At 43.5% G+C, this 72,089-nt stretch overlaps 2 protein-coding genes across 2 annotated transcripts; one reads left to right on the top strand and one right to left on the bottom strand.

The window, feature by feature from the left end:
- Positions 1-23,105: 23,105 nt before the first annotated feature.
- On the top strand, positions 23,106-40,600 carry LOC111159794 (forkhead box J2). The gene is made up of 11 exons (XM_022522400.1): positions 23,106-24,197; positions 30,431-30,777; positions 32,067-32,141; positions 33,070-33,138; positions 33,292-33,432; positions 33,891-34,089; positions 36,802-37,188; positions 37,584-37,685; positions 38,248-38,457; positions 39,082-39,180; positions 40,300-40,600. The coding sequence occupies exons 2-11, from the start codon at positions 30,445-30,447 to the stop codon at positions 40,386-40,388; spliced, it is 1,704 nt and encodes a 567-aa protein (XP_022378108.1). The 5' UTR covers positions 23,106-24,197; positions 30,431-30,444; the 3' UTR covers positions 40,389-40,600.
- Positions 40,601-45,858: 5,258 nt separating this feature from the next.
- On the bottom strand, positions 45,859-47,309 carry LOC111159830 (complement C3a receptor 1). The gene is given in 2 exon segments (XM_022522469.1): positions 45,859-47,157; positions 47,160-47,309. Coding segments are annotated over 2 exon segments (1,449 nt in total).
- Between the last annotated feature and the right edge of the window lie 24,780 nt (positions 47,310-72,089).

Raw genomic sequence — 72,089 nt, 5'->3', positions numbered from 1 at the left:
GGGTGCCTTAAACAGTTTATTTCTCAGTTCTGAAGGCTGGAAGTCCGAGATTAGGGTGCCAGCATGGCAGGGCTCTGGTGAAGGTCTTCTTCGTGGTTTCCAGACAGCGGTCTTCTCCTCATATCCTCACATGGCAGAGAGAGAACACACAAAATAGCTCTCTGGCCTCTCCTTATAAAGGCACTAATCCCAGTCATGAGGGCTCCACCCTTATAACCCAAGAGCCTCTCATAGGCCCCACATCCAAGTACCATCACACTGGGGATTAGATTTCTAAAATATAATGAATTTGGGGGGGGGGATACAAACATTCAGTCCATAATAAGATCATATAATAAGTCATCTTTTGAAATTGTCTCTTTTCACTCAGTAAAATTCCCTTGAGACCCATCCAAGCAATAGTTTGTCTTTTTTTTTTTTTTTTTAAGTAATCTCTATGTGACCAACATTGGGCTTGAACTCACAACCCCGAGATCAAGAGTTGCATGCTCTATCAACTGAGCCAGCCAGGTGCCCCTTTTGCTCATTCTTTTAAAAAAAAGTTGAGGTTTTTTAAATAATAGTTTTATTGAGATAAAACTCACATACTATACAATTCACCATCAAAGTGCACAATTCAGTGGTTTCTAGGATATTCACAGAATTGTGCAACCACCACCATAATCAATTTTGGAACATCTTCATCATCCAAAAAGAAACTCCATACCTATTTGCAGTCACTCTCCAATTTCCCCCAAATTCCAAGCCCTAGGCAACCACTAATCTACTTTTCGCATTCATAGATTTGCCTATTCTGGACATTTCGTATAAATGGTATTATATAATACGTGGACTTTGGTCACTGGCTTCATGAACTCAGTACAATGTTTTCAAGATGTATCCACATTGTAGCATGTTATCAGCACTCTGTTTCCTTTTACTGTTAAATAATATTCCATTGTATGGTTATAACACATTTTATTTATCCGGCCATCAGTTGATGGACATATGGGTTGTTTTCATTATCATGCATAATGCTACTATAAGCACTCAAGTGTAAGTTTTTGTGTAAACATATGTTTTCATTTCTCTTGGGTATATATCTAGGAGCGGCATTGTTGGGTCAATATGGTAATTCTATGTTTAAATTTTTTTAAAGATTATTTATTTATTTGTTTGACAGACTGAGAGAGAGAGATCACAAGTAGGCAGAGAGGCAAGTAGAGAGAAAGGTGGAAGCAGGCTCCCCACTGAGCTGGGAGCCCAACGTGGGGCTCAATTCCAGGACCCCGAGACCATGACCTGAGCCAAAAGCAGAGGCTTAATCCACTGAGCCACCCAGGTGCCCCTATGTTTAATGTTTTGAGGAACTGCTAGCCTATTTTCCAAATTCCCATTTTATATTCCTACCAGCAATGTATAAAGGGGTTCAACTTCTTCATAGCCTTGCCATCACTTTTCAGTGTCTGTATTTTCAATTATAGACAACTGGTGAGCGTCAAATACCATCTCACTGTGGTTATGGTTTGCATTTCCTGAAGGGCTAATGATATTGAGCATCTTTTCATGTGCTTATTAGTCATTTGTTTATCTTCTGAGAAATGTCCACACAGATCATTGGCCATTTTTTAATTGGTTTACTTGTCTTTTTATTATGGAATTATAATTAGTCTTTATATAATCTAGATACAAGTCCCTTTACCATACACATGATTTGCAAATATTATCTCCCATTCTGTGGGTTGTCTTTTCACTCTCTTGATGGTGTCTTTGAAGCACAAGTGTTTAACCCTGATTATGTCCGATATATCTATTTTTTCATTTGTTATTCATGATTTTGGTATCTCATCCAAGAAACCATTGCATAATGCAAGATCACAAAGGTTTACATATATGTTTCCTTCTAAAAATGTTATGGTTTGGGTGCCTGGGTGGCTCAGTCCATTGAGCAGCCAACTTTTGATTTTGGCTCAGGTCCAGGTGTCACTCTTGATCTGAGGGTCCTGGGATCTGCATTTAGCTGGGAATTTGCTTGAGGAAATCTCTCTCCCTCTTCATCTCCTCCTCCCCCAACCTCTATCTCTCTCTCTCAAATAAATAAATCTTTTTAAAAAAGTTTATGGTTTGGGGCGCTTGGGTGGCTCAGTGGGTTAAAAGCCTCTGCCTTTGGCTCAGGTCATGATCTCAGGGTCCTGGGATCGAGCCCCATGTCGGGCTCTCTGCTCAGCAGGAAGCCTGCTTCCCCTCCACTCTCTCTGCCTGCCTCTCTGCCTACTTGTGATCTCTGTCTGGCAAATAAATAAATAAAATATTTAAAAAAAATTTATGGTTTTAGGTCTGTGATCCATTTTGAGTTAATTTTTGTTTGTGAGGTAAGGGTCTAACGTCACTCCTTTGCATGTGGCTATCCAGTTGTCCTTGCACAATTTGTTGAAAAGACTATTTTTTCCCTCTCTGAATGGCCCTGGCACCTTGTTGAAAGTTGAATACAGGCATATGAGTGTTTATTTCAGGACTATGAATTCTATTTTATTGATCTGTATGTCTAACCTTATGCTAATACCACACTGTTTTGACTACAGTTACTGCTGAGTTTTGAGAGGGCTTTTTGTCAATATGTGGTTTGTAAATATTTCCTCTGTAGCCTGTCTCTTCACCATCTTCACTGGGTCTTTACAGAGCAAAAGCTTTTAATTTTGGTGAGGCCCAATTTATCTTTTTTTTTCTTTATGGTTTATGCTTTTGATGTCAAGCCTCTTCCTGTGTTTATAAATAAAGTTTCATTATAACACACCCATGCCCATTTGTTTACATAATGTAGCTGCTTTAATGTATGACAGCAGAGTTGAAAATAGTTAACAGAGACACAGAACCTACAAAGCCTAAAACACTATCTGGGTCTTTATAGAAAACTTTGTGGACTCTCTGCTCTAATCTGCTAAGCCTTTCTACTCTAGCACCTCTACATCTATCCTTCCCTCTGTCTGAAGCACTTTCTTCAGATCTTCTCATGGCTGGTTCCTTATTGTCACAAATGTTCCTGCTCAAATTCATGTTGGATAGGCCTTCTCTGACTACATTATTTATGTAACCCTACTTTCCTATCCCAACATCTATGCCTTTACCTTGCTTTATTTTTCTTCATTTGAATGTATTACTTCCTTTGGGAGAATATAAGCTATATGAGGGTAGTCCTTTGCACCAACAGTACCTACTACAGGTACTATTTGAAATCTTTGGGGACGCCTGGGTGGTTAAGTGTCTGCCTTTGGCTCAGGTCATGATCCCTGGGTCCTGGAATTGAGTCCCGCATCGGGCTCCCTTATCAGCTGGGAGCCTGCTTCTCCCTTTGCCTGTCTGCCTGCAGCTCACCCTGCTTGTGCTCTCTCTTACAAATAAATAAAATCTTATATATATTTGAATGAAAAATGAATCATAGAGAACTATCCCATTTTTTAGAAAAATAATCCTACTGTTAACTCCATAAATTATTTTATTAGGGGCGCAATACTTGAATAAAAGAACTATATATCTGATTCCCATCATAATTTGTGTAAGTGATGTTTATGTGTCATTGTACCTCTGTGAGATTCCCTAACAGAGCAAGCTAAGGAGTTACAGAGGACTAGAGGGCAAGGATGTTTGGATGTCTTTAGATTTCTTTTTCTTTTTCTTTCCTTTTTATTTTATTTTATTTTATTTATTTATTTTAAAGATTTTATTTATTTATTTGACAGAGATCACAAGTAGGCAGAGAGGCAGGCAGAGAGAGGGAGAAGCAGGCTCCCTGCTGAGCAGAGAGCCCGATGCAGGGCTTGACCCCAGGACCCTGAGATCACAACCTGAGCCGAAGGCAGAGAGGCCCAACCCACTGAGCCACCGAGGTGTCCCTCTTTTTTTTTTTTTTTAAATATTTTATTTGTTTATTTGTCAGAGAGTGATAGCATAAATAGGGGGAGCAGCAGACAGAGGGAGAAGCAGGCTCCCCACTGAGCAGAGAGTCCCGATGCTGTTCGATTCCCAAGACCCTGGGATCATGACCTGAGCCTAAGACAGATGCTCAACTGACTGAGCTACCCAGATGCCCTTAGATTTAGTTTTCTAACTCTATATTCCTTCCTGATCTCCTCTTGAACCTAACGGGTGAATAATAATGTAGGTTATCCTTTTTACCCGTGATTGCTTTCTCCCAATTGTTTTTGAATTCTAAACCTCTTCATCTGTCTACTAAAAGAACAATGTTAAACAAGAGAAAAGAAAGAGGGCTTCACTATAAAGACATTGACCACAGGCTAGCTCTAGCATGCTGTAGTTGTGTGACCTTGAAAATTTATCTCAAGATCTTAAACCTTGAATTCAGATAATAACATCTGCCTCACAAATCAATGCATGTAAATAATTGGAAGTTTCCAATTATTTAATATTTTCTATATGCCTAGCTTCTGGCACAAAGCTCCTAAAACGCTTGTGATTTCCTAAGTGACAAAAACACTAGGAGCATCTCTTGTTCTAATATTTGTTTTTGACCCCATCCCTGACACAGAGATCCTAAGACCCTTATAAATTCCTAAGTGATGGGGCGCTTGGGTGGCTCAATGGGTTAAGCCTCTGCCTTCAGCTCGGGTCATGATCCCGGGGTCCTGGGATCGAGCCCCGCATCGGGCTTTCTGCTCAGAGGGGAGCCTGCTTCCTCCTTCTCTCTCTGCCTGCCTCTCTGCCTACTTGTGATCTCTGTCTGTCAAATAAATAAATAAAATAAAAAATTTAAAAAAAAATTCCTAATTGATGAGAGCACTAGGAGCATCTTTTGTTCTAATGAGGTGACTCATTACATTAATGAGAGGACTCCTGGATGGGGGCGCTGGTCACCGGGAAGACCAAGCCATGGTTAGAATCTTGGAATTTTCAGCCCTACCCCCTCATCCTCCAGCACAGGGTGAGGGGCTAGAAATGGAGTTAATAATTAATCCCACCGATCTGAGGAAACTCCATAAAATCCCAGTCGTAGGGTTTCAGAGAGCTTTCAGGCTGGTGAACATGTGCACACTGGGAGGGTGCCTCACCCCACGTCCAGGAGGATAGAAGTTCCTGCACTTGGGAAGCTCCCCAGACTTCCCATATGTGTCTTTTCATCTGACTTCATCTGTACCCTTTATCATATAATAAACTGATAAATACAGGTAAGTGTTCCTGAGTTCTGGGAGCCACTCCAGCAAACCCAAAGAGGGGGTTGCTGGAACCTCTGATCTACGGCCAGTTGATCAGAAGTGCAGGTAGAACCAGGGCTTGTGACTGGTGTCTGAGGTGTGTGAGTGCTGGGGGGAGGGTCAGTCTAGTAGGACTGGGCCCCTAACCTGTGGAATCTGATACTATTTCTAGGCAGATGGTGTCCAAATTGAATTAAATTGTAAGACAACTAAATTGCTTGGTGTGAGGAAAAACCTCCAAAATTTGGTGACCAGAAGTGAAGTGTTTTGTGTGAGTCGTAAACGAGACCCAAAGGAAAGAATCACTGTAGGAAACATCACTGGATTTTTCCCTACATAGCCAAATACGTTGCCAAGTACTTAGAATATACAATCCAATTTAATTGTCACAATAACTGGCAAAGAGAGATGTCATGCAAAGAGCTAATTATAGTGTGGTTAATAGATATGAAATAGAACAAACTTTCACAGTCATTTGTATCTGGTTATGTCAAAATGACCTTGTCAAAAGTAGAGTAACTTTTTAATGTCAGTAACAACAGCAACAACCATCTTCAATGTTTATTTATCTTTAATAACCACCACAATTCAGAAGACTTTGTCCTTTAATTTCTGCATTATCGAGATGTTTCATAGATATGGACTTCTTTTAAAATAAAACAACAACGATATATGATATCTTAATATTGATAAGGCACAATTAGAAGGCCACAAATAACAGAGGTAAACAATTCTGTGATTTTTGAAATGGAAAACAAAGTAAAGGGTCTAGTCTAATTATTAAATATATATGCAGCAGCAGGGACTAGATAGAGGTCTGGGATGGCAAGGGCACAGTGGCTTTGCTCTTGATTGGTAGAGAAGTGAACACATTTTTAAAAAACAATCACTAGAATATCTGAGTTTCATATTTTGCTCTTAGAGTGCTTCCTCTAACGTCTTTCCAAAACAGCCTTAACCACTGTCATATAAATGTATCATCTTTTAAAATGTGTTGACTTTTAAAGTTTTCCAAAATGTACATCTTTAGGAAAACATGCTAAGGAAAAGCAATTGTTCTCCCAGCTTTTCTTTCCTTAGTAGGACTATTAAAAAGTTCAGGAAAAAATCAGGGAGTCTGAGATGCCAGCCATTCAAGATACCAGTGAAACCCCAGAAACAACCTTATTTAAAGTCTTTCTAGATGTGATCACACGTGGTAAACCACTGACTTCGAGCAATATGTGATTTTAGTCACCCCATGATGTCTACCCCACCCCATCTCATTCCAAAGTTTTAACACCTTTCCGGAGATTCTTATCACAAGGCTTCACAAGTAATAGGGACTCAGTTACATTCTAGAGCCTGCTCTATAAGAAGAGTTCTTACTATCATGCATTCATATATTCCTCTGTATTACTCTTCACACCTACACAGCCATGCTTCTTTTCCAGAATGTTCCCCCAAAACCAGTTATGTCATAATTTTACTGAGGCTTGTTTGCAATTACAATGCTGAACATTCTTATTACTCTTGCTATTACAGCACAAAACACCACAAAGGGGCAAATACTAGTTAATTTAAAAAGAGAGAATGTAGAAATGTACCAAGTCTATTGACTGTAATAGTCTCTCCCACCACCACTTATGAATGTCATACATGATTAAGCCAACAAAAGGTGAGGAAGATGAAAGATATTACAATTAACACAGCCACAACAAAACAGTTTGATACCAATCTGACATAAATTCTTAATACTCACATCCTGTTTGTTGCTCTCCATGTCTTTGTTGTTCTAAGAATTCACTTTTCCTCCAACTCCTCTTCCAGGTACTGCTTCCTGTAAATTGTAATTGGCTAGTTATTTTTTCGTTCTATCTACTTGAACTCCTTGAGAGCTTAAGTATGACTTAGCCCACCATTGGGGACACCAAGAAATACTGGTGGAAGGATGTGAAACCTTCACAGAAATCTAATGATGTCTTAGATTAACTCAATTCTGGGGTCTTCGACAAAGCTCCTTCCACTTGTTCATTAGCCAGTGGGAAGAATTTTATCAAGTTAAGGGTCTGGGGAGAGAAGAGGGACAGAGCTGGATATGATGAAAATGGAACCTCTATATTTTGAGTCATTGCTCTGTCATCAACTAGTGGTTTCCCCATTAGCGAAATAAGCAGGGGGTTAGATAATCTTGCTGTTACAAAATTCTGGAACTTAATGTGGCTTATTTTGCCACATAAAATTTAAAATCTTGGAAATAAGCTGCCTGTGGCCTAAAGTGCTTCCGTGAGCTGCAGTGGAGTCAGAAATCATGATTCTGCTTAATCAGTTATCAAGTCCTGAGTCTGTTCCCTCCTCTCCTGAAGTGGATGCATGATTGTGGGGATTGGCTGGGATGTTGTATGTTCAAGGAACCAGTATTACTTTCTGAGTTTATCAGGAGGAGGCAGAGAATTAGGACAGACCATTCCTCTGACTATTCCACAGCCTCCTTGATACTTCTTTCTATTTCTCTCTTCAAATTTCTCACCCCAGTCTCCTCTCTCTCCTTTCCTGTCTACTGCTTCTTGTCTTCTAGGTCATCCTCATTTGAGGGGGGAGGGGAGGGGGGTGGGGGGAGGGGACAAAACTAGAAACAACAACAAAAAAAACCCAGCCCATAACTCTTTAAACTCGAGTAAATATACTTTTCTTAAAAAGGGAGATGCTATTTGGTTATTTATGGAATTAATTCAGATAAATTCTTCTTGAAAACAAACGGAAATCCTAAATTTAATCTATGTATTAAACTGGGATAAAATTAACAACAACAATAAAATTGTTGGGCCTTGTTGAAGGGCCTTATTCCCCTTCTCTTATGCTTCAGGAATAAAGCACTTAATGAATGGATGATCCATAATTTTCTAAGAAAATTCCAGTTTTCATCTTGCAAAAAGCTACAAAACCAATCTCATCTGAGTAGCAGTTAAACTGGTAGACATCTTTCAAGTTCCATGGCCTGGACCATTCTTCAACCCTTCCTCACTTCCTTCAGGTCTCGGGGTCAAAAGACACCTCCTCGGAAAGCACTTCTCAGACCCACCTCATCCCCTTTCCCTTCACTCCCCCCCCCTCTTTAATATACCATCCCTTCTCTCTCGCTCAGGTTAATACACCAGTTCCCTCCCCATCTCTTATTGTGTATTATCTCCATAAGATTTATCGCCGTCTGGCATTTTATTATATATCTATGTGATTTTCTTGTCTGTCTCTTCGCTAGAATATAAGCTCCCGGAGGGCAGGGTCATTATCTACCTGGTACACAGTGGGACCCCCAGCATTTCGAGTAGGGGCTGAGACACAATAGGTGCTCAGGAAATAACCAATATTCTCTCCAAGACTCAGAGGCGACGTGCTGGTTTCTCCAGAGCCGCGGGACCCATCCTCCCTCGGTGCAACCCAATTCTGGGTCACCACCCACCTTTACCCGAAACGCGCTCTCGGGCTGGTCCTCCCACCTGCCGGCCACTGGGACAGCGCAGCGCGCCCACCACCAGGACCCTGCAACTCCAGTTGGGCCCTGCGGCTCCGCTCAACCGCGCATCTCCCGGGCCCCCCACCCAAGGCTTTTCCGCGGGTCCCAGGCCGCTGCGCCCGGGAGTGGCAGTGACTGCGCCACTGCGCTTCCGCCGGGCTCCCTGAGCAGCCGTTAGGCCCCCCGCACTGCTGCCAAATGTCAAGGATTCTTTTTTGACGGATCCGTTGATGCGGTAGTAAAACGTGACTCGTTTATCCGGCTCCCTCCGGAAGTAGGACGCGCGCTCCCACCCGCGGGCTGCGCCGGGGGTCCCCCTCGCGAGTCCCCGCCACCGCGGCCCCCGCGACCCTCCTTCTCACCTTCGCACCAAAACGGACCAGCACCGGCGGCCGGCGCACGACCCATCCGGCGTCTTCGGACAGAGGCGGCTGGGAACCCTTTACGGGGAAACTGTGCTGGGCCCCACCATCCTTAAAGTCGTCGTTAGGAGGGTGTTAACATTTCTGCTTTAAGAGATACCCGTCCCCCTCGCCGCCCCCTCGTCCGCGAGAGGGTGCCCCCAGATATCCCCGCGGGGCGGGCGGGAGTGGGTGCCGAGGAGGCGGAGGGGGCGCGCGGGGGGGTGGGGTGGGGGGACAATTCCTGGTAGTTCTTCTGGCCCCGGTGGCTGTTTTCTAATGAAAAGCCCAACTGTCTTTCTTCCCACCTCCCAGAAAGGACTCTTTGCAGTTTCCAATAAAAGTCGTCCCCTGCTGCCCTGTAGGGGAGGGCCCAGGAGAGCCCAAAAGTGTTTGGGGGAGACTGCTTTTCCCCAAACCTAACTTGGAATTATTTGGACCCTCACCATGATGGCTTGGCCTTTAATAAAGCGGCGAGGCACTAGGGATGGTTTTTGTTATTGTTGTTGTTGTTTGTTTTGAGGCTCTACACTGAACTTCTCCAAAGAGATTGTCCCAGTGAACAATAAACACACGAGAAGGTATGCAGTTGAATTGGTCTTCAGGAAACTCCAAATTAAAACTACATGAGATTCCACTGCACGCCCCCCAGAATGGTTAAAATGAAGGAGGAAAAGGAAAGGAAGAAGGAATACCAAACGTGGGAGGGGATATGGGGCACCCAGAACTCTCATACACTGTTAATTGGGGATATACATTGATAAACTGGTGCAATCACTTGGGGGAAACTAGCGATATTTATTGAAACAGAACATAGGCCTACCCTGTGACCCAACAATTTCATTCCAACAGATTTCAACAGAAATTCATATACATGCTCACCAAAACATGGATACTAGAATGTTCATCTCTGCAGTATTCATAATAGCTCCAAAACTGGAAATAATCCAAACGTCCATTGAGAGAAGAATGGATAAATACGTGGTGAGTATATTCACCCAACGACATAGGATACAGCAATTAGAGCAAATGTATTATGGTGATGTGCAACGATATGGATAAATCTCATAAAGTTTAGTGAAAGAAACCAGGGTGCAAAAGAGAATATGTTGGGGTGCCTGGGTGGCTCAGTGGGTTGAGGCCTCTGCCTTCAGCTTGGGTCATGACCCTGGGGTCCTGTGATGGAGCCCCCCCTCCCCGCTCAGCGGGGAGCCTGCTTCCCCCCCACTCTCTGCCTACTTGTGATCTCTGTCTGTCAAATAAATAAATAAACTCTTTAAAAAAGAGAGAGAGAGAATATATTAAAAGATTCTATTTATATAAAGGTCAAAACTCGCATATGGTGTCATAAATCCAGACTGTGGTTACCTTTCAGGGGATTGTGACTAGAAAGGACAGCACGCTGTGGTCTGTCAGTCACTTGGTCTGGGTGCTGTTAACTTTATAAAAACAACCATCCAAGGGCGCCTGGGTGGCCAGTCATTCAGCATCTGCCTTCCCTTCAGGTCATGATCCCAGAGTCCTGGGATGGAGAACCGAATGGGGCTCCCCGCTCAGCAGGAAGCCTGCTTCTCCCTCTCCCACTACCCCTGCTTGTGTTCCCTCTCTCTTGCTGTCTTTCTGTCAAATAAATAAATAAAATCTTTAACAAAAAGAAAAAAAACCCCAATATCCAATAAAACATTTTCCTGATATGTTTTACCTTAAAAAGTTTTCAGAACAAAAAAGCCTGACATATTAATTTGTCCAACTTCTCTGCTCAATTCAACCTGCATTGATTGCTTTTATGATCATTATAAGGCTCTAGCAGGCACTGTGGAGTCCTGGAAAGATGTGTCTGCCTTCCAGTATTTCGTAATCTAGGCAGTGGTATAAGCAAGTCATTGCTGGGGAATAGTCTTTGATTATGTGCTAATTGTTAGGGAAATCCTATTAAAACACTTACTCTGGAAGAAAGTTGGGGAAAAGTATATGCATCTAGGCAGAGTTTCTGAGAGGGATTTTTTTTTTAGATTTTATTTATTTATTTATTTATTTATTAAAAATATTTTATTTATTTATTTGACAGACAGAGATCACAAGTAGGCAGAGAAGCAGGCAGAGAGAGAGAGAGGAGGAAGCAGGCTCCCTGCTGAGCAGAGAGCCCTATGAGGGGCTCAATCCCAGTACCCTGAGATCATGACCCAGCTGAAGGCAGAGGCTTTAACCCACTGAGCCACCCAGGCACCCCTAAGATTTTATTTATTTATTTGACAGAGAGACCGCAAGTAGAAAGAGAGGCAGGCAGAGAGAGAAGGGGAAGCAGGCTCCCTGCTGACCAGAGCACGCAATGTGGGGCTCTATCCCAGTACCCTGAGAGCATGACCTGAGCCGAAGACAGAGGCTTTAACCCACTGAGCCACCCAGGCATCCGAGTTAGAGGGATCTTAAGATCCTTATAATCTCTTGTGAATAGGCGCTAGGGTGATCAACTGTCTCAGTTATCCCAGGACTAAGGGGTTTCCCCGGGATAGCTGTGGGCAACCTGGGGTGGGTAGTCACTCTAACTGGAGCTGAGCCTGATTCATCTTTGTTTTCATTTTTTATTTTGTTTCTTCCTCTTCTTTTTTTATTTTATTTTTTAAAAGATTTTATTTATTTGACAGAGAGATACAGCGAGAGAGGGAACATAAGTAGAAATAGTGGAGAGAGGGAGAAGCAGGCTTCCCGCCGAGCAGGGAGCCCAATGTGGGGCTCTATACCAGGACCCTGGGATCATGACTTGAGCCCAAGGCAGATGCTCAACCGACTGAACCACCCAGGCTCCCCTGCCCTTATTTTGTTTTGTTTCTTGAGAAGTGGGGAGGAGCAGAGGGAGGAGAGAGAGAATCTTCAAGCAAATTCCCCATTGAGCTTGGAGCCCCACCAGGGCTTGATGATTTCATGACCCCGAGATCATAAACTGAGCCAAAGTCAAGAGGCGAATGTTAGGGCGCCTGGTGGCTCAGTCGTTAAGCGTCTGCCTTCCACTCAGGTCATGATCCCAGGATCCTGGGATAGAGCCCTGCCTCTGGTTCCCGCCTGGCAGGGACCTTGCTGCTTCTCCCTCCCCTCCGCCCCCCCCCCCCCCCCGCCTGTGTTCTCTCCCTCTCTGTCAAATAAATAAAATCTTAAAAAAAAAAAAAAAGAGTTGAATGCTTAATTGACTGAACCACCGAGGTGCCCCCGATTCGTCTTTGAACCTGAAGTTTCTAACAGAGTCTGGCACATAGAAGATGCTCAATAAGCTCAATATTTGTTGAAATAAAATGGGGGCGAAATGGTAACAAATAAAGGCTCCCTATCAGGTGATACCAGTTGGTTTTTGAAGGGCAGGGAATTGCAGACCAGGTAGGGATTAGTTTCAGCTTCAGGAGGGCCTTGAATGCCAAGCTGAATAGTCTGGATTATGTTTTATTGACAATTAGTAGCCATGGAATGCTCTTGAACAAAAAGAGTGACATAAAAAAAAAAATCTGTACTTTATTAAATCTGGACCACTGAAGGGGATGATTTGACCTAAGTAGACTCTACAAGCCAAAGTCTGGGTCAAGAGGTTATTAGGAGTCCAGAAAAAAGGATGAATAATAGACTTTTAGAGTTGTAAGAGAACTAAGAGTTCTGCTAGTCTAATGCCTTTTTAAATTTTTGAAGAACAGGTTTTCTTTTTCTAGTCTATGTTCCTTTTAGAAACTGTTTCTTCCAAACCTTCTATTCTCTTTTCTTAAATGTTAATATTTTTTGGAATACTAATTTTAATAAATTAAATGAAGCAGTAAATGAAGGTCCAGTGGTAAAATGACCTGTCCAGGGCTATTTGGCAAGTCTGAAACAGACAACAAGAAGCTGAGTTTCTTTCCTGCTACGGCGGTCACCTTATACTACATCAGTGGATTCATAACGATGCCATGCTGGAATAAAGTGTTTCCTCGGAAGGGAAAAAACAAGGCAGTATTTTTTTTTTTTTTAAGTGATATGTATCCAATTCTTAAATTATGAGAGTATAACCTTCCCATCTTTTTGGTGTTAAAAATGTTAATTTCCGGGGCGCCTGGGTGGCTCAGTCAGTTAAGCGTCTGGCTTTGGCTCAGGTCATGGACTAGAGTTCTGGGATTGAGCTCCCTGCTCATCAGTGGGAGGCCTGCTTCTCCCTCTCCCACTCTCCCTGCTCGTGTTCCCTCTCTCACTAGCTCTCTCTGTCAAATAAATAAATAAAATCTTTGAAAAAATAAAAATAAAGACTTTATTTTTAAGTAATCTCTATACCCAGTGTGGGGCTTGAACTCACAACTCTGTGAGTAAGAGTCACTGCTCCACAGACTGAGTCCTGGGTTGGGGTGAAGAGCACGAGGTGAGGGAAGGGCAGAGGGGGAGGGAGAAGCAGGCTCCCCTCTGAACAGGGAACCTGACACAGCACTTGATTCCAGGACCCCAGGGGTCATGACCCGAGAACACAGGCAGCCACTTAACCCACTGAGCCACCCAGGTCCCCCTCCCTCCTTTTTATATACTTTCCTCTACTTACAGAGGCTGGAAAACCAAAACCTCAATTTCCTAGATTTTCTTGCCGCTAGGATTCTAGTTGTGAGTTTTGATCTATGAAAAATTTGCACATTCAAGAGACTTGAAAAGTCAAAGTGAGGCAGGGGCCATCTCTGGCTACTTTGGTAGTTGCTGCTGGCTGGCATGGTCATGGGATTTGGGGGTGGGGTGGGGTGGGGTTTCTGTAGTGTTCCAGCAACCGTGTACAAGCTTCATGGCCACTGAAAGCTGCTGAGACAGTGTTGGCAACGGTAGCTTCCTGATGCCTGGATCTTAGGGAAGGCACCACGTTCTCACACTCAACAGTTACGGGAACAGTCTTGATTCCTCCCCTTTCTGCAGCTTCCCCTGGTGGGGAGTTTAGTAGTCTTGTTTTTGAAGCCATATCTGGGATATAGCAGAGGCCCCGCTCCTCCTAAGTCCTTCCAACAAGTTCGTAAGTACCCATGTCCCTGTATTAAGGCCTTTTCTGCTTAAAATAAAGTGGTTTCTGCTTCCTGTAGACAACCAGATCACATACTTACTGAGCAATAGTACTTTGTCCCTTCTGTACTTCTACCAGCCTCTCCAAACCCCTGCCTTCCCTTTTCCTCTTCTTTCCATCAATTCCAAGTGCATCATAACCTGGTGCTTTCATCCTTGGTCTTTAGAGGCCTTCTAGCTGTTGCTGGACCTCCAGAGGAAAGAAAAAAGATTACTGTGTTTCACAGAGCAGGGGTTTGGGGAGGTGGGGCAGCTGTTAGGCTGGAGGAAGTTGAAGATTTTCCTAGGGCCTAAGATTCTTTCTGACTCAGTGTCTTATGTTCTCACCAATCAAGATGCCACTGGTTTATCTTTACATGCTAGAGGGCTCGGATCTCTGGTTAGGAACAATGCCAGTTTTTTCTTCCTTAGACTTAGTGGTAGGCTCTATTTCTCCTTATTGATTTATTGGATATCATCAAAAGGAAAGGTACAGTGCTCTCACTGTATGAATTATTGACCCCAAAATCATTTTGCATGGTTCCACATATTCATATAATATTACCAGGAAAAAAAATGATAAACACCGTTCTTGAAAATTTTCTTAGTATCTCTCTTACCTACTTGCGTATAAGCAATGTATACCTTACTATGCTAAAATTATTTGTAGCTTAGAAATAACTTTCCTACGGTACTTTTATTATTGCAAATAGAACTGCCCCTGGCTCCTCCCCTTATTTCAAACTGCTGTCCAAATTATACTGACGAACCAGTATGATACACTCTCTCATAAACTATCTGACCTAGAAGAGTCTAGAAAATTATAAAGAGGAACTCGGTCTGGATAAATAGAAGGTACTTGAATCTTGACCGACAGCCTGTGCAGTGTCCTGCCTGCAGTGGGATAGTTATAACACTCTTGGGAAGTTTTTGCACTGTTTCCTCAATTTCAGAGCCGTTTTTAGACCATGTTAAAGCATGGGTGAAATCTTGCTATAATCTTGCTGGTTATCTCTCAATACTCTCAGATAGTAAGTTCTTCCTACCCTTGACTCTCAGATTGTAGGTTAAACAACTTATTTTCCATTCATCGGATGTAGAGGCCATTTTTGTTTTTACTAATTCCATCTATCTTTTCAATTTTTTTCTAGGAATGTAGGTTAAGGGGCAATCTGCTTGCAAATTTTAAAGGCCCCAGGGTGTTAGGAGGAAAATGGTAGGTTTGGGAATGAAAAATGAAAAATGAAAGATCTACCTTTCATTTTATGGCTGGATTAACCCAGGTGGTAAGTGTGAAACATTTTTTCAGGATTATAAAATTGACATAGATACTTTATTTTTAAAATATGTGTGTATACATATATTTTTAAAAAGATTTATTTGAGAGAGAGATTTATTTATTTATATTGTGAGAGAGAGGGTTAGGGATGGGGCAAAGGGAGAGGGAGAAGCAGGCTCCCCCTGAGCAGGAAGCACCCCACGGGGATCATGACCTGAGCCAAACGCAGGCTCAAGGAGCCAAATGCAGACTCAAGGGACTGCATTCACCCAGACGCCCCTATTTTGATATAGATACTGTAAAAAACATATTCTAAAGGTCTGGAATCTTTAGAATTTGTCCATTATGCTATAAAACATCTTTTCATTTTGTTTGGTTCAGATCTTGGACCATGTATCCTACACCACCAGGTATGAGGGATACAATGATGAACAAAATATATTCCCTACCCAAGGTTTCTGTATAGATGAATGCTCTTCCTTTAGACAATTCGTTTCAGTTCTCTACATCTCCGCCCACTCTCTTCATTATTTTATGAATGATTTCTTTAGGAACCCACCTGCTTGGATACTGTAATCCTACGTCCATCCTTAGCTTTCTCTCTTAGAGTCTGTTTCTCTATCTTTTCCTAGAGTCAAGGTTAAACCCATGTTTTTCCTTTCCTGTCTCATTCTTTTAGGTAATTAATGGGAAGTCTTAAATTTGGTCCCACTTAAATGGCACCAAAGGCTCACAAGAATTCAATTATTGTATATAGTCCAGAAAGCCAGGGTACACGCTGACTTCGTTGAGTAAACAGGAAATTATAGATCCTATCCAGGAAATGACCTTGTTTGAGGGCAACGAAAGTGCCGCGGATTTCTCTCTTTCCTTCAGTTCCCTTCTAAACTCATTTCCGGGTTCTAATCAATTTGGTCCGTCAGTACAATAACAGAGTCTAGCGGACTCTTCGCAGTCCCACCCTAGACTTCGTCCCTGAGAGAATGGCCAATAAGCCTTTCCCTTTAGTGGACATTTTTTTTTTTTTTTTAGTGGATATTTTTATGCCTCGTTTACCTCACTGCCAACCTCAACCAATCAGTACTTGCGGTAGGCGGTACCAAAATAATCTTCACTTCCTCCCCAAATAGCCACACCCCTCGCTTGCATCATCCTGATGGATTACTGACGCAGCCAATCAACCAGCAACCTTGGGCCCAGCCTACCTTAAACCCAATCAATTAAAACGGAGACGGGGAATTGGGGCGGAGAATGGAAAACTTGCCCCCTCTTTTGGAAATGGTTTGGAGAGGTGCGTCCGGATTTCTTGAACTTACAGTTTTCGACCAACAGTCACTGCGTACTGTCTATCTCTAATGCCCCAGTTCTGTTCTCTTCGACCCCACCCCAAGATGAGCCCCACCCCTCACATATTCCCCTCACCCCCCCGCCCTCCGATTTCAGACTGGCACGCCCCCATCCTGAATCCTGCGGAAAGGAACCAAACCCAGTTGTCTGGGCTTTACACGTTCCTCTCGTGAGGGCAGAGGAGGGGAAGGACTGACCCTACGGCCTTGGGCGCCAATCTTTCCATTCAGTGCGTCTCTCCTCCCTTCCCCACGTTCCCGGGTCGGAGCTGACACGGGAGTGGGAGGGGCTGTGTGTCAGCCCGGCTCAGGGAGAGGCTAAAGCTTCTTAAGGTGGAACGGAGCTGTTGGGAGGCTGGGCCTCAGAACAACCGGGATGTGACGTCCTCCCGCCCTCCAACCACGTTTCTCCGTTTTTCATCTCTAGTCCCCTAACCTCTAGGCTTCGTTTTAGGGAGAACAAGCAGGTTAGGAAGAGGATATAAAGTTAGCGTCGAAAACTTAAAATAATAAAGTTATGGGAAGGAAATATGCACCATGGAATTTTTCCTTTGTGATTTAATCTCTGCTGTGTTCTATCTCTGCTGTGTTGTTATCCCTAGATTACCCTTTAGGTAGCAGCTAGAATTTATTCTGATGTGGAAACGTGAGCTCAGATTTTGTCTAATAAATATTTCCAAATGAATCGTTTGTGTGTTCATTTACCCCCTATCCACTATATCTGACTGCAACCTCGAAGGGAAGCAAAAATCCTGTGCTCGGTAGCTGTGGTTTACTTCCTACACCTAACAGCAGGTCCCTTGAAAAACTGGAAGAGTGGAGGTGGTATGCTGCACAGCCTTGCAGTCTTGGCTCTAGTCAAATCTTCCCATTTGTAAAATGGGGATAATACCTACTCCCTAGGTTTATTGTCACAGCTAAAAGACATAGCGTTAATGAAAACATTGTAATCTGAAAAGTGTAAGCATAAATAATACAGTATTATGAATACATTATATATTTATAGTAGTATATAGTAACAGCAAACACTTGCATAATCCTTACTATCTTCTAGCACTTAAATTTTTTTTTTAATTTTTCTTTTAAAGATTTTATTTATTTATCTGACAGACAGATCACAAGTAGGCAGAGAGGCAGGCAGAGAGAGAGAGGAGGAAGCAGGCCCCCCGCCCAGCAGAGAGCCCAATGCGGGATCGAGCCCAGGACCCTGGGATCATGACCTGACCGGAAGGCAGAGGCTTTAACCCACTGAGCCACCCAGGTGCCCCTCTTCTAGCACTTTTTTAAACAATATTTTAAAAAAACTTTTTAAAAGTAAACTCTACGCCTAACATGGGGCTTTAACTGGGGACCCCACGATCAAGAGTCGCAGGCTCTACTGACTGAGCCAGCCAGGTGCCCCTTAAAAAACTATTTTGTAAAATTTCAAACACATACAAATGTAGAAAGCATAGTATTTTATTTATTTATTTTTAAAAGATTTTATTTTTTAAAAAAAGATTTTATTTATTTATTTGACAGAGAGAGATACAGGGAGAGAGGGAACAGAAGCAGGGGGAGTGGGAGAGGGAGGAGCAGGCTTGCTCCTGAGCGGGGAGCTCAATGCAAGGCTAGATCCTGGGACCCTGGGATCATGACCTGAGCTGAAGTCAGACACTTAGCGACTGAGCCACCCAGGCACCCCCAAAAGATTTTATTTTTAAGCACCTCTACATCCAAGGTGGGGCTCGAACTCACCACCCCAAGATCAAGAGTCATATGCTCCACCGACTCAGCCAGGTATACTGAGAATAGTTTATTAAAAAACAAAAACAAAAACAAAAAACATGTGATAAGCAATCCCGGTCGATCTTTTATCATCTATACCTCTTTCCTCCCATCACTTGATTATTCTGAAGGGGATTTTAGGCATTCCATGATTAAATACTGCAGTATGCATTTTTAAAAGATAGAGATCCTTAAACAATAACAATACCATTAACACATCTAATATAACAATAATTCCTTGATATCACCAGAGTCAAGATTGAAATTTTACTGACTGCTTTATAATATCTTTTCCAGTTGCTTTGTTCAAATCAGGATCTCCCTCCACCCGGCCCAAATGTCCACATATTATATTTGATGGATATGTCTTTTGATCCATATACATTGCATTTGCTTGGTATGATTTTTTAAGCCCCTTTATGCTTCAGACTCTCTTTCTCTGTGCACTTACCTAAATGCTTTACATGCATGAAATCACATCGTTTTTCCAGAACACTGTGAAGTAGGTACTATTATAATTTCCATTTTACTACCGTTGAGGGAACATAACAGTTAAGTGATTTAAGTTCTCACAGTTATAGAGCACCAAAGCTGGGATTTGGATACACAAATCATATTCACTGTGTTTTATATAATATGTAAGTCTTTAATAAATGCTCCCAAAACGGTATTGTGACATATTAGTCACCAATAGTATGAAGAAACGATTTGCTCACGGTAGACTAACACTTGTGAATTATGTAATATGTTCTATTTTAGAAAAGTGTGAATCCTTACATTCTGGTTTCTTGCATGTTTCAGTGACTCACTCTCTCTTTCTCTCTCTCTAGAGCTGTGTGTTTGTGAGCTCTACACCCACGGTGGGGCTCAAACTCATGATTTCAAGATCAAGAGTGGCATGTTCTCTACTAACTGAACCAGTCAGATGCCCCTCAGTGACTATATTTGTATTCCACTCCATATCACCCTTCTTTTTTTTTTCTTAAGATTTTATTTATTTATTTTTATTTGACAGAGAACACAAGTAGGCAGAGAGGCAGGCAGAGAGAGAGAGGAGGAAGCAGGCTCCCCGCTGAGCAGAGAGCCCATGCGGGGATAGATCCCAGGACCCTGGGATCATGACCTGAGCCGAAGGCAGAGGCTTTAACCCACTGAGCCACCCAGGCGCCCCCATATCACCCTTCTTAATGCAAATATACAGAGAATGAATGCAAGTGTTTCCCCCTGTCTTAGGGTGAAAACAAAACAAACGTAGGTTTATTTATCACTTTTTCTAATTTAAAAAATTACATAAGCAAAACCCATAAGAACACTAACTATACATATAGTAGAAAATGAGGTAAATTAAATTATCTTCAAGTTCGCATCTTTTTTTTTTAATTTTATTTTTTTATAAACATATAATATATTTTTATCCCCAGGGGTACAGGTCTGTGAATCGCCAGGTTTACACACTTCACAGCACTCACCATAGCACATTCAAGTTCACATCTTTGGTGTATATCCACTTGTGTCTGTGTGTATACTCAAATATATACATACACTTAAGTATATATTTTATTTAATTAATTAATTAACTTATTTATTTGAGAGAGGGAGGGGGAGCATGAGAGGGGAGAAGGTCAGAGGGAGAAGCAGACTCCCCATGGAGCTGGGAGCCCGACAGGACTCGCTCCAAGGGCTCCGGGATCATGACCTGAGCCAAAGACAGTCGTTTAACCAACTGAGCCACCCAGGTGCCCGATAAGTATATATTTTAAAAAGCAATTATATGATTATATTATACAAAGTTTTCTTTTTTTTTTTTTTAAGATTTTACTTATTTATTTGACAGAGAGACATCAAGAGAGAGGGAACACAAGCTGGGAGGAGTGGGGGAGGGAGAAGCAGGCTTCCCATTGAGCAGGGAGTCCTTTGTGGGCTTCAATCCCGGGAACCTGGATCTTGACCTGAGCGGAAGGCAGATGCTTAACAATTGAGCCACCCAGATGCCTCTATTATACAAACTTTTAAAACATGATTTTCTCACTGGAATATATTCAGATATATGAAAAAATTGGTTCTTTTAAAATAACGTACACCTATTGTAAAATATCTAAATGGTAAAGAAGATATAAAAAGAAAATCAGCTATCTATTATATAGACATACCATTATTTATTTAAGAGTTACCCTATTACGGTTATTTAAGCAAATTTTCTCATTTTCTACAGTCACAAGTAATGCAGCAAATATCTTACATATATTAAATAATTTCTTGAGCTTTTACTTTTTTTTTTTTTTTAAGATTTTTTATTTACTTGACAGAGAGAGACACAGAGAGAGAGGGAACACAAGCAGGGGGAATGGGGGAGGGAGAAGCTGAGCAGGAAGCCCAATTCAGGGCTGGATCCCAGGACGCTGGGATCATGACCTGAGCCGAAGGCAGACGCTTAATGACTGAGCCACCCAGTTGCCCCTCTTGAGCTTCTAATTTTTCTAAATCTCCAGTAAAGGATGGTCTAATCCTTCCCGTAATTTCTCATTTTTAGTACTACTTCTGTACCATGCCTCTCAAGTTCCACATACATACAAAAATGTCAAAAATGATTGACAAATGAAACATAACAAAACATCTAACATGTAGCAAGAAGCAAGCATGTGATGCCAAATTATCTGTGTGCGGGAGAACAAGTTAATATTTCAAAAGGGGGAAAATACAGTGCGCCTGGGTGGCTCAGGTCATGATTCCAGAGTCCCTGGATTGAATCCCTGGATTGAGTCCTGCATGGGGCTCCCAGCTCCATGGGGAGTCTGCTTCTCCCTCTGACCTCCCCTCTCTTGCCCTCTCTCACTCTCTCTCAAATGAATAAATAAATATATATTTTTTTTTAAAAAGGAAGGGATACAGCTTAAATTGGGATAGTGGAAGGGTGGAGAGAAAGAAAAGACTCAACTGGGCTTCATTTCCTATAAATTTAAGGATTTTTTTCATATATACATGTTTGTGATATAGATAGATCAATCAATCACAAACAACCAATTGACCTTTCTGCTTTCTATTTATGTAAAGGAAATGCCATCTATTTTCTTTTTATTTGAGTATAGTTGCCCACAATGTTACATTAGTTTCAGGTATACAACCGTAGTGATTGGACAAATTCATCCATTATGCTACGTTCATCATAAATGTAGCTACCATCTGTTTCCATACATCTCTATTACAACAAGTTTAAGGATGTTTTTTAATTCTGACAGTTCACGACAATGGAATAGAAGTTGAGTTGGGACTTTGGAGTTACTTGGATTTGATAGTTTAAGTCCTGGTTTTGCTACTTAGTAATCATGTGAATGTAGACACAGTCATAATCTCTAAATCAGTTTTCTCATCTGTAAATGGTACCTTATGGGATTGCTAGAAGAATTAAATGTGATAACACATGCAGAGTTCTTAGCTCAATGCCTGGCACACTGTAAATATAATGCAATTTTATACATGTGTAACTTAAACAGTATCATACATTTAGCCAGAAGATAAAAGACTTTACTATCTAAATGTGAAATGTAGTCATCAAGTTATAATCCTGAATACGCAGTCTTTTCTTCTGAGCAATTCAAATATTTCATGGATGATATTTTTTGCTTTCATATTATTTTATGTGATAGAAATTAGAATAGTTTGAGAAAAGTTTAAACAGGTCAGAGGGTGAAATATGTAAGAATTTCCAGAGGAATAATATGACTGAAGGAGGAAAAGTAGAGGTGGGCTCCCGGGTGGCATATTCTGTCTCTGGATGGGAATGATTCCGGAAGGGGCAGAAAGTAACATTCTTTACCGTGTGTCACTCAGAATAAGGTATGTTACAAGATCGTCAAGTGAACTGAACGAGAAGTCATGTTTTGCATCCTTTGTATACTGTACAGTTTAAAATGCATTTTCACATCAGTTATCTCCTGTGGTCCTTGCAACAGGCCTAGTGGGTAGCCAGGGCGAGTATCGAGGTCCCCTTGTCGCTCAGGGCCCCTCTGAGGGGCCCGGAAGAGGGGCCTCGTACAAGTTCATACGAGTTTAGTCTAGAGTTCACTCCGTGACACGCTCCTTCTCTCTTCACACATCCTCTCCTTCAACAGCACGTACTGAACTCCAGGATGAGGTCAGGATGACAGACTAACCCAGTCCCAACGCCATAACCTCTTATACACCGTCTCCGGGGAGCGGGAAGCCCATCAACGCCGTTCCGGAGAGAACACCTCGGGTCGGCCGTGCAGAGAACACCCCCGAAGGCGCGTGTGCAGCCGCGGCGGACGGCGTCGGGCGTCACCGGGGGGCCGTCCCGACCAAGGGCAGGGGGCTGCCGTCGCGTGTCCAGGCGAGCTGCTCGCGCGGCCCAGTGGCCGGGCGGCGGCGGCGGCCCCCCCTCCTCCCGCGCCATCCCCCGGCTCCGGGCCGCGCGTCTCTCCCGGCGCCGCACACGCTGGCGGCTCGGCACGCGGCTCCGCGCCGCCCGCTCCTCCTTAACCCGCGCCGGGAGGTGGCGGCGGCGGCGGCGGGCGGGGGGGGGAGGGGGAGGGGCGTGGAGCGCGGCGCGGAGGCCGGGGAGGAGCCGGGGCCTGCAGCGGAGCCGAGCCGAGCCCGAGCCCGAGCCGAGCCCTGACACTGTCCGTCCGCCTTCTGACTCCCCGGGAGCCCGGACTGGCCGGAGCCCGAGAGGTGGCAGCGCCGGGGGCCTCACGCGCCGAAGGGAGCGGACCGGACGGGACGGGACTAGAGGAGGCGCTGGCCACAGTAGCCAGGGACCGGAGTCGGCAGCCGCGGCCTCCCGGACCCTGCTGCCCAGGCCAGCTCAGGGAGAGCGGGGAGTAGGAAAACCCCACCCTCGGGGGCACCCCCGGAGCGGAGGCGGGCGCGGGGACGGGAGCAGCCTCTCTCCCTGCTGGAGCGGAGACCCTTACCGCCACTCGGGCGAGGGGAAGAAGAGACCCCTGTAGGGGAGAGGAAAACCCCCATCCTGGCCCGGGAATAGACCTCCAGAAGTAGAAAGGGGCGATCCTGCTAAAGGAAGCAGACAGAGTGAGCCCGCCCCAGCGTGCCTCCACCCGTCCAAACGCACACTCTCAGCAGTTCAGGACTTTTGAGGCTAAGAGAAGGGGGGACATGCCTGTGGAGTAGGAGCCCTCCATCCTATCCAGTACTCACAGGGGAGAGGAATCCTTACATTCAGAAGCAGAGGACACTCCAGGGAAAGAAGAGGAGCCGGCTTTCAGCCTTTCAGGAGAGGGGAAGGACTCTCCTCTCAACTTCCTTGTACCTAGACAGTGGAACAGGGCAGAGCCCCTCCGCTCAGATCTCCAGCAAACAGAAAGAGCCCTCCACTCCCGAAAGATCCAGTTTGGGGGGGAGGGGGATTCCCCCAAGGGGGAGGAGACAACTCCTGGTTCGGAGAGGCTCCTCCCCTCCTCCCCAGGGTTACAGGCAGGGTGTGGGGGGTGTGCCACCTTCCCCAGGTAGGACCTCCTTCTCCTCCGCCCCCTCCTCCTCCTCCCTCCGCTCCTCATCCTCAGGGGACCCAGGTCCCCCCGACCCCAGCTTGGGATGCTCAGCCAAGTACAGGAAGAGCCACTGAGGATGAAACTCTTCATCTGCCTTTGAAGAGGGGAGTCCCTCCAGCCCCAAACTCCAGTACCAGGTGGTTCCCTCCCTTTGCTGGGGGAAGCTCGGAGACAGGTTAGTGCTTTCTTTCACCTCTCTGTCCTCTTTAGGTACTAGTGGGGGTAGGGGCTGAGATGGTGGCTCTTGGGTTTCATCACTGGGGAAGGTAGAGTAGTAACTCAGAATCCTCTGGGGAGTGTGTTCTGAGGAAGCTCCTGGCTTCAGACTTACACCTTCTGCAGAGGCTCTGAGAAATGGGTTTCTTAGTGTTTGGGGACTCGATGGATGGGATTCGTTTGAGGTCCCTGGGGACATGTAGGGTTTCATGCTGAAGGCAAAGGGGTATCAGCAAATGCCTGCATTTTCAGAACTGCATTGGTACTGTGTAATAATGATGGACACATTCCAACCAGACTCCCAGAGCGCTCTCCATTCTTGGGCTTTCTTACTTCACTAAAGTGATCGTGGCATTTCATGGCCTATACTTGTCTAGGGCTTCCAGTGTTACTACCTTGTCTTACTTTGTAAGCCTACCTCAGCTTCATGTCCACCAGAGCTGCTCTCTCCTACCCACTGTCTCCTTGACAAGAAAATCAGCCTGTCCCCACTCACCCTTCCTCAGACACCAGGAGGCCTCCTCTTGTGGCTTACTTATTCCTGGATGGAAGCATGGCTCTGTCAGTAAAATCCAAAGGGACAATGGAAATCCCCCCTTCCCAAGGCAAGAAGAGAGGATGCAGGGGAATGCTAACTCCTGGTTGAAGTTCTTCCCTAGTGCTGGTCCTCTACCACTGCCCTCATGTCCTGCACGGCTCCTGTCCACAGCTCCTGTCCTTCACTAACAGTTCCTCAGGAAAAAGCAGATCCTGGATAGGAAGAGAGGGGTGTTGCTGCTCAGCCTCCTTCCAGTCTTCCATCGAAATAAGTTGCCCCCCAACCGGGAGATTTGACCTGTGATGAGTCTCCTTTCAGAAAAGCACCTAATAGTTTCATCTTTTCCCTTCCCATTTCTTGTTCGGTTCTGTGTCTCTGGAATCTGGTATTTAAGTTTTCTCTCATGAGATATGGAGCAGGAATCATCAAAGCCCAGAATCATCAGAAAAGGTGGGAGAAGGGTGCCAGGAAATCCTTCTAGCGGATGCTGGGCTATGTGCGTTTAGCAGTGTGTCTTTCCACCTGGGACCACTAGCTGGGCGCCCGCTTTCCTGCCTCATCTTCTTTGTGCACCTCACAGCAAAAGCAAGTGGGAGGCTTCATCTTACGTGGGTTTTTATGTTTCCCTCTTCTTTCTCTGTCTGGGCCTTGGTGGGCTCTGTGAGTCCCTACGTACATCCACTTGACCCTGGAGACTACCTGTTAGTGGTATATGAGGCAGGGGTATAATCCAGGTCCGCACCACTGTGCTAGAGAGCGGTGTACATATGTCTCTTAATTCAGGTGAATGGGGCTCTGACTCTGCTTCGAGTGGGTATGTGTGTGGGGACAGTTGCATCCGTGCTTTTCGGACTAAGCCTCCAATTACCCAGAATCCTGTGTTTCTGGTAGGCCTCTCGAAGCAGGTGCCCCTGCAGGAGGACATGGAGAGGTTGTTGGTAAGGCTGCCCTGCTGGGAGGAAGGCCTTGGCCTGCCCTGGCCAGTTGGGAACCCTCATGAATGGCTGCACAAGAGTCCTTTCTTGTGGTAGGGCTGCTCAGTGTCAGGCTGTGGCCACTTCTTCTAGAACTAGCAAGAGAGTTTTATTTCTGGTATCTCTGGTCTCAAAAGCATGAGGTTCCTTGGCTCTTACCTCTAGAACTCCCTCCCCCACTTTGTGAAAAGAGCCGACTCTAGTGTAATAGCAGCCCATTTCTCCCAAAATGCTTTTCCAGATGCTGGAATGCAACTTGTTGAGAGATTCAGAGGGAACTGTATCACAGCGGCTCCAGGTGGACCCCCCCCTCCTGTCCCCCAACAGTGCAACCGGCCCTACTAGGATGGAGTTTCCCTAATTCTCCTTGCCTCTGTGGAGTCCACTGGAAGCAGATGGCTGTTGGGTTGGATTAATTATGCTTTAGAGAGTGGTGTTTTCCAGATCATGTCTTATGACTAGACCTGGTCCCTGCTGAAAAATAGAGATGATATCCCCTCGTTCCCTCATCTTTGAAGTCTGCGTGGTCCTGGCATTGGTCAGTAGTGGGGTGACGTTATCCCCAAAGTAAAAGGTGGAGTTTCTGACATCTCGAAAGCTATTGCAAATTCAATACAGGTTTTGTAACATAAACCATGGCAGGCTTGCTGTTTTCAGTCTTAACCTCCACGGTCTGCTTTCTCATTTCCAATATTCTCTGTTTTGCCTCATTCAAAAATAATAATAGCTACACTTACCTAACACTTACTAAATGCCTTAAAAATATTAACTTGAGGCAATCCTCACAACAACCCTGTGCAGGTGCAGTTATCATCTCTATTTTATAGAGGAAGAAACAACAACACAGAGAAGTTAAGTAACTTGCCTGAGGTTGCCCAGCCAGTAAGTAGTGGAGCCAGGATTGAAACCCAGGCATCCTGACTGGTAATTGGTAATGTGGTAAACTCAACCACTGCTCTATTAGTTTTGGCATTCTGTCCAGAGCAGGAAGTTATCACTCCTTAGTACCTGACCTTGGCACCATACAGAGAATAATTCCTGACCTTTCAGATAAAGTGGGAAGAAAACCGTGCCTGTTATTTTGGATCTTTAAAAAAATTTTTTTTTAAAAAAGATTTTATTTATTTATTTGACAGAGAGAGATCACAAGTAGGCAGGGAGGCAGGCAGAGAGAGAGGAGGAAGCAGGCTCCCTGCCAACCAGAGAGCCTGATGCAGGGCTCGATCCCAGGACCCTGAGATCATGACCTGAGCTGAAGGCAGAGGCTTAACCCACAGAGCCACCCAGGCGCCCTGTTATTTTGGATCTTACACATCTCATCCAGGATCAGTCTTCCACACCAACAGAATGTCTTTCTGTTTTTCTCTGCCTTTCTCCTGGTACTGTAGTCTTCATTAGATGTCCTGTGGATGTGATGGAGCCTGCCCTTTGGCTGCCTTTCCCAGTTTCTATAGGTATTTCCTTTCAGTCTTCCAGCATGCAGAGAAGAATGTGGCCTGACTCGGGTTCTGCCCAAGCCCAGTGGCACAAGGCCCACCTGGAGAGAGAGGTCTGGGTAACTAGGTTGGTTGGACTAAGAAATGGAAGTAGCTCTTGTTTGCCTTTCTAATATTAGCCCTGAACATTAGCCTCGTGCCATTATTTTGGGGAGCATGGAATGTGTGGCAGCCACAAGCTCATTAAGCTTCATTCACTTCCCTCCAGGGATGAAGCTTTGGCAGTGTTGAGGACTTCCTCCCTTTTATTGAAGGGGGAAACTGAGGCATCAAGACTTCAGGGAGCAAGGGGTGGCTAGGGACATTTAGTGAGTCAGTGTCAAGGCTGGGAATAGAACGGAGGGACCTCATCTCTGAGGTTCTGTGCACTGGACGGCCTTCCAGAATGGGGAAGTGACAGGGGTGAGGAAGTGGGATGGGTTAAAGGAGAATGGTGCCAAAAGATCAGGAGGACCTTCTGCTGCAAGCTTCTTGTAGCTGGTAAGATTAGGATATATTTTGAGTGCTGGGTGGTATCTGGAGGGCTGACGGGGAGGGTGCTAGAGAAAGGTTAAATTTAACCTGTCTTAACCTGGTGCAGGGGTAAGGATAGGGAAGAGCATGGAACAACTAGCAAAGGCTGGGAGTGCTTCCCTTTCTGGAATTCACAGCAATTGGCATGGGTTCTGTAAACCACTTGAAATCTACTCTCATGTCCGTGTCCCGTGTTGGGAGACTTTCAAATGAAGGGTCCATGGAAGACTTCTGTGTTCATAAGTTGAGGTCTCCTATGGATCTTTAGCAGAAGATAATAGGGAATTCTTTTTTTTTTTTTTTTTTAAGATTTTATTTATTTGACAGAGAGAGATCACAAGTAGGCAGAGAGGCAGGCAGAGAGAGAGGGGGAAGCAGGCTCTCCACTGAGCAGAGAGCCCGACGCAGGACTCGATCCCAGGACCCCAAGATCATGACCTGAGCCGAAGGCAGAGGCCCAACCCACTGAGCCACCCGGGTGCCCGATAATAGGGAATTCTTTACAGACCTCCCCTTCTGAGGAGGACCCAGGAAAACCCTGGTCACTGAGAACCTGCTTATTGTCACAATACTGTTGGGCTGGGATAACCCAGCTATAGGACCAATGCACTCCCCAAAGCGCCCTGCTTTACTCCAGATGCTGTGGCATTTTGACTCAGTAATGCGCTGGGAGGTTTGAGGCTTCCGGGAATGATTAGATGTCCCTATTAGCTTCCAAGTTTCCATGATATTATAAGGCAAGGTGGTGGTGGTGGGCTGTAAAGGAGGGTGGTGGGGAGAGAAGCTAACCGTAAAGGGGAAACCCTTTCATGATACTATTTATAAACATAGCTTTTTTTTTTTTTCTTTCTTTCTCTTGTCAAGCAATTCTTGGGTTTCAGTTGGGTCTCATGCCGCTCAGGCCCTGAGGCATAAGGTGTTTCCCTCAGCCTTGTGCAGTGGGTGTGTTGCTGGGGAGGAGCAGGGTGCCTGCTACTTGTGTGTACATGCAGAGGTTGTGTGGGTGGGGAACTTGGGGGAGAACACGAGTGAGAACACTGACCCTTAGGAGAAAGGGTACATCTCAAGGGGAGGAGAGTCCCCGCTGTGGGCGACAGAGTGAGCTGACAGCTTGCAAGGTGTGTTGGAGGCAGGAGAGAGGGGTAGGCAGTCGTACCTGGGATTGAGTTTTTAACCGCAAAGGATGTGGATTTGTGTATGGTCGAATCCCTACCGCTCGTGCATTTTATCTGGGTGCGCATTTAGAAATTACATACGCGATGTGTTTCTGTCCGGGATTCTGAATTCTGAGGCTCGCTAGCCTGGTGGGACCGGCAGCAGGGCCGCGAGAAGGAAATACTGGCTGGACGCTCTCCTCCCCAGGCGAGCAGGCACAAACCTGCCAAGCGGCAAGTGCTTAGGGGGTTGCTGGCATGGGCTCTCAGGGAGCGCCAAATGGATACCAAGCGCTTCCTGCCAGCCTTTCTAGACCCTGCAGTAGCAGAGAGCACCCGGCGCTCTTCACCTTCCCCCACCAAGACGTCACTCCGGCTACACCGATCTGCCAGCGAGAGCGCCCGGGGGGTGTGGGTGGCAGCAGGGTGTGCAAACATCAGGCGTGGGCGGTTTGGCAGAGCCAGGAGTTTGCATGGAGGTGCAGCAAGCGCGCGTGCCTGGCTGGGAAGGAAGGAGAGAGGAGGAGGGCGGGAGAAGGGGAGCCAGCTCTTGGCCCCAGAGTGGCTATTTTTAGCTAGGCTATCTGATTGTTACGGTGTGCACACAGCTGGGTGTCCCCCACCTCCTGGCTCAGTGAAGCCCAGCGGGTTGGGAGGTGGGAGGTCCTTGCCGATGCCTTCTTCCTGGTGTTGGTGTCTGTGGGCGGGAGCCGGTCAGGGGCAGCTTTAAAGGTGTGAGGGCGGCTCTAACTCAGGATCTGTTACCTCTGTGTGTGACTTTGTGCTCTGCTGGTAATGTACATTGTATATCTCATTGTGATCTCTGGGTATGGGGGCCACTGTTTTACGTGTGTGTCTTGCCTCTGTCCTTTGCTGGTTGTCGTGCGTAATTTATGCTTGGGGTAAATCAAATATGCCTCATGTGCACATATATGGGATAAAAAGGTGAGGGGTCAAATTCACCCACTGTGAAACATCTGTAAAAGTGTTGGTGTGTGCTTCGTTGCTGTATATTTGTGTTTACTTGGACTGTTTTTCTTTACATGTTCACTTGTGCTATCTCTATGTATGTAAAACAAGCATCACATAATTGGAGAGTAGACTTTGGCTGATTTTACCTGGTATATTAAGTTTTTTTTTTTTTTTTAAATATGTAGTTTAAAATATTATGTTGTAGGCTCCACGTAAGGAGGATTGAGGGAATAGCTCAGTTGAGTGGGGGGGTCTGACTTCCCTCTTAGTGCTGAATGGAGAGTCCTGTTGGCTGTGTTCTACATTAAGATGTAAGACTGGTAAGTATTAGTCTGTCATCTGGTAGATGATTGGTGATATGTTGTCTGGGGGCTTTGGGAACACTTGGTTGAGGGCTGTCCTGCGACAGTCTCCCATGGGGATTACACTGGGAAGAAACTCTACTTCCCTTAGAGCACTAACATTTGAATATTATTTGCCACTAGTAACCAGCTATCACACTCACCTGTTCTAGTTTCCTCTCCCCTTTGTTCTCTTCTCTGCAGAACCCAGAAGTACCATGGCTTCTGACCTAGAGAGTAGCCTCACCTCCATAGACTGGCTCCCCCAGCTGACCCTTAGAGCTACCATCGAGAAGCTTGGGAGTGCCTCTCAGGCTGGGCCTCCAGGTGGCAGCCGCAAGTGTCCCCCAGGCTCACCCACAGATCCAAATGCCACCCTGAGCAAAGATGAGGCAGCAGTGCACCAGGATGGCAAGCCACGATACAGCTATGCCACCCTCATCACCTACGCCATCAACTCCTCTCCAGCCAAGAAGATGACCCTCAGTGAGATTTACCGCTGGATCTGTGATAACTTCCCCTATTACAAAAACGCTGGCATTGGTTGGAAGGTGGGATGGCTTCTGTAACCTGCGATTGTTTTTAGCCTTTGACAGCCTTTTTCTCTACTCTTTTGTTTCTTCCTCTAACCTGGTCCAGTTCACTCTGACCTGTTTCAGAGATGCATGAACTTAAAATCTTATATCTCCCATCCCCTACTCTTTTTCAGAGTTGAACAACTTTCATAAGGTATGTCAGGGAAACTCCAGTGATATCGAGCCACTAAGTGTAGTTATGAGGATGGCAGGATGCTATTGCTCATCATACCCTCTTACCTTCTGAGTCTTCGAAAAGGAGATTCATTCATTTCACAAATACTTATTGCCACTCTACTATGTTCAAGTCACTGTGCAAGGGATGGCATTGCTTCTTCCTACCTAGAGGTAGGAGTCTCATCAGATTTCCAAAGCTTCATTACACGTAGTCCTCATCTTCTGAAAAATTGTATACCAGTAACAACAACAACAACAACAATAATAATAATGATAATAATAAGGTCCTTCACCAACAGCTCATCTGCCAAGCAAGTAGTAAGAGGATAAGTTGTTTGGCTGGCAGTAAAGGAAGAAGGAAACCCTTCTTCCAAGCAAAGAAGGAAGACTGTTGTTCCCCATCTTTTGGAGCAGCAACTCATTTGCCAGTTGTTGAGAAGGAGTGGGGATTTAATGTCGTTCTTTCACTCTGTAAATCACCGGTTGACATACAAACCAGATGATGAGCTGGAGACTACTGGAAGTGTTCAGCTTTTCCTCCATGACCCTGTCCCTGCTAGCTACCACAACACCCAGCCTCGTCCAGCACACAGCTGCAACATTCTTTCTTTCCTCCGGATGTAGCATTCCAGGGGGCTGTTGAGGAAACAAAGGTGACCTTGTGCCTTTGTTTTGTTTCTAATTTATATTTGTTTTTATTTATATAAACAGTCTTAAAGTAGTATTCTTTTAGGGGAGATTAAAATAAATTAAGGCAGATATGTATCTGTCTTAATTTAATCTTTCTGGTTATATATATAAAACCAGAAAGATTATGTAGTTGTTGTTTTTAATATAGATACCAGAAGCACCTGGTAGTCAGGTTTATAGGCATTACCTCCCATCCATTTAATTTCTGCATTTTCTCACCTCAGGGCTCTTGCTATCTGCTAGATAAGGTCCTCCATCAGTATAGTTAGGAGGTCCTAAGCTTGCCTGATACTTGAACTTTATGATATGTTATGTTCTTTTGTGTCCCTCTGTGCCCTATTGGAAAATTTTCTGCTTTATACCATGCTGAAGCCTAACTTGCTTCTCTGCTTCCCTAGAATTCAATTCGGCACAACCTTTCTCTCAACAAGTGTTTCCGGAAGGTGCCCAGACCTCGGGATGACCCCGGGAAGGTGAGACACTCCTGTAAGCATTGAAAGGAGGGGCAGGAAGGAGAGAGGAGTAGTTGACAGCCTAGAGTCCTGTGGCTGTTTTAATTACCCAGAAGAGGAAATCATGTTAATTAGAGAAGCAGCTTTATTTTTTCTCAAAGGAAGAGCTTGGCTATCACGCTTATGGGCCCCCACTAGCATGAGTGACTAAGAAAGATTGTGGAATTTTTTTTTTAAGATTTATTTATTTATTTGTCAGAGAGAGAGAGAGAGAGAGCATGAACAGGGGTAGCAGCAGGGAGAGGGAGAAGTAGGCTCCCTGCTAAGCAAGGAGCCTCATGTGGGACTAGATCCCAAGACCCTGGGATCATGACCTAAGCCAAAGGCAGGAGACAACTGAGCCACCCAGCCATCCCTGAAATCCATTTTCTTAAATAGAATTATATATGGTAAAGTTGACTTTAATGCCCCCTTTCTTATGTGTGGCCCTCTTTTTAGATGTGAAAGGTAGGCTAAATAACCTTTGTAGAGACTTTTCTCTACAAAAATCCCATGACTTTTATCTTCAAAAGGGAAAAGAGATAAATCAGTTACTTCTTTCGAAAGATGTGGATGCTAGAGTTCAGAAGAGCCTTGCCACAGATCACACAGAAGGAGATGGTTGTGTGTGGGCATTTCCAGCTCTTTGAACGAAATACCAGAACAATCAAGGCCTGTGTTTGGACCACCAGTTGTAGTTATACCCCTGACATACTCATTGAACTTTTAGGACAAATTTACTCCTCAAAAATAGCCAGTACCCTCGGGACTCTGTGTGATTTTCCAGTTATTTTTCTTAATATGACTTTTTTTTTTTTGGTGAAAATCCTCCCAACTATCTACTTTTCCAAAGGTGTGAATTTTCATATATAATGTTTTTGTTTTTCATGGGGTTGGGTTCGCCTTCCAGGGCTCTTACTGGACAATCGACACCTGCCCTGACATCTCCCGAAAGAGAAGACACCCTCCAGATGATGATGTAAGTCCCCACCTGAACCAGCAGCTCGGGCCACATCCTGTCTTGTAGTTTTGGTCCTTTCCTGTGTTTGGGGCAAAGGGTGAGCTGAAACCATGGGTCTCAGGAGGATGTTTAGTTTCTGCTTCCAGATTTCTGTTCTTTCCCAACCCTCAGCTATCCCAAGACTCACCAGAACAGGAGGCAAGCAAGAGCCCACGGGGAGGCGTTCCTGGGGGTGGAGAACCCTCACTGCCTTCCGAGGGGAATCCTCAGATGTCCCTTCAGAGCCCCACTTCTATCACAAGCTACAGCCAGGTAAGAAGTAGGGGTGTCAGGGTGCATGGGGACGGATGGATGGGTGGATAGGTTGTTGAACAGAGTCATAGATCTGCCAGTTGGAAATACTGTATTATCTGTGATGTAGTAGGCAGATCAATTGGGAAAGACGGGGAAAGCAGAAAAGGGAAGCTGAGAGAGAGAGAGAGAGAGAGAGAGAGATATGTAACAGAACTTTGAGAAAGATCAGGGGGATGAAAAATAGTGAGAAGAGAAGAAGGGGAGCCAAAAAGGTTATGAGAATGGAAGGTGGATGGAGCATGGGAAAGTGGCTCGAGGCACATCACAGTAGGAATCAATGAGACAGACGGGGAAATGATGTTCATTCATTGAAAAGTTAGGACAGGATGAAGACAAGCCAAAGAGCTTGGTGACCATGAAAGGGCTGTTTTCCTGATTTAGCACATGGATTGAGTCTCTCTTACTCCTTTCTGCAGGGCACAGGATCTGTGGATGGTGGAGCGGTGGCAGCAGGGGCTCCTGGCCGAGAAGGTGCCGAGGGTCCTCCTCCCCTGTATAACACCAACCATGACTTCAAATTCTCCTACTCAGAGATCAATTTTCAGGACCTAAGCTGGTCCTTTCGCAACCTCTACAAATCCATGCTGGAGAAATCCTCTTCCTCATCTCAGCATGGTGAGCCTGTTGTTGGGATGAGGGCATGAACATACTTATACTCCCGGATCGGTGGTAACATTCTCTTTCCCTTCTGTCTTACTTTTCACATGAGGAGAGGCTGATCACTGGTTAGGGGAAGCATCTCAAGAAACCAGAATTGTTTGGAGTCAGGTTCTTCTGGCTTAGTTTGGAGCTGTTTTGGAGCTGTTTCGAGAGGCAGGCTGGGTTATTAGCTTCAGAAAGTGAGTTCAAGGGATCCCCCTTCTAGAACTAAGGGCAGTGACTCGATGGCTGCAAGCCCGTCATTTAGAGGATGGCCACTAGGGGACAGCAGTGGTTTGCTTTCCTTCAGAATCCGTTTCATTGTGAGACAATTTAATTTTTTAGCATATTTCTAGTTGCTTTTTTAAAAAAAAATTTGTGCTCACTTTGGCAGCACATATATTTAAAAAAAGATTTATTTATTTATTTGAGAGGGTGAGTGAGTGGGAGAGGGGTAGAGGGAGAGGATCCTCAAAAAGACTCCCCACTAAGCGCAGAGCCCACCTTGGGGCTCGATCTCATCACCCTGAGATCATGAGATCATGACCTGAGCTGAAATCAAGAGTCAAACACTCAACCAATGAAGCCACCCAGGCACCCCATGTTAATTTTTGTTAGAAAAAAATCTCAAACAGATGCAAAAATAGAGAAAATAGTATAATAAACCCTTAGGTTTCCAACTTTTAAGATGGCCCAGTTTTAATACATGGCAATATTTTGTTCAGCTCATTTCATTTACCACCCACTTTTTTTTTTTTAAATGGGAATAATTTAATGCAATTCCCAGATGTGCTTATCCCACCTAAGATACTACTTCAGTGTGAAGTCTTAATGATAAAGACTTGGTTATCCACTGCCATTATTATTCTTAACACAGTCAATAATACTTCCTTAATATCAGTTTATATTTGGTCCATACTCAAATTTCCTGTATTACCGTGTGAGAGTAAAGTTCATATTGGAAAGCTCCTTTGAGAGATCACCTGGTCCAGCCCTCTGTGACTCCTGTTTGTTTCTGTTTTTATTTATTTATTTAGATTTTATTTATTTATTTGACAAACAGAGAGAGCACAAGCAGGGGGAGAGGCAGGCAGAGGGAGAGGGAGAAGCAGGCTCCCCGCTGAGCAGGGAGCCCGATGTGGGACTCGATCCCAGGACCTTGCGATCACCACCTGAGCCAAAGAGAGATGCTTAACCACTGAGCCACCCAGGTGCCCCTTGTTTGTGGTTTTAAAGAAATTAGAGGTGGGGGTCGACTTCGGGTGAGGCATCAGAGCCTCTTGTTCTGTGTAGTTGCCTTGTACAGGCCTCGGGATGAACAGGATGATGAAAACTGATTAGAAGCCACCTTTTGGAAAATTTGTATTAACTGCCGTGGATTTCTTCTTTTATATCTCGGGGGATTTAGAGCTGGAGTTATGCTCTGAGATTGTAGCCTTTGCTTGAGAAATGAATCCAGGTCAGATGACTGGTTGATCAGAAGTGGGGAGCTGGGAGGGGCTGTCAGAGACAAAGTGAAAAATTAGAGTGAGTGAGGATTCAAGTGTTCACTCAGATTTCATGGTGACTGAAAGCCCCTGCCCAGCCTCAGTCTCTAGTTCTTCCCTGCCCAATGTGTGCCAGAAATTCATCCATCCTTATTTTATGCCTCACCCAGCTCCGTTTGTTGGTGGTGAATCCAAGTAGGTAGTAACAGCAGACGAGTGTAGACACAGTAAGGAAGAAGAAAGAGTAGGTACCCAGTGGCTTTATTTTATTAGTAATTTACCTTTTATTTATTTATTTGAGAGAGGGAGAGCAAAAGCAGGGGAGAGAGGGAGAGGCAGACTCCCCGCTGAGAAGGGAGCCTGAGGCAGGGCTCCATCCTAGGACCCTGGGATCATGCTCGAACCAAAGGCAGATGGTTAACAGACTGATCCACCCAGGCGCCCCTGTGATTTACTTTTATTTTATTTTATTTTATTTTTAATTTTTTAAAAAGATTTTATTTATTTATTTGAGAGAGAATGAGTGAGAGAGAGCATGAGAGAGGAGAAGGTCAGAGGGAGAAGTGGACTCCCCAAGGAGCTGGGAGCCCAATGCGGGACCCAATCCTGGAGGTCCGGGATCATGACCTGAGCCGAAGGCAGTTGCTCAACCAACTGAGCCACCCAGGCGCCCTGTGATTTACTTTTAAAACTTCACCTGATACCTGACTGCTCTTGACACTGATTCCAGGCCTACCCCCAGATCCCTGAGGAATAGCATGAAAAGGTACATGCTAACCTTTTTGCTAGAATTTGAGCAGCTGTCAAGGCCCTCCATCTGTCCGTTGTATCTATAGAGGGCAGAGGGAGCCCAGAGGATCCGTGCCTTCTCAGGACACCCTTAAGTCTGGGGTTTCTGTCTGACGCCATCTCATCCCTGTGGAAGTCCTGTTCAGTGAAAAATGCATTGGGGTGTCCGGTAGGCTCAGTCGGTTGATCGCCTGACTCGTGGTTTGGCTCAGGTCATAATCTCAGGGTTTTGGGATCAAATGCCCCACGCAGTGCCCCATGCTCAGTGGGGAGTCAGCTTGAAGACTCTCTCTATCCCTCCCCCTCCTCGCAATGCTCTTTGTCTCTCAAATAAATAAACCTTTAAAAAAAGAAAGAAAAGAAAGAAAAATGCATTGCCCAATTCACTTGGCTGCCTCCTCCCGCCCTCCAGGCTTCTCGTCTCTCCTGGGGGACATGCCGCCCTCTAACAACTACTACATGTACCAGCAGCCGCCGCCGCCCCAGCAGCAGCCGCCGCCGCAGCCGCCCCCCCAGCAGTCGCAGTCGCAACCGGCTCCCGCCCAGGGCCCCTCCGCTGTAGGGGGTGCCCCTCCGCTGCACACCCCAAGCCCGGATGGGTGTACCCCACCCGGGGGAAAGCCGGCTGGGGCCGAAAGCTACGGGCCTCCCTCCGTGATGGCCATGCACCCACCCCCACTGCAGCACGGGGGCTACCACCCGCATCAGCACCATCCCCACCCCCACCCCGCCCAGCAGCCACCGCCGCCCGCTCAGCAGCAGGCGCAGGGCCAGGCTCCTATCAACAGTACTGCCTTTGGTGAGTATGGAGGGTGCGGCGGGCTCCGAGAGGAGGGCGGGCTGGCCCGCTTGTTCTGACTGGGTCTGGAGATGCAGTTGGCCAGGTAGTTAACAGTGGGTCTGTAGTCTCGCCACCCCCCCACCCCCCGCCCCGGCAGGAGCCCCTCTGAGCCCGCGGAAGTTGCCACTCCGAGCTCCGTGTTTTGGGGTTCTTGGACCACCTGCGATTGCTTTACGAATTTTCCTGCCTGGGACCTAGGCTGTCTCTCCCTAAAGCTATCCGCTTTACTAGTCCTCCTTCTCCAGGGAGGGAGATTTTCAGATTATCCTGGTGATGTAATTGACAACCTTGCATGTAGTCAGCCGGCTACCACATCACTCTCTTTATTTTCCACCCTCCCCGCCCCTTTATAGCCTTTCCTCCCGACTGGTGCTCCAACATCGACTCCTTAAAGGAAAGCTTTAAGATGGTGAATCGGCTCAACTGGTCCAGCATTGAGCAGTCACAGTTCTCAGGTGAGTGAGGAGAGGAAGATGACCAGAGGGAAGAGGAGGACATGGTGAGTAGGAAGCCTTGTAGAAACCAGCACCAGAAGGGGGTGGTGAAGTGAGCTTTGAGGAAGGAGGATTCCATTGTTTTCCCTCCATATCTCACAAGGCAGATGATGCCAATGTTATTTGCAAATTAATTTTAATTGATTTTGCCTGAACTCACCCAAAATATGACCGTGTTTTATCCTACCCTGTTTTGTCCCTGGAGTGGGAAGGCTCTCAGGAATTCAGAAACCAGGACCACGATTTTGTAGTTTTGTCACTGTTTATGGGCTAATTCAATCACTCCCTTTGAAATTTTGTTTTCTTTACCAGCAAGATGGAAATTGTAACAAGAATTTAGGGAGGAGCCAACAGAAGAAGAGTTCGAAAATGTAGAGCTCTAGGAGATGTCAGTTATTCTTGGCAATAAATCTAGTCCGTGGTGTTGATTTGTGATGTGATGGGAGCAGTGAGATGGGGGCGGATATGGTAGGGCCTTTGGGACCTCCACAAAGGGTAGCCCTTCTTGCTTCTCTGTTTGTAGAACTGATGGAGAGTCTGCGACAGGCAGAGCAGAAGAACTGGAGCCTCGACCAGCATCACATTGCCAATCTGTGTGACTCTCTCAACCACTTCCTTACCCAGACTGGTCATGTGCCCCCCCAAGGGGGCTCGCACCGGTCACCAGCCTCTGCCCGTATTGCTGACTCCTGTGCCCTTACCGGTGGCAAACAAGAGCCAGCCATGAACCAAGGTAGTGAACCAAGCAAGTTACCAAGGAGGTGGAGGCTCTGATGAAAAGAGAGGGGGAGGAAAAGGGCAGAAGAGAATTGAGCAAAGTCATCTGATGAGCAGTGACCCAGACTAAGCAGCGGGACTGGTTTGTCTGCTACGTTGACTGAACATCTAGTGCATCAGTCAAGTCTTGTACTGAAACACTGTATGAGTCCCTTTTCCACCTTAATTTGGGAAATCAGAATTACTTATGAAAAGGGAGGAAAAGGTGCTCATTCCAGATGTGTGTCTCAGTAACCCCTACCCGGATCATATCAGATGGGGTTGTGATTCTCTACAGTTACACAATCTTCAGACCAGTGTAATGAGAGAGATTCAATGATCATGTTTCTCTATTTGTCATCCTTTGACTAGCCATGATATTTCATAGTTCTAGGAACCATTAAGGTCCCTTTTTGCCCTAAGTGGTGAGAACTGATGGCTCCTCCAGAAAGCCTTTAAGCCTGCTGAAGCTATAGAACAGAGCAGGGAAGGGAGGAGACATCAAGGAGAGAAAGAGTACTTCTTTCCCCCCTCTATATTGGGCCCTACTTCACTGAGTATAATGAAGTCTGCTCAAGTAACTCTTGTCTTGCTTTGGCAGTGAATTCTTATGTGCACCCACAAGCCCCCCACCTCTACCCTGGCCCATCACCAATGTACCCAGTCTCCACCCAGGATTCAGCAGGATACAATCGCCCAGGTAAGAGCCAGGAAGCTTGCTTCTCCCACAGCCCAACACTCTCTACCCTGACAAGTTGTGTTTGCTTTCCTCTGGCTCTGAGCCTGCACTCTCTTCCCTCTTGCTCACCCCTGCTGGGAGTGTGTGAACCTTCATGATTCCTAAAGCTCCAGGGTGGGCCCCTTGCTAGGGAGGTATATGTCATGGGAGACTAAAGAAGACTGATTTACTTTGAGCATAACTTGTGCCTGCAATAATAAAAGGGAGTAAAAACAGGGGTGCCTGGGTGGCTTAGTTGAAGGTCTGACTTTGGCTCAAGTCATGATCTTGGGGTCCTGGGGTCAAGCCCTACATCGGGCTCTGCACTCAGCTGGGAGTCTGCTTCTCCCTCTCTGTCTGCCTCTCCCTCTGCTCATGCTCTTTCTCCCCCCCACCCAAATGGATAAATAAAATCTTAAAAAAAAAAAAGACAGTAAAAGCATGCAAATAGACCAAAGATATTGAACATTTATGTCCAGCTTTGGAATCTAGATGGAAGGTATGGTCAGGCAGATACAATGAGCACGTTATACAGACATACCTGCTCTGTGCCCATGTCTGTTTTCCAGTCACCTGACTCCTGTATCAGGGGTCTGGGATTGAACTACCTCTGATGGGGGTGGAGGTAGACCCTAACTTGCCATAAATAATATAGAATGAACAGATCGTTTGCTTTTAAATACATTTCAGAAAAATCGCTATTATTATCCTGCCTAACTACAAGGGTTTCGAATTTTTTGGGTGACATCAGACTCTTTGTCCATATCTTCCTTATCCATGTAACACGTCTACAAATTTCTATACTGTGATTTCATATAATAGTACGTTGTGTATGTTTTTTTTCATTACTACATGGTTTTCATAAGTATAATTCTTGGGGGCTACATAGTGTTAAATTGCCATTTGCCCTCTGTTTACTCTGGTTTATTTCCTGAGACCCACTGGAGTGGCGCTAGCAACGGAAACAACTCTGGGCTGATAAGGAGCATAGTTTCACCAGCCCTTCCTCGTGGTCATATTCAGGGCTGAGCACTGCCTATCTAGATGGTAGAATAACTTCCCATCCACTCTCCTTTTAATTTCTTTGTCTCTTCCTGACAGCACACCATATGGTCCCTCGGCCACCGGTCCCCCCTCCGGGTACCAACGAGGAGATCCCTGATGACTTCGACTGGGACTTGATCACTTAGGGCCTCATGGAGCATGGCCATGAGCCCAAGGCTGGGTGGCGAAAAGTCTGGGAGTGGGGCAGGAGCAGCCCCAGCCCATCCCTTCCTCCTTGCTGTATATACTTATATATCCTCTTTTTTCTTGCTCTGTCAGAAAAGCCACCACAAGATGCTGCCGAAGATAACCCCCCCTCTTTCCTGCCTCCTTCTTCCTCTTCCCTCTTGTTTTTTTCCGAATTCTTTTATTATTATTCTTATTATGGTATTATTATTATTATTGTTATTATTATTATTGGTTATATGCTGTCCCCAGTCTTCTGCCCTCCTCCACAGACTGTGTCCGCCCCTTGCTAATTTAAAATCATCTGGCCGGAAGGTGAGGCCTTGATGGCTACAGAGAAAGGTTTCAAATTTTGATTTACCTTTCTCTTTGAGAAACTCAATGCTAATCTCACCTTCCAACCCTAAATTGTTTTCTGTTCCTGTCAGTTCAGTCCAGTACTAGAGAAGCCACATTCTCAAGTAAAAAGGGATCTAAAACACCGCTGGGCAGCCATGAATTTGCAGGTTTTACTCAATGGTGCTAATTTTGTCCTCTGAGCTCTTCCTTGTCCCTTTTATCTTCGATCCTTACTTCTCCCGATCCTCACTCCCCATCTAGGGTAAGAGTGATGGTGGTGGTGCAGAAGGGTGACCATTAAATCCTAGAAGAATAAGACTTCTGGGTTGGGTGGAGTCAAACAGTGTAGAGGGGTGATGGAATATAAAATAGTCAGTTTTTATATGCTACTAGAAACTTCCATGGACTTGTTCCCAGTCCTTAGTCTATTGGAGATAGAGTTGGTCTTGCTTCTGTGGTAGGGATGAGGATACCTGTTCAGCATAGGTTCAGCTTTTAGGAGACGGTTTCAATTTAACCCTTTTGAGTTTTTAAACATAGTTTTCTCTGGAAATTAACTGTGGCTCATATTTGCATTTACAAATTATCCTTCAGTCCCCCTTCCCCATTCAGCAAATACTATTTTGTCCTCCTTCAGTTGCTGGCTCAACTCTTCCTCCCCTTTTATCTTCTTCCCCTCATTTTCTGGAACTCTCAAGAAAGAAAAGTAAGCCATTATCACTCTTTCAGTTTCATCATGTCCTAGGACAAGATGGGAACCTCTTTCCCACTGATCATAGCAGAACCGAACCTACAGCGTTGGTGGTAGGGGTGTGGGGAAAGGGAGAAGGAGCTGGCATACACATAGGTAGGGAATATTTCAATTATTTAATTGTGTCAGCAAATGCTTCTCTTGGAAATCACTGGGGCTGAAGCTTTTGCCATTTGACTTTCAAGGGGTGAAGGAAATTGGTAGAGGGGATTAAATAATCTAGAGAGGGGAGTTTGTGAGGGCCAAGGGAGATCCCCCAGAAAAAGAAAAAAGGTACAGGGACAACTTCTATCCTTTAATGAGAAATGGCCATGAGTTACTGCTGCAAAGTACTTAGTGTATGTTTCACGTTAATTGTTGAATACTAGTTACGAGAGGGAAGAGCAATTTTACTTCTGTTTTTATTTCACTGAATGTTCACTTTCCGAAAGCTGCAGGACAAATGTAAGGAACGGACAAGGCCATTCTCTCTGTGATTTCTGCTTCTTGTTCATATTCTTTTATTTACCCATGACTTCCAGGAGATCTAGCTTTCCACTCTTCTGCTTTTCCCTCACCCACCCCTTTCTTTCTTTGTAAGGGGGTTATATATGAGAGTTTGTTGAAGAAGGCTGAAGCAAAGGGGCAAGAAAGGGCGGTTAACTAAAGAGCACTTTATTTTCTGTGAAGTTCTTTGTAAGAAATGGGGATATGAGTGGCTTGAATCCCCCATTGTTGGGCAGTCAGTGGGGTTGAAGTATGACATAATATTTCCCGTTGGGGAAAGGAGAATTTCTCTTAGAGGGTGGCAAAATGCCTTTGCCCTGTGTCCTTGTTCTAGGCATCTCTTCCGAATTCCTTCCAGTCAAGGTGCCTCCTATATACACAACTTCCCATCTGTTCTCCTGTTCTCCCCAAGATTCCCCCCTTTACACATGATTATTTCTCTTTTCTAAACCCCCTTTCTACTCGGATCCACACAGGATTTACGAGGGTAGACGAAATTGTACATGTAAATGTCCCTTGTTTATAATTCATCTGTGTCTTCTGAAAATTTGTCTCATGAAGACTCTGGTGGGCAGCCAGAGTAACTAAAGTTTGGGGCTAGGGGTGGAGACTGGTCATCAGGCCTCCTGGGATTTTAGCTCCCTTCGATTGAACTCAGCCTTGCTAGATGGCACAGGACAAAACTTACCCTCTTTGGGCCTGTTTCCCCTCCCCTCCATGAAATGGAAAGAATACTACTTTTTCTTGTTGGTCCAGCATTGCTGGGCTCAAAGTATAGTCATTGTCGTATTGAGTGACGTGTGCAAAAGTGCAGGCGCTCCTGCCTCCAGGAGGAGATGAGGGAGAAATGGGAGGAGAGGGACAGATGGAGCAGTCACGTGGTATAGATCCACTCATCCTCACTTTCCTCTCTTCGACCCCCAGGTTTCTGGTTTGGTGAGTCCTTCGTACCACCCATAGTGCTTTGCATTGGTGCAGGCCAGCCAGGGGGTGTATGATCTCACAAGTTGTTGTGTTTTGCATGCTTTCTTAATAAAAAAAAAAAAAAAAGGAAGAATGTTTATGGTTTAATCTTACTGGTGCTGGTCTCAGATTTCTTTTTACCAGGGTAGGAAGGCAGGAAGGGGGAAGCATTTGTCTTCAGCTGGCCTTACACCCTTTCCCTGCCTCCCACCTCTGGGTCCAATCAGTTGATCTTGGAATTGTTTTGTAAGATTGCTGGGAAAGACGAATTAAAAAACATGCATTTAACATTGCTTTTTTTTTTCCCCCCCCAAATGCTATTAAATATAGTGAAATATTGTTGGGAGAGGCAGTCACCCCTTATAGCTCGGTGTGTGGACTAGGCCACCTTGCCTGTGCTCTGGGATATTTCAAAGATCAGAGATACTACAATTTTGGGAGGAGTTGGATCTCCATCTGGGACTTTCTGGCAAATACTCACAGGTACTTACCAGAGTTTTTCATAAGAAATGAGGGAATTCCAATTGTAAGATTTTGTTTTCAGAATACATTTCCCAGGGGCACCTGGGTGGCTCAGTGGGTTGAGCCGTTGCCTTCGGCTCGGGTCATGATCTCAGGGTCCTGGATCGAGTCCCTCGTCGGGCTCTCTGCTCGGCAGGGAGCCTGCTTCCCTCTCTCTCTCTCTCTCTCTGCCTGACTCTCCATCTATTTGTGATCTCTCTCTGTCAAAAAAATAAATAAAATCTTTAAAAAAAAAAAAAAAAGAATACATTTCCCAGGGATGGAACTCTCAAAGGGAATCCAGAAATAGCAACTATGGAATCTTATAACTATGTCATCACCCCAGTATCCTGTACACTAAATGTAGAAGTTTGGGACTTACATCCGGGTCTTGTAAGATGTGTTGGGACTTCCAGGATCCTAGCTAATTGCCATTATAGCAAGCCTCCAGCTGCCTACTATGATTTGCTGTATGTTTAGAGATTATGACATATTCTGAGTATCAAACAGTTAAGAGGATCTGTGAATCCCAGTCTCACAAGGAACCACAAGAAAGCAAGCATTTATTCATATCAAATACATAAGAAGATTACATTGGAAGGCGGCATTGCAAATCTTACATCATGTCACACATTGTTACCTCACACCTGAGCGACTTCTCAGTGATTTGCAATTTTTCTGCATAGCACGTTATTACTTATTTGTAGTCCAGAGCCTCACCCCAATCACTGAACAAATAATAGTGCCTTGCAAGTCTAAAACATCTCATTTTCTCTTTTTTTTTAGATTAAGTAATTATATTCCACCCAGGGGGGAGGCTATATTATAGTACAAAAACCCTGAGATTTTAGAAGTCTAACACAATAAAGTTTAAATACACAGACAAATGAGAAGGTGATAGGGTTAAATAACTTTTTTTTTTTTTTTTAATGAAAGAATGGAAGGAAAGCTGTATGTGGGGTTGGGATGGATCCACAGAACAGAAGAAAGTGTGGTCAGGAGCCAACTAAAGTACGGTGATTAATGAATATTAGGATGATGATAAGTAAAAAATATGAATGTGGATAAAATTAATCTTTCAAGATAAGAAGTGATGTTATTGTGTATATGAAAACTAGCTGCATAAGCACATGATTGTCATGGTAAATATCAGAAGAAATGTCTAAAATTGTTGCAAGTGTTATTTCTGGGAGATGGGAGTGGGAGGAGGGATTGGTTGGGCAGAGAGGGGCAGGAAACTTTATATTTCATTATAAGCCTTGGGTTCTCTTTAAATTATGTGCATCTATTACTTTGGGAAAGATAAAAATTCATTTCAAAAACCCAAAAATATACCTGGTGAATGATATACAAGCATAGCCGTGCTTTACAAAGTTTGATGGTATTCCTGGAGGGTACTCAGTAACTGTGCAGTGAATTCAAGGGTTACTGCTCCATCCTCCACCCTCCTCTTCTCACTGGAAATGAGTTTCTCAGGGAATATTAGTTTCAAGCAAAAGGAGGGGAGCAATTTGAATCTTGAGAAATTAGAGGTTATTAGGTGCACAAAGTCTAATACAGAAGAAGATTGAGAGGTAGGTGAGAAATAAGGGGATAAAGGAGCTTAAGAAAGGGAATGGAAGAGAGATGGTTCTATCAATAGGCAGACTAAGTAAACAAATAGAAAACTCCCCAAACCACAGCTTACGTGCCATTTTATGAGTAAGTTTTCAGATACCTTGCAGCCTGTATTTACATAGTAGATGCCTATTCAGTTGTAATAATGGAAACGTGGAATTCCCATGTCCCGTATCCAGGAATATTGCACATAGCAAGCATCTGACATTGTACTCTGCTTCAGACTGCATCTCATAACTGCTTGTTTTTGTGGACTCTGTCTTTTTGCACCTTGTTTTCATTTGAAAACATCACCACCCCCACAACAAAGCCAAAAGAGACGATCATTGTTCACTCATGTAAGATTAGACAAAATGGTTTTAAATTGCATCTGGGAGGGGATTTGGACACTCCCAAAGAAAAAAGTTCATGATGGAAAAATCATTTTAAAACAGACTAGGTTCTCCCTGATCTCACTGGCTTAGTTTGGGATAGAAATAGAGTAATTTGGGGGACGATTATCAAATTTAGCATTCATCAGAAACAGGAGAGTTCATTAAAACACTTGCTGGGCCTCACCCTCGGAGATTCCGATTCAGCAAGTTTCTAGGTGATTCTGACAAGTTACCAGGTGATGCAGATGCTTCTAGTCTCAGACCATACTTTGAGAACTATGGACTGATTCTTGGATGGCTTCTGGAATCCCCTGCTCACAATACCACTCATTGCTTCAGAAACATGTCACACTGGGTGAATACCTAAGAACCTTGGCTTGGGTCCACAGCTCCGTATCTTCACACAGGTATACTGATACGGTTTCTTTCCAAAAAGACTTTGCTTTGGGGACAGCTGGTAGAGTGTGTGAAGTCTTCAATGAAAGCCACCTCCAGAATGCCCTTCATGGACTGTTTGGCTTTCTTCCTGAAATCTTTTCCCAGGAAGGCATAGAGGAAGGGATTAAAGCAACTATTGGCAGATGCTAGAGCAATGGACACGTAGTCCCAAGACAGCAGAGCTTTTCCAAAGGGAGTTTCTGAGTCAAAAAACAATGATAGGACTCCAATAATGTGGTATGGAGCCCAGCAGACACAGAAGACAACCACCACAGCCATGGCCACTCGCAAGGTTTTGGTCCGAGACTTGGTGAAGCGGCCGTGTCGCATTCGGAAGATAATGAGGCCATAACAGGTCATCATGACCATAAAGGGCAGAATGAAACCCATCACTAGTCTAGTGATGGTTATTGCCATCAGGGGTGTTAGTACTTGATTGTTGTATGAAAACTGGCCTAGATCATAATCCTGGAGATTTCGGAATAGCTCATATGTGTATAAGGAGTTGCTGGAAGTACCAGAGTAAAGCTCTAAATCGGTAGAGAGAAAACTATCAGAGTTATCTGGTGGGTTAGTTCTGCGATCTTCAATAGGAAACCCACTGGGGCTTATAGATGAGACCTTACTAGCAAGAAAATTATAATATGGATATTGACTAGATAATTTAGCTGAATCCATAGGGAGTGACTCTCCAGAAGGTCTTTGAAATGTTCGAGAATAGAGGATAGTGGTGGCTGTCCAAGGAAGATCATTTGTTTGTAAAGAGAAAGACTCTAATCCCTCATCCATTTCTCCAGGCAGGTGCACAGTGGAGTTGTCAAGAGACCCATTTTCCAGTAGATCACTGGTGAAGTCTGAATAACCAAAGGAGCTGTAGGGACTAAAATTGTAGCCACACATGTAATGGTCATCTACAGCGAATGTTTTCCGGTACATGAACACAGGCATACACATTACAAAAGCCACCACCCATATACATCCACAGATAGCGAAGGCTGTCCCCACCTTGCGGTGATTCTGGCACCAGATTGGCCTGAGGACCAAAAGACAACGATCCAGGCTAATGGCAGTCAGCAGGAAGACGCTGGCAAACATGTTGAGGATGATGATGGAGGGGATGAGCTTGCACAGAAACCAGCCATAGGGCCAGTGTCCTTGCAGCGCCAAGTGAGCCAGGGAGAAGGGCAACGAGAGGCAGCAGAGGAAGTCGGCCAGCGTGAGATGGAGAAACCAAACCGTGTTCACTGTCCGCTGCATCTTTTTAGGCCAGCCACCCACAGCACTAGCCCGTTGCCTGGCAACCCCAGTAAGAAAGTGAGGCTGAGAATGCCCATGGAGAGAATGACTTGGGGTTCGTACCAGGGCTGTGAGGGTAGGTCAGTTGAATTGTTATCAGCGGAGGAAGTCTCCATTGCTGAACTTCTCTAAAAATATAAGTAATAATATTAAAAACTATCTTTTTCTTAAAAAGCATATCCTTAGAATTACAACCCTCCCACATAATGCTGTAGACTACAGAGGCCCCTGTTTTAGTCTGTATTCCTTAACTTTGCCCTGGACCACATGAAAACATTCTATGATCATTAAAATCTACCATATCAATTTAAATGTGTACCGAAATCATAATTTCATTTGGAAGTCCCTGTCAATGTACATTTCTCCTCTTTCTTGCAATTACATTATGACATTCTGCACTCGTTCCTTTCCTTACCCAATGTTCTCTACTAAAAACAAGCAGGGCTCCTGGGTGGCTCAGCCGGTTAAGTGTCTTCCCTCGGCTCAGGTCATGATCCCTGGGTCCTGGGATCAAGCCCCACATTGTGCTTTTCCCTCTGCCTGCCACTCCCCCTGCTTGTGCTTGCTCTCTCTCTCTCTCTCTGTCACATAAATAAATAATCTTAGAAAACAAAACAAGACAAAAAAAAAAAAACAACAAATAAGCTAAATGGATGAACAATAACTTTAGACCAGAGGTTCCCAGCTTTCAATCCACAAAAAGGCTTTATGGAGCTCCATCACCACCTCGAACAGTATGTAAGATTTTAAGGTTGCATATTCCCATTTCTATGAGGGCAGAAGGGCCATCCAATCCCTCCACCAGATTTTCAATGACTCACTACCACAAAAAAAGGTAATGTAGACTCAGTTGTATCTTTACTTTTTAATAAAAAGATAAAAAAGATTATTTATTTGAAAGAGAGAGAGAGAGACCATGAGCAAGGAGAAGAGGGAGAAGCAGGCTCCCTGCTGACCAGGGAGCCGATGTGGGGCTCAATCCCAGGACTCTCTAATCGTGACCTGAGCTGAAGGCAGCTGCTTCACCGACTGAGCCACCCAGGTGCTGCCCCCAGTTACGTCTTTAGATATAACCTCATCTTTTCCTCTTGCTTTCAGATTTCTCAAGAGTTGTTTACCCTCTCAGCATCGATTCCCTCAATACCCATCATTTCTTTCTTGTTTTTTAAAAATGTTATTCATGGGGCGCCTGGGTGGCTCAGTGGGTTAAAGCCTCTGCCTTCGGCTTGGGTCATGATCCCAGGGTCCTGGGATCCAGCCCCGCATCGGGCTCTCTGCTCAGCGGGGAGCCTGCTTCCTCCTCTCTCTCTCTCCCTGCCTCTCTGCCTACTTGTAGATCTCTGTCTGTCAAATAAAAAAAAAAATCTTAAAAAAATGTTATTCATGAATATATACATATATTTGCATATATACATATATGTATATGTGCATCCATATTTTTCTTAATTAAAATTTAACAAAACTTGATTAGTCTGTGCATATTTAAAAATTCTTTAATTATGGGAAAATACACATAACACAAAATTTACCATTCTAATCATTTTTTTAAGTATAAAGTTCAGCAGTATCAAGTATATTCACGTTACTGTACAATTAACCTCCACAATTTTTTCACCTTGTAAAACTGAAACTCTAATTCTATTAGACAATGGTTCCCCACTTCCCTCTTCCCCCAGCCACTGGCAAACCACCAGGCTACTTTCTGTTACTATGTGTATTTGACTACTCTAGACATCTCATATAAATGGAATTGTACAGCATTTGTCTTCTGGTGTCTGGTTTATTTCCCTTGGCATAATGTTCTCAAGGCTCATCCATGTTGTAGCATATGTCAGAATTTCTTTCTTTTTAAGGCTAAATAATATTCCATTTAATGTAAACCTCACATTTTGCTTACCCACTCATCTCTCTCTCTCTTTTTTTAAGATTTTATTTATTTGTCAGAGAGAGAGGGAGAGAGAGCGAGCACAGGCAGACAGAATGGCAGGCAGAGGCAGAGGGAGAAGCAGGCTCCCCGCCAAGCAAGGAGCCCGATGTGGGACTCGATCCCAGGATGCTGGGATCATGACCTGAGCGGAAGGCAGCTGCTTAACCAACTGAGCCACCCAGGCGTCCAGCCACTCATCTCTTGATGGACATCTGAATTGCTTTCATCTTTTAGCTCTTGTGAACAGTGCCGCTATGAACTGGCATGCATATTGTTGTATAAACTGATTTGCTTTTTTCAGCTAGTCTCCACATTATGCAGTAATATTTACCTTAAGGAATACTCAGTCTTTGCCTAGTTTTTTCTAGACGTAGTTTTTTTCTCACCGCCCCGAAACATCTTCTGTAGCTGATTGATCCACAGTTATAGCCAATCTAGGATCACACTTTGCATCCAAATGTTATGTTTAAGTCTCTCTCTGTCTCTCCTTTTTAAACATAGTTTGTCAGGGATGCTGGCTTGTCTCAGGGTCTGTCGTTCTCACCACTCACTTTTTAACCTTTGTAATTTGTCTTCTGACCCATCACTGGGCTAAAGTTACCTCTAAAATTATTTCTAAATAACAAATCCAAACATCGTTTTCTCTGTCTTTATCCACAACTCTATTCTCTTGGCCTCTTGACATTACCGTCCCCTAATTCTGAAGACTCCCGTAAATGCATCCTACTTTATAGCTTTCTTGAACAACTCACTATTTTGGCTAATGCTGTTTACTTCTGTCGGGAATTATGTCCTTCACCTTAACCTCCTTTGTCCTGCATCCTTAATCTCTACCTGTTGAAATTCTAGCCATTCCTCAAAATAAGCTCAAATGTTATTCTTCTTCGAAACCTCCTCTTAAAGTCTCAATAAGAAATTAGTTCTTCAACCTCTTAAATTTGTGTGTGTGTATATGTGTTGAATCTCCATTTCATATTCTCTGTGCAGCAAAGCATTTTGCCTTGTATTATAATAATTATTATTTTAAAAAGGGTTTATTTATTTATTTGACAGAGAGAGACACAGCGAGAGAGGGAACACAAGCGGGGGAGTGGGAGAGGGAGAAGCAGACTTACCACTGAGCAGGGAGCCCAATGCGGGGCTTGATCCCAGCACTCTGGGATCATGACCTGACCCGAAGGCAGACTCTTAGCGACTGAGCCACCCAGGCGCTCCTGTATTATAATTATTGTCATGGCTGTCTTATCTATTATTCTGGCCTTAAATTTCATAATGGTAAAAATGAGTCTTCTACCTAAGTGCTTGTTCTACCGAAGTTAGCACAATGGATTCTATGACATAAAGATCAAAGATGACTTCAGTGCATGGATGTTCATGTTTGGGGTTTACTTTATTTTCTTTTTCAACTAAATTTAAAATTTTTATTATTGTCCACTTAATCCATTAAATACGCTGTCTCTTCTAACTTCCCTTTTGGTTTCCAGCTTCCAGTTCTTACTGGCTATAATAGCATTTTATGTTTCCTTTCATAGAGTCCCAAAATATTTTCGTGACTTGGAATTCTGCTGAGCTAACCAAATGCTGTCATAGGGTCTTACGTGATTAGCAGAAGTTAAAATAACTGAGTCAACAAAATAATAGAAAAGAAGAAGTGATTCTCATTCTCCCTCTCTGTAGCCTTATGCACTCAAATACTCAAGTCTTATCAGGACCCCTTCTTTCCTTGCTGGGCATAGCAGCTACCCTGGTCCACTGTCCTGCTCCAGTATACATAGTCATGCCAACATCTGTGAAGTACTGAGAGAAGGATAGAATCAGAGAAGCTAGGACTGAAAAGAAACATAGCAATTATTTTTCCTTGTCTCTAGTTTTATTTTGCAGTTTTTGACACAGAAACTCAGCAAATTAGGGGACTGTCACATATTTACAACTAGGAGGGTTATAAGATCTTAAGTCCAATAATCTTTCTACTACAAAGAACCACAGAACTAAAAAGGCTTCAGTATTGTTATTATTAACAATAACATGGGAAAGTTACCGAGAGCTGCACAAACTGAAGTAATAAAGACTGAAAAGAAAGTCATCTGGGTGGGTCATTCTGTTAAGCAACTGACTCTTGATTTTGGCTCAGATCATGATCAGATCATGATCGAGCCCCGCATTGGGCAGGGTCTGCTGGAGATTCTCTCCCTGTGCCCCTGCCCACTCCCCCTTGTGCTCTCTCTCCCCCCTAAAATAAATAAATAAATATTTCAAAAAAAGATTAAAAAAGAGCAAGATTCCAATATAAATAGAGCCATAGGTATGAACTATATTTTAAATATCATATAACATCTGCCTTGAAAGTATGTATAAATCAGTCTTAAAAATCTTTCAGAATGAACAAGATCACTTTTTACATTTCTCCAAGTGTTTTGGCTGAAAGATACCTCTACATTTGCGACTGGTAGAACACTTTCTTTCTCTTTCCTTCTTTCTTTCTTTTTTAGTTTTCAATACTACATTGGCCAAAAGTAGTTAAAAGGATAAAGACATTCCTGAAACTAAAACTCAGTTATAACAGGACAAGAAAGTAGATTCCAGAATCAAATACTAATTTGATACTAATTTGAGACAGAGTTGGTAACAATAAAGAATAAGTACTGGGTGGCTCAGTGGGTTAAGCCTTTGCTTTTGGCTCAGGTCATGATCTCAGGGTCCTGGGATCAAGCCCTGCATCAGGCTCTCTGCTCAGCAGGGAGCCTGCTCCCCCCACCCCCGCCTGCCTCTCTGCCTACTAGTGATCTCTGTCTGTCAAATAAATAAATAAAATCTTAAAAAAAAAGAATAAGCAAAAGAATTAAACAAAGAGGAAATAGGAGTGAGAAAAAAATATATATAAAAAGGCTACTGACTTGAAGAATTAGCTATTGTGAAAAGCTGGACTCAAAATTCAGAAAGAGACACGCCGATTTAAGAGGAAAAAATGGCATAAAATTCACTATTTGTTCTAGAATGAAAATATGAAGAATGAAGATAATTTAGAACATGGGATATTCAGTAAAAGAAAGGTGAATATGGAGATAAAACCAAAGAAAGAAAAGTTGGGGAAAGAATGGGGGGAAGAGGAGATAATGACCCTCAAATCATTATCAATAATAAGCAGAAACAGCACAAGTTGTCTGGTGAATGTAGGTTTTCTTACCAAAACCCTGAGACAGTAGCTGACGGCCTCAGCACAGGTCTGGAGGTTGCCACAAATCCTGTGTGGGTCTCACACTTACCCACAATCAAGCTATGAAGTATGTTTAGGAAATCTGCTGAGCACTTCCTCTTCTCTCTCTTCGCTTCTGGTGATAGAGGAAAACTCCACACTTTTGACTACTATCTGACTTCACAGGATGAGTTTTGAAGTGAGTCACTCCTCAGTGTTTCAGATAAGAAAAGTAAAAAAAAAGCAGAAGTGGGAGAGCATAATTGTTTTCTGCAGAACACAGAATACGGCTAAAGAGAGAGTATTTCTGTACATAAGCTTCTCACTTGGTAGATTTTTGCTTGTGTTTTAGAAACACATACACATGACCCTATGCTATGTGAGTGTGGGGATCCTGAGTGGCTGGAAGGCATGACCGGCACAATCCTGATACAAGAATCTCAAATAGCATCTCCTGAATGCTTATTATGTGTAAAGAAACATGCCATTCCAAAATCGGATTAATTAAACTATGTTCTAATATTGAGAGGTCCATGATCTAGTAGGAGTAAGCACCTATACACACCCCAAATACCCCTTCAATACAACCTAGACTATGATGGCAGAAGTGCCAGTAGAAGTAAAATGGTACAACATAACAGGATGGCTCCATTTAGCCTGGGACAATCTAGGAAAGTCTCAAGGTAGAAGTAAGATCTGGGTAGATCCTTAAAGACTTTTAAAAAAAAAAATTATTTATTTTTTAAATTTCTTTTCAGTGTTCCAGAATTCATTGTTTATACACCACACTCAGTGCTCCATGCAATATGTGCCCTCCTTAATACCCACCACCAGGCTTACCCAACCGCCCACCCACCCTCTCCTCCCAAACCCTCAGTTAGTTCGTCAGAGTCCAGTCTCTCATGGTTCGTCTCCTCCTCTAATTTCCCCCAACTCCCTTCTCCTCTCCATCTCCCTATGTCCTCCATGTTATTCCTTATGATCCACAAATAAGCAAAACCATATGATAATTGACTTTCTCTGCTTGACTGATTTCACTCAGCATAATCTCTTCCAGTCCCATCCATGTTGATACAAAAGCTGGATATTCATCCTTTCTGATGGAAGCATAATACTCCATAGTATATATGGACCACATCTTCTTTATCCATTCGTCCATTGAAGGGCACCTTGGTTCTTTCCACAGTTTGGCAATTGTGGCCATTGCTGCTATGAACATTGGGGTACAGATGGCCCTTCTTTTCACTACATCTGTATCTTTGAGGTACCCAGTAGTGCAATTGCAAGGTCATAGGGTAGCTCTATTTTTAATTTCTTAAGGAATCTCCGCACTGTTTCCAAAGTGGCTGCACCAACTTGCATTCTCACCAACAGTGTAAGAGGGTTCCCCTTTCTCCACATCCTCTCCAAAACACGTCGTTTACTGTCTTGCTAATTTTGGCCATTCTCAGTGGTGTAAGGTGGTATCTCAATGTGGTTTTAATTTGAATCTCCCTGATAGCAAGTGATGATAACAATTTTTTCATGTGTCTGTTAGCCATTTGTATGTCTTCATTGGAGACATACATGTTCATGACTTCTGCCCATTTTTTGACATGATTATCTGTTTTGTGTGTGTTGAGTTTGAGGAGTTCTTTATAGACCTTGGATATCAGCCCTTTGTACTGTTAAAGACTTTTTTTTTTTTAAGATTTTATTTATTAATTTGACAGACAGAGATCACAAGTAGGCAGAGAGGCAGACAGAGAGAGAGGGGGAAGCAGACTCTCCACTGAGCAGAGAGCCCGATGCGGGGCTCGATCCCAGGACCCTGAGATCATGACCTGAGCTGAAGGCAGAGGCTCAACACACTGAGCCACCCAGGTGCCCCTGTTAAAGACTTTTTTAAAAAAAAATTTCATTTTATTTGAGAGAAAGCACAAGCTTGGGCAGGGGGAGGGGCAAAGGGAGAGAGAGGCTATCAAGCAGATGCCATGCTCAGCACAGAGCCCAACAGGGGCTTTGATCTCATGACTCTGAGATCTTGACCTGAGAAGAAACCGAGAGTAGGATGCTTAACCGGTCGAGCCACCCAGGCATCCCTGGGCAGGTCCTTAAAGATCTCTATAGACAGGAGAAGTTGACATGCTATTTAGAATGTTCAAGTGGAGAAAAATGAGAGGCAGGTGGGTGGGAGAATGTTTCGGGTATTGGGGATGGACAGAATAGTCAATCAACTAGATTGTTTCATCAAGAAGGCATACAGAAGATTGAAGCAATGATTCAAGCTTAAAGTATACATCTTAAAAATTCTCACTCACATTGTTCTTTTACATGTATGCATATGAAATAAAATTCACTTGGGTCAAATGTATTTGAAGATCGTTGCCTGAGGTAAAGGCTTCAGTCCATATTAATCAACTTACTGTTCAAACAATATCTGCTCCTCCTCTTGTTTGCAGAGAAATCACCATGAAATTTTTTTAAGACAGAAAGACCCAAGAAAAATGCCAAGAGAGTGATTGATTGACTGATTGATTGATGTCCATTGTTATCTAATGATAGAGGTAGTACATATAAAGAAGATTAATTGAAATAGTACAAAAGTTAAAGGGTAAAAGAATGAAAGTTTTTATTTCCAATTCCACTGCCTAGAAGTAACTATTTTTTTTTTAAGATTTTTTATTTATTTATTTGACAGAGAGAGATCGCAAGCAGGCAGAGAGGCAGGCAGAGAGAGAGGAGGAAGCAGGTTCTCTGCTGAGCAGAGAGCCCGATGCGGGGCTCGATCCCAGGACCCTGACGTCATGACCTGAGCCGAAGGCAGCGGCTTAACCCTCTGAGCCACCCAGGCGCCCCTAGAAGTAACTATTTTTAATAGCTTCACATTCATTCTTTGTAAATTTGTTCTAAGTAGAACACATATACATATACATAAAAGGTAGTTTCAAACAAAAATGGGATTATAATTTACATGTGATTTTATGATCTGCTTTTTTGCTTAACAATATGTCAGAACATATTTCCATGTTGGTGCATATAGTTCTATTAATTATATTCTGTTTTTTAAAGAAATATTTTATTTATTTATTTGACAGAGAGAGATACAGCGAAAGAGGGAACATAAGCAAGGGAGAGTGAGAGTGGGAGAAGCACACTCCCCACCATGCAGGGATCCTGATGTGGGGCTCAATCCCAGGACCCTGGGATCATGCCCTGAGCCAAAGGCAGACAGTTAAGACTGAGCCACCCAGGCGCCCCAAATTCTGTTTTTTTATTTTAATCTAGTATTTGGAAACATGGAATAATGAAGGTATTCAGAAAGCACAAATAGTGAGCATACAAAAGATAGTATTATCATAAGTGTGCATATATACACATTTTATATATATACACATATATACATAAAATAATTCATTCTCATGTTAAAAAAAAACTTTAAATATAGAAGGACTAAAATGAAATGAAAACTGAAATTTCCAGAATACCTAGCTATCTTATTGTTACTCCCTGGAGGAAACTCTTTCATAAATATAAATGCAATTATATTACATATATTGTCTTATGCTTTTTCTATTTACCTTTTCATATCTGGACATAGTAGTCCACATCATTTTTTTTAAGATTTTATTTATTAATTTGACAGACAGAGATCATAAGTAGGCAGAGCAGCAGGTGGCGGGAGTGGGGGAAAAAGGCTCCCTGCCGAGCAGAGAGCCTGATGCAGGGCTCGATCCCAGGACCCCAGGATCATGACCTGAGCTGAAGGCAGAGGCCTAACCCACTGAGCCACCCAGGCGCCCCCACATAATATTTTTTTAAATTGGTCCATATTATCCCTTTAATCAATTAGTTCTCTGTTGAAGAATAGTCTGTTTTTATCAACTCTTTTTTTCAAAGATTTATTTATTTATTTTAGAGAGAGAGAGAGAGAGAGAGAGAAAGAGAGAGAGAGTTCAAACATGAGCAGGGGGAGGGGCAAAGGGGAAGGGAGAGTTGGAAAGAGAATCTCAAGCAGACTCCCTGTTGAGATCAGAGTCCTACCCAGGGCTCTTGATCTTACCACCCTGACATCATGACCTGAGTTGAAACAAAGAATCAGATGCTCAATGACTGAGTCACAAGGTGCCCTATTTTTTGAAATCAACTTTTAAAGCAGTTACAAACAATGCTCCAATGAGTACTTTTGTATTTTACACATCCATGAACACTTTTGTAGAATAAGTTCCGAGAGTTATAACTGCTAAGTCTAAGAGTATGTGCATTTATATTTTTGAAAGATATATAATTTCCTACTACAGAGATTCCATCAATTTATACTTTCACCAATAGTGGTGAGAATATCTTTTTTTTTTTTTTTTGAGAGCATCTTTTCCACTTGCAAAAGGTAAGGTCTTTATCATTAAGTTCAGTATCATAAACATATACTCTGCTCCTACCACAGACGCTATGCTTTGTGCTGCAGGACATACAGATGCAATGAGAGATATATATCATTATAACTTAATAAGTGCTGCTGGGTCACTCTGGAAAGCAGTATGGAGGTTCCTCAAAAAGTTGAAAATGGAGCTACAACCCAGCAATTGCATTACTGGGTATTTACCCCAAAGATACAAATATATTGATCTGAAGGGGCATGTGCACCCTAATGTTTACAGCAGCAATGTCCACAATAGCCAAACTTTGGAAAGAGCCTAGATGTCCATCAACAGATGAATGGATAAAGAAGATGTGTATATATGTGTACACACACACACACACACACACACTCACACACACGGAGAGAGAAATATTATGCAGCCATCAAAAACAAAATCTTGTCATTTGCAAAGATGTGGATGGAACTAGAAGATATTATGCTAAATGAAATAAGTCAATCAGAGAAAGACAGTATCATACAATCTCACTCATATGTGGAATTTGATAAACAAGGCAGAGGATCATAAGGAAAGAGAGGAAAAAATGAAACAAGACAAAACCAGAGAGGGGGACAAACCATGAGAGACTTTTAATCTTAGGAAACAAGCTGAGGGTTGCTGGAGTGGAGGGGACTGGAGGGATGGAGTGGCTGGGTGATGGACATTGGGGAGGGTATGTGCTATGGTGAGTGCTGTGAATTGTGTAAGACTGATGAATCACAGACTTGTGTCCCTGAAACAAATAATACATTATCTGTTAATAAAAATATTAAAAAAATCTTTCTATAGAAAAATAAAATATTTTATCCAGTAAAAAAAGTGGGGGGCTGCTGGGAGGTTCCCAATGTGCCCAGAAACATGACAGAAACGCTAATTCTTACTGAAGCAAACAGACCACTGAAGAGGTAGCACTTGAGCTAGACTTTAAAGATGGGTAGAAATTTTACAGGCCCTTGTAGTGCAGAAAAAATAACATTTTATCTGTTTCTCTGCCCTATGAGGTCATGACTTTGTTTCTATGTCCAGTGCCTGTTACATTCTTGGTATAACATATGGGTATGAATGAATGAAAGAATGAATATGTGGTTGAAAAGTATGTTGACTTTTGAATATAATTCAAAGATTTAAGAGTCTTTAAGGTTGTTTCTCAAGTGGATTCAGTCTTTCTAAAGATTATAAAGCAATTATATCTGTCCTTTCTTATAAAGTACTAGCTGTTTTGTGGTGTAATGTTGAAAAATTAGGGAAACTTATGTGGTTATCTTTTGTTTCCTTTTTTTTTCTTTAACATTTTGTTTGTTTGAGAGATTGAGAGAGAGAGCACGAGCAGGAGAAAGGGCAGAGAGAGAGGGAGGGACAAGCAGACTCCCCAGTGAGCACGGAGCCCAACACAGGGCTTGACGCGGAGTTTGACTTCAGGACCTTGGGATCATGACTTGAGCCAAAATCAAGATTTGGAGGCTTAACTGACTGAACCATCAGTCAGCCCCATGTTTTGCTCCTTTTGAATATCTAAATTATAAACATCTAAGCAGAGATTAGATGCTCTAGAAAGAATGAAATCTTGAATATATATTACAAAGTCAGTCATATTAAAACCTTTTATGAGCTACTGATTAATTCTACATTTTCAGTGATGGCAATTTGTATTTGTTTGGCCAAATTAAAAACTTTGGAATCATAGAAACTCTAGCCTGTTTTGCCTGAGATAATTAAAAAATAATCAAAGATTATTAATTATTATATAATTATATATATAATATATAATTAATTAAAGATAATTAAAAAATAAACATACAACAGAGTTTCTGCTCTTAAGGATTTTGATGAAAACTGAGTTTGAATCCCAGCTTTGCCAGTTCATTGTGTGACTGTTCATTGTGTGACTGTACAGAAATTATTTAAACTCCGTTTTCATTTCCTCACCTGTAAAATGGGGATTGTGTCAGATTTTATCTATTGAACTGAAGCCCATTCCCATCTTTCCTTACTATCTCTCTATTGGAAGCCTGGGCACCACATTTCCTAGACCACCTCTCCAGTGGAATTCTGAAAAGGCTTTACCAGAAGGTCTATGCTCATGTGCTATCGGAAGGTGAAAGGTAAAGTGAAGCATTGCATTTGATTCTGGAACTTAGTTTGTTCACAATGACTGCAAATCTTTTTTTTTTTAAATTTAATTGATGTATTAACTAATCTCTAAGCCCAATGTGGGGCTCACACTCACAAACAGGAGATCAAGAGCCACATGCTCCACTGACTGAGGCAGCCAGGTGCCCAGGATTGCAAATCTATTTTACTTTATTTTGGCTTATTATTTATTTATTTACTTACTTGTTTATTTATGTTAGAGACAGTGAGTGTGTGTACACATGTGAGTGGGGTGGGGAAGGGGTATAGGGAGAGGAAGAGAGAATTTTAAGCAGACTCCACACCCAGCGGGGAGCCTGTCATGGGTTTGATCTCACACACTGAGATCATGACCTGAGCTGAAATCAAGTCGGCCACTTAACGGACAGCCACCAGGTGCTCTGCAAATCTGTTTTAAAAGTAAAAAAGAACAAAAACCATAAAACAGACTAAACATTAAAACTATATGTATAACTATATTATACACACACACACACACACACACACACACACACACACACACATACAGAAAGAGATTGATTGAACAGGGAATCCTTTAGCTTCTGGCTCTGTAGCAGAATACAACTGTGGTAACTCCTGCAAAGGGGATGGGACACGTGGCTGAGGCACCTGCTGGCTCCTGTGGGCTCTAGTGGGATTACTGGTTCCTCAGACCTATGCATTCTTAGATGCCTGGGACAGCAGCAAGAGCCCTCAGCCTCAAAGCCAAAGGCATACTTGCCCATTCTAGGTGACACGCTTTTCCAATTCTAGGGGAGCAGTCACCTGCAATTCTATCATCTCCTCCCCTTTTATCCTTCTAGCACTCCCAACGCTTTCATAACGCTTTCATAACCAGGTCCTTATATTAAATACCCTGTTTGATGTACCTACAATGGTTTCTCTTTTCCTGGCTGGGTAATGACTGATTTAGGGGAATATTCACTGTACTCTGTAGGATTGTTAGGAGTTAATAAATGCATGCCAAGCCCTTGAAAGAGAGTCGGCACATAGGACTCAATAAATGTTAGTAATTATGCCAAAAAAATTACGTGGCTTCCAGTTTTGCCTATTATATCACAACCATTCTCCCAGCTTGGACATGTAACAAATAACTTACGGAATGTTCTTTTCCCATTGTTAAGTCATGTCCTTTCTGTCAAATCAAATCCTAGCCCGTGGCCCTTCAGGAATGTGGATTAGACGTACTCCCTTCTTCCTCTAGCACATAGCTATAGTAGAACCAAGAAGGGAAAAAAATTGAAGAAGAGAGTCACCCAGAAAGGAAAGCAATCAGTTGAAAAGTAAATAAAACAAAGCAAAAAAACCTGTTCATCCCATCAAAGTATCTGATGCATGTATGCCTAGATCTTGAAAGAAGTCAGTCAAGTTCGGCATGATAAATCATTCAGATCTGAGTGCTTTAAAGAAAAGTAAATGTTTCCTCTATTGATTTATTTGTTATTATTTTTCCATTATAGTATGTACCTAGGATAGACAAGGGAGGGAGATTGAAGGGGAAGGAAACTGAGTCCACCACATTTTTCACGAACACCCTTTGGGGCTTTCATTCGGTGAAACTGAAAGGGGGCAAGGGGAAAAGCTTTCGGTTTGTGCTTTATCTAATCTGATGAGAAGCCATAGTCCCTATGGCCCCTGTTTTTTGATGGGGACAGGATTCAGGACTGTTGAGGAACACATAGCTCTCCTAAGTGTAAGTCTACATAACTTGTTGAGTAAACTTTGGTGGATTTTGTATGTTAGCTCTCCTACTTGTGCATTATTCAGAAAGTGGCGATGGGCATTAAGGAGGGCATGTGTTGCGATGAGCACTGGGTGTTATACGTGTTAGGGTCCATGATCAAAGGATCGAGATTGACACAAAGCGAAAATCAAACAAAGCTTTATTTCGCGCCAAGCATCGAAAATCAAACTGACTGGTAGGGACCATCTCTTACGAAGAGACGACGACGATGACCCCGACAAGGTCACTCCCAAAAAGGCCGCTCCAGATGAGGCTGCTCTGGATGAGGCTGCTCTGCAGATGAGGCCACTCCCAGGTCGGAGCCGCTCCCAAGAAGAGGCCACTCTGGACGAGGCTGCTCCCAGGATGAGGCTGCTCCCGACGACGAAGAGGCAATGAGGACAGCGACGATGACAAGGAGGACAACAACCCCGATGACACAGACTCTGCTCCCCATGACGCCACTCTGACAAGGCTGCTCCCCAGAGGAGGCCACCGCTCCGGACGTGGCCGCTCAACTACAAGGCCGCATGTCAACGAGGCCGCTCCCTGGAATGACGCCACTCAGGTGAGGCCCCTCGTGGCGGGGCCGCGGTTCTGGGCGGCAAGGCTGCGGCTCGGTGTGGTGGGGCTGCTGGCGGCGGGGCCGCTGGCGGCTCTGACAGCTCTGACAGCTCTGACGGCTCTGACAGCTCTGATGACTTTCCTACTCCTCCAACGGCTCTCCTACTCCTCCCTGCCTCATGTAATGCCAAAACCTTAACCAGTTTATTTTGTCTGTTTTTCATCCTCTTGTGCATCCCTGTTGTTAAACACTTTTTCTGCTATTCCCACTAATTTGGTCAGATTCTTCCCTTCAAATCCTTCAATTTTCTGAAGTTTCCTATATCTGGGGCTGACTGACTGACAAAGCAAGATCGTCTAAGTGAGCTATCGTGCAACTTCCCTGAAGTTTACCTCAAGTTGTCTAGCTTAAGTAAACAAACATTTAAAGACAATCAAATCTAGAATTTAACAGCCATAAAGGTGTGTTATTAAAACATAATTTTTCTCTCTAAAATAACCCTTGTTTTCAGAGATAGCCAAATCAGGACTAATTTATTTGAAAAACAAGTTCAGTTTTAACAAGCTTGGCCTAATTATTTACATAAGTTCGGCAAGAACAGTGAGGGATCATATAAATCTTTTAGAATCTGCTCTGCTGGAACTTCTCGTAAGGAATCTCTAGGTTGAACTTATGATAGCCTCTCCAGGCCAGAAGCCAAGCTACATACTTGCCATCAGACATGCCTGCAATACCTGTCGATTTGGGTGAATTCCTCTTCCTGAGGCCCCCAAAGAATCCTGAGGTTCCTGCACCTGCCAGGAAGTAACATCCTTTACTCACCTGGTGAGGCTGCTGGGAACTCTGTAAGCAAGGTATTAGGCCAACAGTTCCAAAGGGCTTTACGGTTCCAGGTTTTATAAAGTCAACCTTAGTTCCTTTAAGCTGTCTAGTCATATTTGAGTCTTTTCAAATATGACATTCCAGTCAAAGCCATGGTAAAATAACCAGTGTTTCCAATGGTGTCCTGTTACAAGGAGAACAGATTCTTATTGAACTTATGCAAATGACTGATTGCCATGGAAGAAAAAATACTTGCTGAGACCTTTTGGTTTCAGAGGGTTCAGATAGAGAGAAAGAGTTGAATACCTTGATTTGTTTACAAATGACTACATTTTTATCTCTGTAAGTTACAGATAACTTAAGAAAAAGTTTCTCTAGTCTGGAAGAGCAAACATTAAAGAACCATTAATGTTTAAAATAAGACAAAACATCAAGAGATACAACGTTACAATCTTTTAGTTCACCTAGTCCCGTGTTAATAATTCTGGTTTAGTCCGAATGCAGCTTTTACTTCTGTAAATTCTTACCCATTTCAGTTCTAGGATTTTAACATATCAAAGACCTGTATTTGTCCTGAAAGTCTCACATATGAATTTTCTTTGAGATGGAATTTATCTTACAAGAGAATTAAAACAATTACAAATGATAAAAACTCAGAATAGATATGGTAAAGAGCTGGTGAGATGAGAATTTACAATGTAACTGGCAAGAAAATCAGGTTACTTCTGTGACACGTAACATTTCCATAATCACAATATCAAGTGATGATCTATCAACATATTAAAACTTTAGGAAATTCTCAAATGTAACCCAAGGTTTATCCTTGGTTTAAATCTTGTCAACAATTGCTAAAACCTTAGAAAGTTTTAAAACACATGCCTAATATAATTAGGGATGTTAAACACCTGATAAAACAAAACATAGAAACTGAATTTTCTGGGCAGGCAAAGAGAAAACCATAACAGATCAATTACTTAAGAAAACGTTGTCTTTTTAAACAGAGAGAAAACCAGCTTTTCTATAACAGTGTCTTTTTTTTTTTAAAGTATGCAGATAATGAGTTTACTAGGTTTCCCTCCCATCGTGAATGATGTCGCAGACAAAGGGAGGGGGATCTTTCAGATGCTGTCCTGCTCGCGTCCCTCACGGGAACTTAGGAGCGTCTTAGCTAAGGTCTGTCCATATAAACCCCGGACGAGGCTACTCCGTGGAGTAGATGACTGTTATGCTATATGACGCCCCGTGAGACTCAGGGTGCAGCCCACTCAGACTCCGTAGCTGAAGCGGTGGAGCCATACAGACACATTCACACAGTCAGGCACTCTTCAGATTCAAACAGGTTGGACACCCTCCCCTTTTTGGGTATCCCTGGGTAATGGGAGGTGATCAGTCTCCCCTTCCATTCTTTTATGAATGGATCTAGCTCCGACAGTGGCCTCGGGGCTGTTTTTCTCTTTTTTTACATGTCTCCTACTTTTTACATACAGAGTTGCTTTTCTCATTTCCATCAGTCTTAAATACACTTAACAGAATTTTGTAGTCTTAGAAATACCTTAACCTCTACTGAAGACTAAATATAAATCAATTGTGGGGCACCTGAGTGGCTCAGTGGGTTAGAGCCTCTGCCTTCGGCTCGGGTCAAGATCCCAGGGTCCTGGGATCGGGCCCCGTATTGGGCTCTCTGCTTAGCGGGGAACCTGCTTCCTCCTCTCCCTCCTGCCTGCCTCTCTGACTACTTGTGATCTCTGTCTATCAAATTAAAAAAAAAAAATAAACCAATTGTGAGTTGTTACAACAGAATTCTTTAGATGGCGAATTTATCAATCAGTTGAGCTCAGAACGTGTTCACCAGCAGATTTCAAAAGCACAAACCCAGTTCCAGCAGCCAACGCTCTAGCATTTTATCCCATTTGGTTAAGACCTACATGTCCAACAAATTTAATTCCATATGTCATTCAAGCAACCCTTCACAGTTTCAGGTTACCAAAGACTTCGGAAGCCACTTTAAAAATTACCCATTAAAACCTTGAGACAGACAAATAGCCATCTCCACTTCAGATGCCATGCTCTCCCGCCAGCAAGGGGGAGGGGCTAGGCAGTCCACGTCGGGCCAGAGAAGGCAAGGAACTTCCCCGAAACAAAGGGAGTTTCGGCAGCTGCTTGGGAATATTCCTTAAAGTCTCTGTCTTGAGGTTGGTTCATCCCGCAGTGCCAGTTCTGCTTACCAAAAGTGGCCCACTAGGCACTCATATTCCACGCCCGGCTCCAATGAGCATCAGCATTGGGCACCTTAACCCAGCATTAGACTAACCCCAGTTGGCTCCAGTCATAGCCCTTAACATACGAAATGAGTGAGCGAGAAGCCTCACATCTATTATGAAGAACGGAGAGATGAAAGTCAGAGTCCCCTTACCCTCTGCTTGCCCCATTCCGTCAATCATAACAAACAACACAACAGACAACAAAAGGACCAGGCAAAGACAACTGCAGGCCCAACGATTCTTACCCAGAACCTGCCACTGGTGGGGGCTTGCTTTATCCCCCGACCGCCTAGGGGGACTCGAACCCCCCAACCGCCCAGGGGGACTCGAACCCCCCGACTGCCCAGGGGGACTCGAACCCCCCGACTGCCCAGGGGGACTCAAACCCCCCATCAATCTACCAGCAGAGGGATGGGGCGTCCCCACATCCACTCCAGCCCTGGGGAGCATGGCTGCGTGCAGCTTCTCCCCGGTGGGCCATACCCTGGAGCTCCAACCAGACAGACAGATAGGATCCCGTGATCTTACCTCCGGAGGCTTTTCCCAAAAATTCCGATGCTGGCTCAGTTCTCATCGTTTGAATCCGGGTGCCCCCTCCAATGTTAGGGTCTGTAATCAAAGGAGTGAGACTGATATAAAGCGAAGGTCAAGCAAAGCTTTATTTCGCGCCAAGCATCGAGAATCAAACTGACCGGTCAGGGTCGCCTCTCAAGAGACAGCCCTGACCGGTCAGTTTGATTCTCGATGCTTGGCGTGAAATAAAGCTTTGCTTGACCTTCGCTTTGTATCAGTCTCACTCCTTTGATTATGGACCCTAACAATACGCAACTGACGAATTGTTGAACACTACATCAAAAACTAATGATGCAAAGCATGTTGGCTAGCTGAACATAAAAATAAAAAAAAGAAAAAGAAAATGTCTTCATTTCTTTTCTTCTTCCTCTTTTCTTCCCCATGTCATCTTCAGTGAAAGGCAACAGAAGGTGGTGATACTGTGTTGGGAAACCACCCAGTGTTCCCCTCTGGTAGGAAAAAAAAAACCACTTCTCCCTTTTCTGTGTATCTCCTTCATACAGCCAACATTTCATTTCTGACACTTCTGGTCACCACACCTGTGGGCTTTTTTTTTTTTTTTCTTGCCACATCAAACAATTCTGTGAGACTAGCTGGTGTCAATTTAACTCAATTCCACATCATCTACCTGGACATAGTGTTTCATCCCACAGACTGAGGACCAAGTCCCACAGGACTGCTCTTCACTTCAGGTGCTAATGGCAAGGGGCAGGTCCCACGATTACTCATGACTTCTGTGCCCCATGGCTACAAACTGGACATTCCCACGACCTCCTCCCCCTCGGGTTGCTTTATTTGCTATAGTGGTTCACAGAACTCAGGGAAACTCATACTTATGTTTATCAGTTTATTAAAGAATACATGTGTACAGCTAGATGAAGAGATACATAGGTGATAACCCTATGAACTTCTGCCCCTGACGAGGTGGGACATGTCAACTTCCCAGTGTGGCTGTGCTCACCAACCTGGAAGTTCTTTGAATCTCATACTTTTGGGATTTTTATGGCATTTTCCTCACACAGCTGTGATCGATCAATTATTAACTCCTTTTCCCACTCTTCTAGCTTCTCAAGGAGGATGGGGGATGGAGCAGAAAATTTCAAGCTTCGAATCATGGCTTTGTCTCTCCAGAACCCTCATCTGGGAGCCATCTGGAAGCCTACCCAGAGCTGCCTCATAAACAAAAGTCACTCCTGTCACCCACGGGTTACAAGAGTTTTAGGACCCCCTGTGTCAGGAATCCAGTTCAAAGACCCAATATATAGCTCCTATTGCTCTTATCACTTAGGAAGTTACAAGGGTTTTAGGAGCTCTGCGTAAAGAACTGGGGGAAGAGATCAAGATACACATTTCTTATTATAAATCACAATATCACACATGGCCATTTCAGATGAGATATTCCTTATATATTTGCCACAATTGCCAGCCATTGAGGGGAAAATCGTGTTAGAATGGTAACTCCATTTTATTTTTTAATTTTTAAGAAAGATTTTATTTATTTATTTGAGAGAGAGAGAGAGAGAGACAGCAAGAGAGGGAACACAAGCAGGGGGACAGAGAGAGAGAGAGAGAGAGAGAGAGAGAGAGAGGCAGGCTTCCTGCTGAGCCAAAGGCAGAGGCTTAATGTCTGAGCCACCCAGGAGCCCTGGTAACTCCATTTTAGTTACTATGTTCTCTGTTGTGTAGCTTCTGAAATACTGAAAATCAATGTGTCAGTGCTTATCTTAACCTAAATGAACATGGTAACTCTTGTTTCAAATGTAAAGTAGTATCAATAGTAGTAATAACTTACACCCTGAGAGTTTATCTACCAGACAATGTGCTAAGCTCTTCATTGGTTTCATGTATATAGCTCTCCCAACCACCGGTGATGAGATAGGTACTAATATTAGTATCTCGTTGTCAAAAACGACACTGAGTTGCAAAGAAGCTAATGAGTTATCCATGTGCATGCCACCATGTAAATGGCAGAATTCGAACCAGACGGCTGGCCTCCAGAGCCTATCCTCTTAGACACCTTGCTCCTGCATGAATGCTCTATTCTCTCAGTATTCATGGTAGTTTATGCTCTGCAAAGTCACCAAGAACACTGAATTGGCAAGTTCTGAACCACTGCTGCTAGAGGAAATCCAGATTTCATAGCATTCTAGTCAACTGATTGCTATACATTGATCCTTGAACGTCATGGGAGTTAGGAGAGCTGACCCTCCACACAGCCGAAAATTCACATGTCATATTTGATTCCCCCTAACATAACTGTGAACAGTCTACCATTGACTAGAAACCTTACCAATAATAGTGATCGGCACACATTTTGTATATGTATTATATGCTGTATTCTTACAATAAAGTGAGCTAGCAAAAAGAAAATGTTATTAAGAAAATCATAAAGATGGGGCATCTGGGTGGCTCAGTCAGTTAAGCATCTGTCTTTGGCTCGGGTCATGATCCTGGAGTCCCGGGATTGAGCTCTCCGTCATCAGGGTCCCTGCTCAGCAGAAGTCTACTTCTCCTTCTCTCTCTGCTGCTACTCAGGTGCCCTGCTTGGGGGGCTGTTTTAAATAGAAAACACCAAGAAAAACCATAAATATGCAAAAACCTTGGCACTACATAGACTGTTGAGGGCACTTCTTTAAAATATGAGAGGTGAGGGGCGCCTGGGTGGCTCAGTCAGTTATGTGTCTGCTTTTGGCTCAGGTCATGATCTCAGGGTCCTGGGATAAGAGCCCCAGCATTAAGCTCCCTGCTCCATGGGGTGTCCGCTTCTCTATCTCCTTCTGCCCTCTCCCTGCTGCCCCCACCCCACACTCTCCTTCTTGCAAATAAAAATAAAACCTTAACAAAAAATACGAGAGATGAAACAAGAAGGTACAGCACTACCTTGTTCAATCTCAGCTGAATATGTGCATTTCAGTGAGTCAAATTTTCTGCCACTTTGTGTGTCCATGAATAACTGAAAGTTTTGGGGAATATCGATCTCAGGGTTACAAATAAATTTAAGCAAATAGGCAAATTCACAGATATAAAATTCATAATAATGAGGATCTCCTGGAATTGTTAAAAGTCTTGCATATTCTGCCCATTAACTGGATGGAGAGGTTGGAGGGAGAAGAAAAAATTACGGAGGCAGGGGCGCTTGGGTGGCTCAGCTGGTTAAGAATTTGACTCTTGATTTCTCTGTGATCTCAGGGTTGTGAGATCAAGGCCTGTGTTGGGCTCACACTGAGCATGGAGCCTGCTTAAGAATCTCTTTCTCCCACAACTATCATATGATCTCCCTGATATGAGGAAGTGGAGATGCAACATGGGGGGTTAAGGGGGTAGGAGAAGAATAAATGAAACAAGATGGGATTGGGAGGGAGACAAACCATAAGTGACTCATAATCTCACAAAACAAACTGAGGGTTGCTGGGGGGAGGGGGGTTGGGAGAGGAGGGTGGGGTTATGGACATTGGGGAGGGTATGTGCTAAGGTGAGTGCTGTGAAGTGTGTAAACCTGGCGATTCACAGACCTGTACCCCTAGGGATAAAAATATATTATATGTTTATAAAAAATAAAAAAATTATAAAAAAAAAAAAAGAATCTCTTTCTCCCTCCTTCTCTGCCCCTCCCTCTCCCATCTCTCTATTCCCTCTTAAAAAAAAAATGGATTACGGAGGTAGAGTGGCATGCTGGTTAAGGACTTGGTCTTGGAAACATTTAGATCTGTTTGCCAGTTGTGACAGTAGACAAGTTAGTTAATCATAGTGTGTCAGTTTCTTCACCTGTAAAACTAGCAGGATAATGATAGTACCTATCTGTTGTGAGGATTAATGATATAATGCACATAAGCATGTAGAATAGTATTCAGTATTCAGTAATCGTTAGTCATTACTATAATTCAACCATATACACAGTATTACTAATAATACATGCTAACATAAATGTAAATTATGAGCAGCTATTGCGTTAGTACCAGAAATATAAGGTGTTCTTTTCCTGACATTAAATATTAAATATTAAACATTAAATGTTAAATATATTAAATACTGAATGACCAAATCAATAGATCTTTCTGTATCTCAGCATATATTTTTTTTTTTTTAAAGATTTTATTTATTTATTTGTCAGAGAGAGAGAGAGGGAGAGAGAGCAAGCACAGGCACACAGAATGGCAGGCAGAGGCAGAGGGAGAAGCAGGCTCCCTGATGAGCAAGGAGCCCGATGTGGGACTCGATCCCAGGATGCTGGGATCATGACCTGAGCCGAAGGCAGCCGCTTAACCAACTGAGCCACCCAGGCGTCCCTCTCAGCATATTTTTGATGAAAATGGGGATAATACTACCGACCTGTCAAGACTTTTGTGAGAAATAAATGAGATCGTGTATGTGAAAGCATTTTGTAGTTTGTATTTATTTATTTATTTAATTTTTAAGACTGTATGTATTTATTTGACAGAGAGAGAGCACAAGCAGGGGGAATAGCAGGCAGAGGGAAAGGGAGAAGCAGACTCCCCACTGAGCAGAGAGCCCACCTGGGATCATGACCTGAGCCAAAGGTAGATACTCAACTGACTGATCCACTCAGGTGCCCCACATTTTGTAGTTTTTTAAAAAAGATGTATTTTAGAGAGGAAGAGAGCATGTGAGCAGGGGGAGGAGTAGAGGGAGAGGGAGAGACTCTTCAAGCAGACTCCCTGCTGAGCAAGGAACCACCCCCCCCAACCTAGGACTCCATCCCATGACTTTGAAATTAAGAATCAGAGGCTTAACTAACTGACCCACTGAGGTACCCCGCATTTTTTAATTTTCAAGGTGCTATATATCAGTTAATACCATTATTGTTGCCATACAGAATGTTCATTGTTGGAATCAATAACTAACAACTTAGCTGCTTCACGTATCACATTTTAAATGTATTGTGAGGTATATAATACATTTGGAAAATTCTGCAATGAATATGTACATTTTTATTTTTTTTATTTTTATTTATTTATTTTTTTGAATATGTACATTTAAAAAAAGATTTTTATTTATTTATTTGACAGAGAGAGACACAGTGAGAGAGGGAACACAAGCAGAGGGAGTGGGAGGGGGGAAGCAGGCTTCCCAGACAGCAGGGGGCCTGATGGGGGGCTTGAGCCCAGGACCCTGGGATCATGACCTAAGCCAAAGGCAGCCAATTAATGACTGAGCCACCTAGGTGCCCCGAATATGTACATTTTAAATAATAATGAAATGCTATCATGAGTTTATCATCCAAATTTTTCATCCTGGTTTTTTTTGTTGTTGTTGTTGTTGTTTTTAAAGATTTTATTTATTTATTTGACAGACAGAGATCACAAGCAGGCAGAGAGGTAGGCGGAGAGAGAGGGGAAAGCAGGCTCCCCGCAGAGCAGAGAGCCCGATGCGGGGCTCGATCCCAGGACCCTGGGATCATGACCTGAGCCGAAGGCAGAGGCTTTAACCCACTGAGCCCCTTCATCCTGTTTTAAAAGTAGAATGCTATCACTATCGTTCAAGCACACTCCGTGCCCACCTTAAACTTCCTCCCCCCCACCAACCCCCAGTATCCACAATTGGGAATTTTGTATTTATCATTTCCCTTCATTTTGAAAATGGCTTTGCCACTGAAATATATTTCCCAAAACCATACAACTTTAGATTTGTTCATTTTTGAATATTGCCCAAACGGACAATCTAGTTATTTCTTTCATTAACTTATTTTTTTCTTTTTTCCCCAGCCAACATTCTGTTTTTGTGATCTATCCCTTTTGCTGCACATCGCGAGTAGTTCATTCATGTTCACTGTTTACACTGTCTTATTATACCAATATACCCAAGTTGATTTGTTCTAATGGTGGACATTTATTTCATAAATGGTAATAAATGGTAAACAATGTTGCAATAATATTCTTGTGCATTTTCCCTAATAACATCCAGCCTGATTGTATGTTTGTACCTAGTGAACATATGCAGAAGTTGCTTACTTTGGTGGAGTACTCCTGGTATGACCACGTTCAACTTTACTAGAAACAGCCAAACTCCCACCAGTTCCATTGCCCCGCATCCTTGGATATGGACCAATTTAAAAAAATTTTGTGACTAGTTATGTCATGAGGAATGTCTTCCAAAACTCTTCACTCAACAAGGAGATTACTCTGGAAATCAAGTATTTCCTTAGAAAATTATCTACAGAGTAACTATAGTAGGGACTAGAAATTGCTTCTGTTGGATTTACATTTGGCAAATGTAATTGGTGCAGTATGAGAGGACGGAGTTGGAAGGAAAATCAGATATATTTAGCTGTAGCGTCTGATCCTTTTCCTAATTACATCCCACACCTGCCACATGCCTCATGTCCTTGAGATGGAGTGGAGATTCTCAAAGGATGAGTTATTGCTGCAAACCTCTCTGGGATCAAATTATTATCCATGTTTTGTAGCTCTTAAAGCTTGAACACCTAGGAGGAAGCAGGTATTTTTTCTTAATCAGAAAAAAGAATCCTATCAAGAGTTCTCATCTGGAACTTCAGGTCAGCATCGTCAAGTGAGATATATCTTTTGTTTCTCAGGGTTGCAGGACTTGGTAGTTTTCTCCACAAATGCTAAGGTGGCTTTGATCTTAAATTCTGTAATTCTAGGACTTGCTTGGTTTTTCCCCTGCTTAGGCCTCTAGGTCACCATCATTCTAACTGTAGCTCTTGATTGAACATACCTTGTGCCAGGCATTTCTTATGTGTTGGGGATACAGAGTAAATCAATTGGACAAAGTTAGAATTCTTGACCTCTCAGAATTAGAGATTGTCAAATTCACATACTGGACCAGTTTAACCTGACCCAGTAGCTGCAGGACCACAATGGGAAGCAAGGAGCAGGAAGAGACAGAATTAGGGAAATGACTGACTTTATTTACTATGTAACTAAAACATCATGAAATCATTGTAAAACCAGTACAGTGTTTCTAACTTTTAAAAATGTTCATTTTTGAATTATACAACTAAATATGTGCTCATTGCAAAAATCAAAGGCAGACATTTTTTTTAACAGTAATTCTATTAACGAAATGCAGACATGTTTAAAGCAAAAGTGAAAATTCTTTCTCTACCTTTCCTTTTCCAAAGTGCATTTCCCAAGAGGTGATTGCTATTAAATGTATTCTTTTCAGAGTTTTTCTATGTACATGTAAGTATATGTGAAGAATGTGTGTGTGTGTGTGTGTGTGTGTGTGTGTGTGAGTGAGAGAGAGAGTGCACATTGGGCACGCTCATTTTAAATTATACATATAATTCTGCAGCTCACTTAC

This window comes from Enhydra lutris, unplaced genomic scaffold (genome assembly GCF_002288905.1).
Source record: "Enhydra lutris kenyoni isolate GAN:26980312 unplaced genomic scaffold, ASM228890v2 scaffoldscaffold69, whole genome shotgun sequence".
Taxonomy (NCBI): Eukaryota; Metazoa; Chordata; class Mammalia; order Carnivora; family Mustelidae; genus Enhydra; species Enhydra lutris.
Note: the sequence above shows the minus strand (reverse complement) of the source record. Positions and strands in the feature narration are given on the sequence as shown.

Excerpts from the sequence above, each read along its gene's own strand:
- LOC111159794 (XM_022522400.1), top strand. The coding sequence starts at position 30,445 with ATGGCTTCTGACCTAGAGAGTAGCCTCACCTCCATAGACTGGCTCCCC. Across the intron at positions 30,778-32,066 it reads ACGCTGGCATTGGTTGGAAG|AATTCAATTCGGCACAACCT; the intron begins GTGGGATGGCTT and ends CTGCTTCCCTAG. Across the intron at positions 37,189-37,583 it reads TATCAACAGTACTGCCTTTG|CCTTTCCTCCCGACTGGTGC; the intron begins GTGAGTATGGAG and ends GCCCCTTTATAG.